Source organism: Poromitra crassiceps (genome assembly GCF_964638095.1).
Source record: "Poromitra crassiceps genome assembly, chromosome: 17".
In the NCBI taxonomy this organism is placed as follows: domain Eukaryota; kingdom Metazoa; phylum Chordata; class Actinopteri; order Beryciformes; family Melamphaidae; genus Poromitra; species Poromitra crassiceps.
The window spans coordinates 30899307-30971395 of record NC_139635.1 but is presented as its reverse complement, the minus strand read 5'-3'; the positions used below and the strand labels follow the sequence as shown (position 1 = coordinate 30971395).

Genomic DNA, 72089 nt, shown 5'->3' with positions numbered 1-72089 from the left:
CATGCTGAGAGCTATCAGTATTTTCGTGAAAGATGTGGTGCTTTACTCGGGATCGGCCTTGGAGGACATGGAGAGAGTCAGCGTGGAAGACCTCAAGTCCATCACTGAGGCACCGCCAGCCAACAAAACACAGTTTGTAAGTGCAGCAGTACAGATAGACAAGTGTACCTGAAATCTCGAGAATTTGTTGATGTCTCGAGAACCGTTGGTCTGATTGACTTCAAACTCGCGGAGTGCGTTTCGCTTGGGTTGACTGAGTGCAGAGCACTGTTTTTGTGCAGTTTGGACAATATCAATTATTATTATTAAAAATGTGTCTTCAATTCTACTCCTCCCGCCTGAACATAAAACGAGCGCTCCTCTCTGGAGCTGTTGTGAAACTGGGTGGAGAAGAGAATGGACACGGAGGCCACTGAGACAGACATAAAGATGATTTGTCACTGCTACGTAAGTACACAATCAGAGAGAGATTTATGCCTTCAGATCGGCTGGCATTTGGGTATGCAACATTACGTATCAGCAGTGTATTGATTATAGCAGGCAGCTAACGATGTTAGCTAGGAGAGCAACGTAATGTTTAGCCTCAACGCGGGCTATATCCACTGCAAGATCGGCTAAATGGCTGCACGCGATATACACGTTATCAATCACAATAAAACTGTACCCACCTCAGAGACAATGTTGTTATCCAAGATGTGGGTGCCATGGCATTCCCAAATAGTGCGTATTTTCCAATACCGAGCCCTTTGTTTGTCTGTCTGTCTGTCCCACTGATGACATCATCAGTGATGTCATAAATTTACTCTCTCTCACACACACACACACACACACACACACACACACACTGTCTGGCACAGTCTGGCTTCAGACACCCATCTTCAGCCATGTGTAAAAGGGAGCAAGTGGGCATTGTTTGTCTGTCAATCTGTTAAAATTGTTGTCCCACTGATGATGTCATGCGTGCGGCACAGATGCTCACAAGTCATTTGTTGCAAGTCCAAGTCAAGTCTCAAGTCTTTGAGCTATCGTCCAAGTCAAGTCTTAAGTCTTTGGTTACAAGCCCAAGTCAAGTTTCAAATTTCACGGATGAGCGTTCTATCATCTGCTTCATGCCATCCGGTCTGCTTAGAACACTGCATAACTCAAACCATTCTATCATCTGCTTCATGCCATCCGGTCTGCTTAGAACACTGCATAACTCAAACCATTCAAAGCATGTACTGCATTATGCTCACTCCTTTATCTTTTAGCATACATTATCAGCATTGATTAGTTGACACTTGACTTTATTATTAGTAGACCTTTCCTTAATGTTAATCAGTGTTGGGCAAGTTACTTTCAAAATGCAATACTACATAGTTACTTTTATTCAAAAGTAATAAGTTACTTTACAATAGTACTGTCTGTGTAGAGTAACACATTACTTATAACACTACTTTTACATTATCCAAAATAACTGCAGTAGCAGAATGACATCGCCACCCCGGAACCATCCAGAAAAATAATTTAAACTGTCATGTGTCACTGTGTTGACATAGTGGAGGATTACAAGTACCTTGGAGTGTACATTGACAATAAACTGGACTGGGCTAAAAACTCTACAAGAAGGGGCAAAGCCGTCTCTACTTCCTGAGACGGCTGAGGTCCTTCAACGTCTGCCGGACCATGCTGAGGATGTTCTATGAGTCGGTGGTGGCTAGTGCCTTCCTGTATGCTATTGTGTGCTGGGGCAGCAGGCTGAAGGCAGCGGACGCCAACATACTCAACAAACTGATCCGTAAGGCCAGGGACATTGTGGGGCTGGAGCTGGGCTCTCTGACAGCGGTGTCGGAGAAGAGAACGCTGTCCAGGCTACGCTCCATCATGAGCAATGACTCGCACCCACTCCACGGCGTGCTAGTCAAACACAGGAGCACGTTCAGTGAGAGGCTGATCCCACCTAGATGCAATACGGAGAAGCACAGGAAATCATTCCTGCCTGTGGCCATTGGACTCTTTAACGCCTCACTTAAAAGAGCACCTCAGAGACGCTCAGTCTCCCTGAGACTGAGTCAGCCGATAGGTTAACTCATTGAGTGCCAGCCACTTTTGGAAAACGGATGCTCCCAGTGCCAGCCCTTTCAGAGCGTTTTCAGTGATTTCTCGAGGCCCACAGAATATTGTGTGATATTACTATGTAAACACCGAACACGCCCAAAGAACGATGAGACTCTATTGTATCATCAGCAAAAAAAGTTTATTGATATCATTTTCCGTTCTTTAGTTATCAGCCGGAGAAGATAGGTTGATTTCACCAAAAACAGACGTTTCCATCTAGAAGCTGAGATAATGAGCCTTTTGTGAAATGAAGCATTTCAAGCAAATCACTGACTCTGAAGCTAATATTTTCTGACCTGAAACATCTGAACAGTAATTTCCTTCAATAAAACAGCACCCCCACCCCCCTCAACTGCAAACTCCTCCTCCGTGGGAGTGTCTCTGGTGGCTCTGCTCGCTCTGCTGCGTGTGTCAGGCGAGTCCCAGCTTTTTCACAGCGTTCCGCCATTTTTGTCGCCGGCTCCCAACGCTTCCAGCTGAGAATAATGTAACTTTTCAGAAAGACGCTGGTGTCGGCAACTAATCATGTGGAGGGGCTATCGCAGCGGAGATGGAGGGGCTCAATTGTGGCAGCAGATTGGCTGCTGTTCACAGGCACAGCTAACATTATGCTTCATGCATATCGATGCATACCGATGCGGTTTCCGTTTCCCCATGACTTCTCTGTTTTTTCCTCACCTTTCTCTAATCTGGAGAGCACTGTCGCCACCTAATGGGTCCGTAAAATAGCTTATACACATTCGACATCGCCCATATTTTTACAGGAGATGCATCTGGCTTTGATCCACGTCCCACCGTCAAAAAACGCAATTGACGACTTTAGTCGTCATTGGCACTCTACGTAACTATTTGAATTGACGACTTTAGTCGTCATTGGCACTCTACATTACTATTTGAATTGACGACGATAGTCGTCATTGGCACTCAATGAGTTAACTGTGCCTTGTTGAGCCACGTGTAATGGGCAAGCTGACTTAATATAAGTCCAGTGTGCAATAACTGCAATTTGACACGTAATGTACATCCTACTTATTATACTTTATATTATACTTTATTATACTTTACTCTACTTACTCTACTTTATTTTTGCTTACTTTATCGCATTTTACTACTGTTTTATTTTATGCTATGTGTGTTCTGAGTGCGAGCTACTGTAACCTGTCCAATTTCCCCCAAAGTCTTTCTGATTCTGATTCTGATGAAGTCAGTGTAAACCGAAACTGAAAAAATAATTGTGATGTCATCGGTGATGTCACTTGAACAATTGTGGGGCCGAAACCCTAGTGTTCTGAAAACTGCAACAAATAATAATTGTGATGTCATCAGTGATGTCACTCAAGCAATTGTGATGTCATCAGTGATGTCACTCAAGCAATTGTGATGTCGTCAGTGATGTCATACATGCCACTGTTTGTAACACACAATAGACACTAGCCAGTACATCTTGGGCAAGTGCTTCATGAGCTCATGCAACCAGTTTGACTTCACCTCATCTCGAGTGATCCGCGAGCTGAAATTGGTGACGTGTGGAGGCTCTGAGTTTGTGTTTGTCCTGAACGCCTCCTTGCCCTACCATAAGATGGCTGCATGTGCAGAGAGCTTACCCAGACCCAGCTGGCAGCTGGTGGTCTACATCATTCTCGTTCTCATGATGAGTTCCGTGTTGCTTAAGGTGATTGCCACAGTGTACCAGGCTTACGGCAAATGGGATCCTTTCAAGAGACGTCTGTTTGTGGAAACCAACTCTACCTCGGAGACTGGGAGACCATTTGATCTCAGAGGACTGTATGGGCACAGCAGTAGAGCACCAAGGGTTAGAGGCCGACCGGCTAAAGGCCGTACCGTATCTGAACCAGACAGCCAAGATAAGAGGCCCAGGTCAAACATTAGCCGACCCTCTATGCAAACTGCTTCCTCCCAGCTGGCCAAAGGAAGTACCACCTCATGCCAAGAAGTGAAAAAGAAAGGGCGGACAGTAGCCACAGGGAAAGGGAAAGAGGAGACTTCAAATTTCCGAATAAAACCCAAAAACAAGGAACAAGGAACCATAAAGAAAGAGAACCAAGCAGAAAAATCCAGTTCTGTTGAGCTGCCATATGTAACACTGCTGGGGAACAAACAACACAAGAGCTTCACATCCAAACGTCTTCACCCTTTTACCAACATCCCAAAGACAAGAACCCTGCAGAAACACAGATTGACTGGGAAGCTTGAAGATGGGCCTCCTCTGCTGGTGAAGTTGTTGTCCAGTGGCTCTCTCCCAGAGCTGGACCACAGCAGCAGCTCAGAAGGTGAGAAGGAGTTTGCCTCTCCGGAATGGGATCTCCCTCTCCCCAAACTCGGCAACCAAGCAGATAGTCATCAGCAGATCTCCATCCAGACGATGAATGCGGACCCCTTTCTGAAGAGATCCATCTCAGCCAGGACCTGCTTCCCCCCATCGTCTTCCCCCAGCTTAGTGTCCCGAGCCACCTACAGCAGTGTTCTCAACAATAACAGTGAGGGAAACTTGAAGGCCCCAGGGAACAAGCTGTCTGTAGCCGCTTCACTCGCGGGCAAAAATGGAAATCCCACTTTTGCTGCTGTGGTTGCTGGTTATGACAGAAGCCCAGGTGGCAATGGCCCAAGTAAAACCGTTGACCAAGGAAAGACTCTTGCACACATGACATCAGTGGAGAGTGACAGCTCTGACAGCTCTGGATTATGGAGTCCCATTGACACAGCAAATAGCCCAAACTTCATTTCTGCCAATTCCTTCTCTGCATTTGGACCCAACAATTCTTTCAATCTGACAGGAGTTTTGAGAGGTATGAATTTCCCAAAGTCCTCGGAGCCTCAGCAGAGCTGGCCCGAGTTCAGTGCTGTGTCCTCCTCCATCGGGGACGTCCCAAGCAGCGATTGTCTGCACTCCTGGCCCAGCAGCTCTGGCACACCGACTGACCCAAACGCATCAATCTTGGGAAACTATCGCAACCCGTGGTCCACAACGACTTCCTTTGGCATCTCCATTTTGTCCACAAGTGGAGATTTTGCCTTACACTCCTTTGCTCCATCTACCAACTCCACAACTCTACCGGATCTGGTCAGCAGTCCAGCCCCAGCCGCACCAGCGCCCACTGAGACGAGTTGGACCTACAACCCTTGGAGCATGTGGCACCCCACTCTGAGCAGGCGGAGCTCCGAGCCCTGGCCCAACTCCTCTGACAATTGCAACTGAACAGCACATCACTTTACCAAACATCATGGGTTTGATGTACTTTGTACGCTAAAACAAATAATTTTTAATGATTGAATCCCAAGAGAAAGCAATGTGTTACATCAAGTATAACACGTTTGATAGCCCAGTGCTTTAGGTTACCAACCCGCTATTTAGTTCTCTGCTGCTTTTAACACTAGACCCGCCAAGGGGTAATTTTTACCCCCCTGAAGTTTATCTATCTATCTATCTATCTATCTATCTATCTATCTATCTATCTATCTATCTATCTATCTATCTATCTATCTATCTATATATCTATCTATCTATCTATCTATCTATCTATCTATCTATCTATCTATCTACCTATCTATCTATCTATCTATCTATCTATCTATCTATCTATCTATCTATCTATCTATCTATCTATCTATCTATCTATCTATCTATCTATCTATCAACACTGAATGAATGATTGAGTTATGCTGATAGGCATCCTCAGTGTTGTTGTGTTGCAGGTCCCAAGCGTGAGACCGTGCATAACAGAAAGGATTCTGTTAAAACAGATGAAAGAAGAGGACACGGCAACGTTAGTTGTTCACCCATGCGTTTCTCGCGGCAGAGTTTATTAAAGTTTCAAAGTTATAGCCTTTTGTCCTTTTTTTCATTGTGTCTCAATTTCTCAATATGTTTTCTTTTTGTAAAGTATCACATTTTCAAAAACACAAAATACATACTTCAAATACACTATCAGTATCAAAAAACTAACTCAAAATTACATTCTCAATGTCTTATGATATATTCTGAATTACATTCAGTAAATGGCTTTAATTGGTATTATAATACCTTTAACACTGGTCACAACCATTAGTTTTATTGGACTATGTAGACAACATGAACTACATTTACTTTTAGCCACACTACTGTGTAAATGAAACACCATTACACCAGGACTGTATGCAGAATTAATAACCAAAGTAAATCTACAAGGTAGCATGTAAACAAATGAATCAACAAGGGTTAATGCAAATCAACATTATCTACTGTCTATCAAAAAAAAACTTCCAACATGGCTACACTTAAAGGGATACGCCACCTTTTCGGGAGTTTGCCTCATTCGCCATATCCTCCCTACATAAACAAGATACACACTGCCTTTACCACCACTCTCAACTTAGTTAGATTAGAATGGAGGCTAATCGGACAAAATCACCAAAAACACACATCTCACAGCACGGAAGGGGGCGTGGCGAGGGAAAAAGGGCCATAGCTACGGATAGGAAGGTTGTAGAGAGGTGGGGTTCGACGGGTGTGTAGGGGGAGTGACTAGGGGGATGCGGGTGGTGGGAGGGGGCGTGGTGAGGGAAGGGGGTGGGGAAAGGGGCCATCATAGAATACTAATTGGTTTAGCATCCTCACTGTCAGTGGCCTGAAACGATATCGCTATGTCGTATTCCATACTGTTGTTAGAAAGTAGAACGTTCAAGTCACTCTGATGGCCTGTTCACGTCATATTGGAGTTAGGCTAAATACGGCCTGTCAGCTGAGAAAAATCGTTCACATCCACCTCCTACTGGTAACTTTAAGTAGGATATGTGGGATGTTTTTGTGGGCTCAGTGATCTCTCATTTGGAGTCATAAGTTGAAGAACTGCCACAAGCATTAGACCAAAACACAGCAGACAATCCACCAATGTCCAAGGTCAAAAATCGAAATAATCATATTCACATCAACCCTACACACGTAAAACGAGAAATATCTGCTGCCTTTGGTTAATAATAGTATACTTTGAATTCTTAAGTGCAAACGCTTTTGGATGTGTTTGACCAGGTAACACATCATCAAGTCAAAGCAACAAAATCATGGCCTTTCCACTTCTTCCGATGTGACCTGAATGTCGCAGAAGACTGGCAGCCGTCAGAGTAAACATACAGTATATATATGTTTATATATATATATATACATATATTTAAGCAATATCACACGAGACGGAGTGTTGTTGTACTGTATATCGTTGTATATCGGTCATAGGCACGAGGCCCCAACATCATGGCCCCATGCCCCAGGGCGATATCCTGTCAACATCATGACCTTGAGTGTGATATTGCTTTTAGACAACAGTTGTAAAAGCTATTCATAAGTAATAATAGTATTTTTTAAGTAATTTGAGACAGTTGATTTTTGTCTGTTGTCTCCGCCAACAAAAACAGTTCCCTCACTAACACCACACAATGTTGCCAAGCCAACAGGTCAACTGTTTCCCAACTGCAAGTTAGCTAAGCTAGCTACTTTTAGGTAAGCACAGACGATTTCAGCTTACCGTTCACAAAGGTCAAATGTATCCATATCTCTGACGCTAGTGCGCACAGAAAAACACCGTGAACACAACCCAATCAACATGAATAGAACAGCTGTGAAGCGGAATTATATACATACAGTGATGTGTCCTGTGCTGTTATACGAAATATCAGTATGGAGAAAATGCCTCTTATGCAATCAAATTGCTCGACCAGAACTAAGTGTTGTATAAAAGACATTCTGTATGCAGCTGCAGCGTGAGTGTTATTGTGTTGAAACGACATTGATCACTTTTTGTGTTGGACTGTTTGACGGGTTTCATTTTGCTCAGAATCGATCAGCAACAAAAAGGACAATAAAGACAATCCTTATCCTTTAAGTCTGCCTCGCTTATTCACATAATCGTATTTTGCTGCAATAACAAACAGAACTACCAGCGCCCATTAGGATTGTATGGGAGGACAGCCTAGAGATAACATTGTGTTGGAAAATCATTTTGGACAGGTCTTGGAAAAATGTGATACATTTATTTATGTCACTATGGGTATTGATTAAATCTTATAATCTGTCTGCTGTGTGTGTGTACAGATTGGCTGCAAGGTGGCTGTGACCCTGTTTCTCTACTTTCTGGCGACCAATTACTACTGGATCTTGGTGGAGGGTCTGTACCTCCACAGCCTCATCTTCATGACTTTCTTCTCAGACAGAAAGTACCTATGGGGATTTACTCTGATTGGATGGGGTGAGTTCTACGTTATTCCCATTCTTTTGCACACAAATTAAATTAACATTGAATAGGTCATGTCAGAGGAAGCATGTGCTAATCTGGAGCAATGGCCGGGACAGCCGCGGGAATTGGCCAAGTACAATTGCAGAGAAAGTGGGAGAAAAAAATCTGGGGGGAAAACCTTAGGAAGGGGAAAAAAAAAGAGGTTGCAATATGATTAGTAGGTATGGTATAATAATGTGAATAGTATGCTGTCAGAAAAGGGTCTTGCTCACACTGTGTTACTGTCCAGCCGAGATCAAAGGAAATGACTCACGGCGAGAAATCTGTGTGGGCTTTAGAGTTCCTGCACACTGAGATCTATATGGGCTTTACAGTTCCTGCATTGTACACACTGTGCGTATTAATTATGTAAGCACAGCGCATACAATGTGGATGCTGCACTGCACTTTCCTCAGCGCAAGAACCTGAAAAATAAGAACAAGGTTATGGATGATAACTACATGATGGCTACTAGTGGACATTATGGCCTTGGTTTTTAATGGTTGCTTCTTATAATCATATTTATTTTATTTTTCAGGTGTCCCAGCTATGTTTGTGACAGTTTGGGCAAGTGTAAGAGCGACCTTAGCAGACACAGAGTAAGTGACCTGCACACACGAGAGATAAACAATACTGTTAAAGTTCATTAAGAATGACACCCAGGTGCTGAAGTAAGCGGTGCAGACATACAGACACCACTTAACCAATTTTAACTAAGAAGAAGAAGGAAATTGCTCGACTGACATCACTGATGACATCACAACTGCCTGATGACATCACAGTCGAGCAATTGCGTGAGATAATTTCCAGTTGAGTGACATCACTTCACACACAGCCTCTTCCTTGTTGCCTCGATCCAGCAACTGCCCGACTGACATCACTTCCGTCACAAATTGTGGCTAAGATAAGATCACAGTTGCTCGAGTGACATCACAGTTGGGCAAATGCATTCAACATTTGCTCGAGTGACATCACTGATGACATCATGACTGCCTGATGACATCACAGTCGGGCAAATTTTTGACATCAGTTCCAGTTGAGTGACATCACTCACCAGATCTCGCGAGACTACATCTCATGCTCCTCCTACACAGAAGCACCAGATGGATTTGCCCAGGTGACTTTTCACAACTGCCTAACCCTAACCCCCCCTTCCAGGTGACTACACCTCAGGTGAACTCCAGGTGAACTCTCGTGCTCATACTGACAAAGTCACTCATACTGTAGAAGTGGCTGCACCGCTTCAAAATAAACTATTCTACGACTTCCTGACTCCGGGCTCCTGCTTGGTCCTGAAGTATCTTCACTATTGGCTGTTAATTTCCATTCTGCATCACTGGTACTGTACTTGAGACGTTTCAGATCAAACTATGGCAGCTTTTTAAATAAAGAAATAAAAAGAGATCAAACTGGATTTAGAGATACCGGCTCCTGGATAATCACAGCTACCTGCAGCGTGATATTTCTTTGATCACTCATTGATCCCTGTTTTGTTGTTGTTTGTGTATTGCAGATGCTGGGATTTAAGTGCAGGCAATTTGAAATGGATAGTTCAAGTCCCTATCCTTACAGCTATAGTGGTGAGTAGTCACTTTCTCCTGCTGGTTTCTAAATTATAGTATTTTACAGCACCTGTGGCTTGAGCTGTTGGGTCTGTCGCCTTATCATGTATGACACTTAATTCTATCATTATATTTCTGTTTTCTCTGCAGGTTAATTTTGTGTTATTTCTGAACATAATCAGAGTCTTGGCAACTAAACTACGAGAAACAAATGCTGGAAGATGTGACACAAGGCAGCAGTACAGGTGGGTGTTGTCATGGCAACATTATTTTTACTTTCTTAAACCTTGCTAGACTGACAGCTCCTCTGGATTGATTTATTCGTATGCTATATGTATTAGTAACCCGCATTACAGGCAGCATCATAAAATAGTGAATAATTTACTATTTTTGCTGTGTGCATCATGTGACATGTTATGAGATAAGCTTATATGGCACATGACAACAGCAATCCATCCCTGTCGTACAGTGAATATAATACTTAAGATAAAAGGTATTTATAGTGTTTAGATGTTGATCTATTTAGCGTGTCAGAATGACAAAAAGGGAAGAAGTCTGCATAAAAAAAGGAAATATGCAGGAACAGGAAATGAATGAATGTGGGGAGGACTTTTTTGCTTTAAGTGTGCAGAATTCTTCTTTTTTTCATGGACTTGATGTGTTCCAGCACGTTTGCAAAGTAGATGAGTGGTAGGTACAGTAGTTTGTTAAAAAGACTGACATTTCTTTGCCATTCTGTTCATTTACAGAAAATTGTTAAAGTCCACGTTAGTGTTGATGCCACTGTTTGGCGTCCACTATATCGTGTTCATGGCCATGCCGTACACAGAGGTGACTGGGATTCCCTGGCAGATCCAGATGCATTACGAGATGCTGTTCAACTCCTTCCAGGTAAAGCAAACCACCGCTGTCAGAATCGTAAAACTTGAACAAATTTGATTGAATGTATCCGGATTTAACGTGTCTCCAGGCGTCACATTACACCAGGGTGGGAATTACACAGAGGCCTCAAATCAAATTAAAGGATAACTTCACCCAAAAATGAAAATTCAGTCATTACTTTTTCAGGGAGTTTTCCAGGGAAACAGTTACATCATTCTCCTAAACAATGTAAAGTGAATGGTGACCAACTTTCAAACATAAAAAAAGGAAAACAAAACAAAAAACGAATGTAAGTCTCCAGAAGCCCTGAGATGCAAAGTTGACTTGAAAAGACATTTAAGCTCACAGCTACAGTGAAAATGTCAGCTGAAAAGAGGGTGTACAGAATTAAAAAATTTGCGTGAACGTATCCTTTAAAGTAACTGTCTGGAATGTAAGATTGAGGATAAAGTAGGCCTGGAAGTTGAGAATATTAAAATCAATCCTCTCTTATTTTCCAGGGATTCTTTGTCGCCATTATATATTGCTTTTGCAACGGGGAGGTAAGACCTTATTCCAGCATTTTACAGCAAAGATTACTGTATAATATCCAAGATCTTCTGGGGCTAAATGACTCATCTCCTCCCTTAAGGTCCAAGCGGAGATCAAGAAGTCGTGGAGCAGGAGGACGCTGGCCCTGGACTTCAAGAGGAAAGCTCGGAGCGGCAGCAACACCTACAGCTATGGACCCATGGTGTCACACACCAGTGTCACCAACGTCACGGCCCGCGGCCCGCTGGCCCTGCACCTCACCACGCGGCTAGGACCGGGCCCGGCGCCGCTGAACGGGCACCGGAACCTGCCCGGGTACGTGAAGAACGGCTCCGTCTCGGAGAACTCCATCCCCTCGTCGGGACAGGAGCTGCACATTCCCGAGGAGGAGCACTCGACCCACACGCAGAACACGCGGCCCTGCGAGGAGGACAAACCCTCTCCTGTGGTGGAGGAGGAGAGGGAGACAGTCATGTGAAACTGGACCAAAACAACGCCAAAAGAAAACTAGAACGAACGGTCAGTATTCTCAGGATGGTCTGAAGAGGACGACTGCATACACCGACACTGCCAGTTTTTCTTTCTCCTGTGAATCAAGCCAGAAGTGACGAGACTCAAGGCAAAACAAAAAAGGGTGTATCACTTTTGTGACGCGGGCCACCTTTCTTTAGGGACGAAGACCTTCACTATTGTGGCAAGCGCTTTCTTCGACTTTAACCAAGCACCTGCCAGGCTGAATGTGTCATGGCTGAAAACAGACTGACGTCACTTTGTTTTCCCACTGCCATCGCTGTTGTACCTTTTTTCTGTCATGTTTTTCGCTCAGTTTTAGTCCAGAGACTGGGCTTAGTTAGTTAGTTGCCGGGAACAGCCTTAATCACAGTGTGATGCCTAGTGGATCTTGAGTGCACTTGGGGGCCAATGTCTGGGTGATTTCAACAGATTGATCTGACCAAGTAACCTTGCGAGGCAGCTGGATTCACGCGAGATCACGAGATCACACGAAGAATCCATCTTGCCACGCTCCAATGTATTGTTTTGAATCCGAACCACCAGTGGTTCGCACCAATCGGCGTCCTATGAGGCAGCTACGCGCGGGCTTTAGGTGTGACGACGGCGAGAAGCGAGCCCGTGATAAACGTGATGGACATATGGTTCGTCCAATCACCTGCCAGGTCTATTTTTGAAAGTGCCGAGTTCCCGAGCGACTCGTTCCCAGATGGCTATGTGAAAACAAACCATCTGGCAGCGTCAGGTTCCTGACTAAGCGCAGGCTTAAAAGAACAAGTCGTGGCTTTTTGGAGGAAGCGTGCAGGAAGCTGTCCATGCTTTACAGGCATAGCGTCATATCTCACTCATTCTGCATTTGCTTCAATCTGCTTCTTTGTAAAAGGGAAGGTACTCAGGTAATTGAAGTCCTCTGTTGTTGCACGCCAATATTCTATCAACTTAAAGTGGTGTTTCAGCGTGGGACATATTCTCTCTGGAGGATGCTCCCACGTGAAAGGATTTTTCCAAAACGTTGTACAGTTTCTGCTGTTTAGAATAAGCCGGTACCCATCTGTCTATAGTTATGGATTTCATAGAGTTCAAACGATTGTTCATATTCACATTTTCTACAGTAATATTCCGTAACACACTATAATATAGTATGTGATGCCAAAATAAGAATTATTTCCTTGAATACCGTCTCTCTCTCTCTGTCTCTCTCTCTCTCTCTCTCTCTCTCTCTCTCTCTCTCTCTCTCGCTCTCTCTCTCTCGATCTCTCTTTGGGATTCAGTTTCTGATAGAGATGGTGTCTTCTCACATTTTCAAAGGAAGGGACCCCACTCAAAAACACGATGTATTTTCCAGTGGAATGTTAATTAAATGAGGGATCCAAGGGAATCTCAAATTCCCCTGCAATTCCAAGAGCGACATTTGTGGTGGATACCAGAACTGAATAACACACAAGAAATTGTACAGATGGTCCAGTGTTATGCTGCTTTTTTGTGTATACTGTATATATTCTGTATATATAGGTATGTATACATATGAATAGAAGTCACAATGTTTACAAAGATCAGAGATACATTCTAGTTGTGAGCTAATATCGTTCATGTTCATGGATATGTATTCAAGCTATGTTTCAATGTAAAAAAAAAAGATTGATTTTGATTTTGATTTTTTTTTTTGGTGCATGGAATATTTGCAATGTTCCATAATGTATATAGTCCAAACTCAAACTGGTGAATACATTTACAGGTAAGGGAGAGCATTCAAACTAGTATTTAATGAAGCATTCCACAAAATATCTAAAACACAGTAACTTGCCGCTTGTACTCCGCTTGCTTTGTTGTGTCTGTGTGAGTGTAGAGGTTCACTGACTGCTCTTGGGGTCATGAAATTGCTTCTCTCAACGCAACCAAGCATAAACATGTGTAGCCTTCTTTAGTAACTTTTTGCACATTTCTACACTTTGAATAATTGTTCAGTGCATTCCGCTGTACATCTATTCGGTTCATTCCATAGTACATCTGCATCTAGTACTGCTTCTCAGAGTCTGTATTCCTGTCTTTCAAGTGAGTATGTTGAGATGTCACAGTCTTAAAATGTTATGTCCTGTGCATTATGTGTTATTCCTAACCTCTCGTTGAGTTTGGATACTGTGTTAATGTCATAGTTTGTAGGTTAGGGGCACATTACCTGCTATACCAAAGAGGAAAGGTGGAACCTTAGGAAAAAAATATGTATTGCAGTATTTCAGCATAATACTGGTCCAATTCTGTTTGCAATGACAAAATAGTCATAATTGTAAGAAAATTACCCCATTCCCAAAAGGTATTTGGTATTGGTAGTTGGTGTGGGAAAATCTAAAGATCTGTTATCTTGAAGCGTTGTAGTGATGGATTAAGACCATTACCTACTATTACAGGCCATTTACAGTACCTCGCAGTAATTATATCTGATGTGCCCAAAAGCTACAGTCAAATGTGTTGCCTTTGTGTCCAGTTTTCTCTCCTTAACAGCCTATTGATTTGAAATACTAATGATCACCATTTGCTGGAATTCTCTTTTGTTCCTTCACACTGAGTTTTGTTGTTAAGCATCTGTTGGTGCTAGATTCATTATAGGATGTGTCTGCTCTCTGCACATAGACTCGACTTTTAAGCTCAAAGTCCATCTGCTCAAGATTGGAAATCAGTCAGGCGGGCCTGGTCTGCTACAGTCTGCGCTGCTGAGGAGTGCATCAAGCAAACTTGCAAAATTTCCTTTGAGTCTGCAGGAAAAATAGCAGTGCAGATGATCGAGATGAAAGACTCACACCTCAGAAAGTAGTCGGCAGATGCAGCGAAGCTAATTAAGCAGATTCAGCAGGTAAGATTCAGGTTGATTTAAAAGAAAATCTTAAGATAAAACATACAACTTTTCAGCTTGTCTGCAGTGTTTTTCCCATAGAGCAGATTTAGTTTGACAAGCCTTACAGCCAGTTTAGAAATGTCAACACAGTCATTTGAGCCACACAACTTCCAACTGCTTTTGACTGTCGACTGCCTGTGCATTTTGACTAATTATCAGTGGAATTCTGGGAAGTGCGTTTTGGCCCTTAAGGGACTCAAGTTGGACTTTACTTGAACATTTCCATGGGGACTTGGATTGGCCATGATTGGGACTGGACTTGAGGTTTAGTGGATTGACTACAACACTAATTACAGGTGGCTGCAGTCCACAATGGTGGAAAAGGAAAAGACTGTGGTTGAGGGAAACCTTTTGGAGTTGATAATCCCTTACTGTCACTGAGAACTCATTTTTCATACTTTACCGACTACTTTCAGCTAACATTCATCACATTGGACAGAATTCTCTGGAAAACCATTTTCTCACTGGGCAATTCATTTAAAATACAGTTAAAAAACATAATTGACAATGCCAAACAGGCACAACAACTAATGCCAAACTGTTTCCCCCCCCTGACATTTTTACCACCATCAAATTGTAAAAGCCATAGCTATCATTTCTTCAGTTGTCAGCAGTGGTACTTCAAATCCAAGCTGGCTTGCCACTAATTGCCACTGGGTGAGGAAACTTCAGGTGCAGGTCAGTGTTGTGTAGCTAACATTAATCCAGGCATCTATATATCTTTGATTGCATGATGGTGGGCAAAATTGGTATGAAAATCATTTTCTTCTTTTTTTGCTAAAACATTTGGACATTTCTATTTGAGCACTTTAATACCCTACAATACAGTATTTTGTTTTGATTGTATCATGTAAATTGATTGTGTTTTTTGGAAATCAAGTGTATAATAAGGCCAATATTCATAGAGCTATGTTGTATTAGTTTCATTGTTTTCAAATACCTCTCATGGAAGTATAAAATGTATTTCATTGTCTTTATTTATCTCATACTGAAATGTACTCAGTGGAATAGACATTGATCTGTCATATGGTTCTGCTTAAGCTATGTGGACAGTGTTTGCTATACGCATCATACCTTGTGATCACTCCATAGTGATTTAGGCAAGCTGGTGTAGGTGTAAATGTAAACTTGGAATAAAACAGGAATATGTTTTCTGGTCTCTAAGGTTCATCAGTGTATTGTGAATAAGACAATAAATGTATAATTATATTGTGTTGTTTAGAATTGTGTTTGTGCTCTGATTATTCTTACAGCTTGCAAGTAAGATTGTAAATACTGTAAATGAGCATAATATGCAGTAATTCCTCTATAGAACACAGTTTCAATAATACATTTAATTGATATATTACGCTTTTTATTTTCTTTAAATAAACAATATCATACAAATGTCATTTTAGAAAAAGTATCCAAAAAGCCTCTGTTGAAAAATATGAAATAATCCGTTGCTGCGTTTGTCCCAAGCCCCAACCTTCAGTTCTGAAAAATAAGGCCAACGCGGAAGTACCAAAAACTGCAGTTCCTCGAATGGCCACTTGAGGCACACTCCAAAAGGGAGTCATTCCCCATTCACCCCCATGTTAAAGTGCCCAACTTTAGAGCAGAAATAAACATGTTTACAGTATGGTACAAAGACAGTTTTGGTATCTATAGCTAATTTCACCGTTCCTAACAACTGTACGGGTGGTGAGTTTTTAGATAACTCGCCCATTTATACAGTCTATGGCTGCCGAGTCCGATTGTCAATGGGAAAATGACCCGACTTCTCACTTAATTGATACTCAGTAAACACTTCCCTAACGAGTTTATCTTCTCAAGTTTCAGCTCATTTAGTCATTTACCGTCCAATTGAGAGTAAAATAGACAATAAAAGGGTATGCTTTGGGTGTGATTGACAGGTCGCCTCCTTAGTGATCGCACAGCTCGCCAATCACGTACCAAAAAGCAGCCGGCACTGCGGCATCTTGTCCAAACATGGTCACTTCTGGCTCCAAGGAACCCAAGATGGCGACGCGAATGTGAAGCTGGAGACTTCAAAACGGGAGTCCAGAAACCAATGGGTGACGTGGCATCACGGTATAGCTACGGCCATATGTGTATGCAGTCTATGGTTTGTCCATGGAAGGTAGAGTAGCTACGGCCATATGTGTATGCAGTCTATAGTTTGTCCATGGAAGGTAGAGTTCATTTTTTAGCACCTTTCTTGGCTCCCCCCTTAGCTCCACCTTTGCCGCCTCCCTTTTCGTCTCCTTTTTCTGAAGCCTTCTTCCCTTTTCCTTCACCGCCCTCTTTCTTGGATCCACCTTTGGCACCCTTCTTCTTCTTTGGGCCCTCCTCTTCTTCTTCTTCTTCTTCTTTTTCTTCTTCCTCTTCCTTCTTCTTCTTCTTCTTCTTCTTGGGCTCCTTTTTCTCTTTTTCAGCGTCCACTTTGCCAGAGACTGTTTCCACCTCTTCAGCTTCCTCTACTTTTGCCGCTGTGGAAAGAAGAAAAGAATGAATTAAAAAAGGTCAGGCTTCATAGAGGCATAGGCAACCCAATAGCCAGAATAAAATGCTGGCATTTTACATTACATTTTACAAACCAGGGATATGTATACAAATATCAACGTGAATTTGAAACACTAGTTTCTAAAATGTAGCATTTTACGTCTACAATTGGAAACAAAATGCCAGATAACACATTGACTGCCAGCCGTTTTTTTTTTACTGTAGGTAGCTTCTGCCAGGCCTTTTTTTGAGGATTCTGGCTCATTTTACAAGAGCCGAGCATAATTTTCTGGTTGGACTTTGTGAACACAAAGTTCAGAAAAGTACTAATAGAATGTGTGCTTTCTCTGTCTAAAAGAGTTAGTTTGTAGAGTTAGTAGTTATGTAGATATTAGCCGTTGAGTACAGCATGGTTTCAGCGTCTGGAAATTTATTCAGAGATAAATGGCTTTTTGTGAAATTCGATAGAACAGTCACTTTAACCATTCATTTTTGGCATCAGTAAGACCGTCAGACATTCTAAACAATAGTTTTGAACAGTAATTTCCTCCATAACAGCAGGAAACACCCCTCTCATTCAAACTCCTCCCTCCGTGTGTCTTCTCCTCCTTCCTCCTGGCTCTACAGCGGGCGTGTCAGAAGCGCGTTGCTGCTGCCTGCCTGCCTGCCTGCGTGCCTGCCTGCCTGCTTGCCTGCGTGCGGACGCTCCTTGTGCGAGTCAAGATGGGCCGGGGAATGCGTGGGCGATGGGCAGATGTTGATTCTGGCCTTTCTGAGGTGTTTCAAAGTGTGTTTCACCTATAATCTATTTTGCAAATCGCTCTCCGCTCTCTGTGTGCCGCTGCCTGCGTGGCCGCTCTCGGGCAAGACAAGTCTGGATTACTGTAAAATCGCCTCGCCATTTCCTTGAATGGCTTGCTCCCGCGGCAGTTTTTTCTTTGATTTCGCTCGTCTGGGGGAGCACTGTCAACACTTAGTGGGTCGGTAAAATAGATTATACACATTCAATACCTCCAATAATTGTATAGGAGACGTAAAAGGGATTGATCAACGCCCCACCGTCAAAAAAAAAAAAACGATTTTTTTGACGTATCAATACGTCGCTGGCAGTCAACGGTTGGATTCTGCTTGACGTATCAATACGTCGTTGGCAGTCAACGTGTTAATTTGAAATCCTTGCTGCCTTTCCAATGTTAAATGCAAATAAATCAACTTTGTTTATGTTATAGGCAAACAACTTGGATAGTTTTAGGCAACAAAGCAACTTGGTTCAGTTTAGGCAACTAAATAATGTCTTGGACTATTTTCAATAATGAAGACTACTTAACAGCTAACGCCCAGTTCACGTCATATCACAGTGCACGCCCCCTTTCTTTGAGGTTGTATAACCCATTCATTGTTGGGCTCGCCCCCTTTCTCTGATGCGGTCTCCTCACCCATTCACAGTTTGCCACACATGTGGCAATAACCAATCAGCCCAAACTATTTCCCTCCAGCTGATCCCAATCACCTAATCAGCATAGTATATCAGGGTCCATGTTTTGTACTCTGTTTGCTGTGTGCTGTGTATGTGCCATATGTCATTCTTAGTTGCTGATCATCATCCTGAAGCAGTTTTTGCCCCACCTCCTCCCCTGACCACCACCATCGTCATGACTCCTGATTGAAGAATTCCCTATGGGGGATTTCCTATCCTATTCTTCACTGACGACGCCCTCTCATCATCTCAGGAGAGCGTCATCATATCATGGAGTCATACGCCAAAATTAATTTGTTGTATCATTAAAGACTTGTTAAACTTTCTACTAGTCTCTCATGATTGAAAGCAACTTGAGCCACTTTCAGACATGTACGTATACTCTGGACTACCGGTATGTCTGTTGAATCAGAATCAGAATATCTGGTATGTCTGTGGAATCAGAATCAGAATCTCTGGAGTTACCCTTTCATACAAGAGGCAGTGTTGTTTTCACACACGAGGAAATCCTCTGGTGTAGAGGGGGTGGGGTGGGGGGATAATTGGCCCATGATGTAATGTTCTGCGTGGGTTTATGTGAAGCAGACTTTTAATAATGCTAATATTTTATTCTGGAGACTGGGATGCTACATTAGGTAGCATCAGGGTCCTGCCTCCAACAACCTTGATAATTGTGAAGTCAAATTTCACCTACAGTAAATGCTACAGTACCTTAAGTGGCTTGAGGGCTAATGAAAGCACATATGTGTCTCCATTCTAATAAGCATGGTCTATTTATTCTTTTAATGGCATTGTTCTATAAGTGCATTCTGGATGAGAAATTTGAAGTCAGCCTCGCGCTTGTTGACCGATGCTTCCAAGTCTTCGACGAGGCAAATATGAAGCTGCACCTCAAAGCATTCCCCTGGCCTGGTGCTCTGAGATGAGGCTTTGAAACCCTAAGATGCAAAGTTGACTTGAAAAGACATCATTTACACTATAGGGTGGGAATCACCAGATGCCCCACGATACGATATTATCACGATACTTAAGTCACGATACGATAGTATTGCGATATTGCAATATGCTAGTATTGCGATATATTGAGTATTGCGAGATTGTCACAATCGAAAAAGGTAATAAATCACATATTATGTGATTTATTACATATTATGTGATTTATTACCTTTTTTAAACTGCACGATGTCCCCAAAGGAAAAAACTTTGTCAATATCTGTTTTATCTAACAAGATAAAGTTTCCAGTCTGTTCTCACTTCAATCATTTTTAATGGAGTAAAATGGGATTGTCAAGCAGACAGACTGACCAACACTGTCATAAAAGCCTGTCATAAATGTTACATGTCAAGTGACATTTTGTATAATGAAACATCACGATACTTGGCATTCGATACGACACGATATATCGCCCGCAAAATAACGTGATACTATGCTGTATCGATTTCTCCCCCCACCCCTAATTTACACCCTGTTTTTAGCTGAAATCTTCACAAGTGAAAGTGAAAACGGGACCTTCAGCTCACGACTACAGTGAAGATTTCAACTAAAAACAGGCTGTAAATTATGTCTTTTCAAGTCACTTTGGCATCTTGAGGCTTCTGGAGACTTTGATTACGCCAGGTGAGCAGTATGGAGCCATTTTTTTCATGTTTGAAAATTGTCCCTGTCCACTTCAATCATTTTTAGGAGAATGATGTATACCTCTGTTTCCATGAATGTTTTGTGGCCCAACCTTTCAGGCATGGGGGTGAGTAGATAATGACTGAATTTAACGGAATAAAAAATTTGGGGTGAACTTATCCTTTAAGTTTTGTTCTTGTCTTTCTTTCCCTCTTCTCAGCGCTGGAATTTGGCATGTCGATCTGCGCAGAACGAAAGCATTCAGTGTTTTTTTAATGTCAAGAATGGTAACAAATGGGGACTGCCCTGCCCCGTGTCTCGAGTTGGTATTATGCATTCATATGCACAAATACATCCATTGTTTATCATATTATGCAATTAATTATGCATGAAAAAGTATCTTCCGTGACCATATAAGGTATGTACTCAACCATGTAGCAGTGCGGAGGCAGCCAAACAGAAAAGAGGAAAAGATATGACTGCTGTCAACCATGAACTCCAAACACACCATGTAACACTTGCCTCTGGACTTACTGAGAGGGGGACACCGCAAATCTACAAGCAGATATGCAAATGATGCTTTGAGGCGTCTCTCCAGCGATTATGTCGCGCATGAGTAAACAAATATTAATATAAGAATGTGTGACCAATCGAACGACTCCATAGTCCTTTGCGAGAACATAGAGGGAACCTAGTTTTTGAACGCGTTCTGTCAGGAAGAATATAAAATTAATTCTATAGCTAAACGTTTGTGAGTTCCTTTTCAAAATACTAAAGACATGATCATGCAAATCAAGAGAGCTCTTTGGGATTCATTTGCCAAACCAATCAATACTAATAATACAAAACATGACATAGCATGTAGGAGTTAAAGGAGCATTTTGGTATGTTTAAACCTGGACCCTTCATATTTGTTTATGTATAACTAGTCATGTGAAGAGAAATCTTTGAAATTGGTGCAGTATTGATCTAGATCACTTCAGCCACTTTTCCCACATGCCCCTCCTGCACTAAACAAGCTTGATTTGATCACTGACAGGATCACATTATTCCATCATGGCATTATTATAGAGAGATATCATTTCTGACGGGAGCTCGGCTTTCTTCAGGCCGCAAGGCACTCTGGGTATTGAGGTCACGTTGGTAGAGATCAGAAGCTCCCTTTGCAGGAAGTCAGCTGTGGGGCGGAAAGCTGCGACTGGGCGCAGCGCGCTGCCATGTTTGTTTGGGATAACAGATAGCTGAATGATTTAGTAAGTTATGGCTGAATATTTATCTGATTTCAAGAATATGGACAAAGCATTTGAATTCGATGGCTGCCCGTATTTATTTGAGCCGGACTAACATCGTACGGATTACAAACTGAAGAGAAGACCAATGTGACAGACAGCAGACAGAGACAGGGGGTGCATCCCATTTGGTGAAAATGCATCCTTTCCTCCGTCCTCATGGCCTTGTCTCCTCACTGACGTGGAAACCAAAGATGAACTGCCATCATGAAGGCCGTTCCAATTGATTAAAAAAGAAATGCATGAAGCATCCTCCAAGTCTCCTTTCCTGCATCCTCACGGCCTCGTCTCCTAGCTGAACCAAACAGACCCATAACTACAAAAACGCATCCTGTGTGAGGATCGAGCATGGGTTCAATATGGCGCCTGAGGATGTTTCAATTGACAAGCAAGGTTCACTCGTCTCCTTGCATCGTCTCCTCGTTTCATCTGTGACCTTTGACCAAGGAGTCAAGGAAGAGACGCAAGGAGAGGAGACGAGGAAAAATCGCTACCAAATGGGATGCAGCACTTGTGAACACGCTGCTGCAAGGTGAATAAATACAGCCTTCATTTTCTCTCTCTCTTTTACAACAACAATCTGAGCGTGTGTCTGTTGCAAAAACAAGCTTGTTTAGTGGACGTACGTGCAGGCTGGGAAAAGCGACTGAAGCGATCTTGGTCAATACTGCACCAATGACTTAGTTATACATAATTATGAAAATAGGGTTGAAAAATACCGAAATTATCCTTTAAAGGGATGTTTGCAAAGTACAGTGAGTATCAGGAAACAGCACTTCAGTTTTATCCCATGGATATGAAAACATCACATGGCAGCTGCGAGCGCAGGAATAATTTTATACCTTGCATTTTTTCACACCTGACCCCCGACCGCAAATGACTCAAGGGGATTCAAAAAGAGTAAAGCAACAATGGTATAAATGGAGCTTTTGAATGTGACATCCATCTATATACCACACTACACATCTATATACCACACTACACATCTATATACCACACTACACATCTATATACCACACTACACATCAATATACCACACTACACATCTATATACCACACTACACATCTATATACCACACTACACATCAATATACCACACTACACATCTATATACCACACTACACATCAATATACCACACTACACATCTATATACCACACTACAGATCTATATACCACACTACACATCTATATACCACGCTACACATCTATACACACTACACATCTATATACCAAACTACACATCAATATACCACACTACACATCTATATACCACACTACACATCTATATACCACACTACACATCTATACACCACACTACACATCTATACACCACACTACACATCTATATACCACACTACACATCTATATACCACACTACACATCTATACACCACACTACACATCTATATACCACACTACACATCTATATACCACACTACACATCTATACACCACACTACACATCTATACACCACACTACACATCTATATACCACACTACACATCTATATACCACACTACACATCTATACACCACACTACACATCTATATACCACACTACACATCTATACACCACACTACACATCTATACACCACACTACACATCTATATACCACACTACACATCTATATACCACACTACACATCTATATACAGTACCACACTACACATCTCCTACCGCCTCTTTAAAACTGAGCCTTTGCATGCTTTGGCCTGAGCTGGTAAAGGCAGGTACACGCGTGTGCACGCAGACACACACACGCACGCACGTGCACACATGCACGCGCGCACGCACGCACGCACGCACGCACGCACACACACACACACACACACACACACACACACACACACACACACACACACACACACACACACACACACACACACACACACACGGAGTGAAAACAAAGCATCATGATAGAGACCTGTTGGTGCTATAGGAATAAAGTAACATTACTAAGCAGTCTGTGGCTATTGTAATGCCAGCATTTTTAAGTATGTTTTTTTAGTTGGATTTTCAAACTTCCCAGATGAAGCCTGACGAATCTGCGCTGCATAGAAACAAAAATCATCTCCTCTCCTCCACTCGTCCCTTCCCTTCAACAGCAGGGATGCTATGCTCATCCCTTTAACAGCAGGGATGCTATGCTCATCCCTTCAACAGCAGGGATGCTATGCTCAATCAAGCGGCGTTTGATTGAGCGTAACTGAGACTTGGCCCATTTTCCTTCAGGCATTCTGATAAGTAGACAGGTGCAGTCTGGTTGCCAGAATATAATGTCGGCATTGTCAACCCGATCTCCAAAAAAATTGTAAAATAGCAACGTTTGTGGACAAACGTTGGTATTTTACAATGTCGGCAAAGAAATTGTAAAATGGGAACGTATGCGTCTACAGCGGTGGGCGTGGTTTGGGCGTGTTTTACGGAGATTTTCTGTTTCTAACCCCTCCCCCTACTCTAATCCTAACCCTAAAATCTCAGAACGTTACTATTTTACAATTTTCGAGCCGAAATTGTAAAATAGCAACGTTGGTCCATATCGTTGGTATTATACAATTTTCTGTGAGACTGTGTTGGCATTGTAGGTTTCTGCAATCCACGGATGCAGAATATCAACATTTCAGAAACAAAATACTGTATGTTTCATAATCATGTTTCTAGCAGCCCGCTCTGGCGCTCTCTTCAATCTGCAAATAACGACTTTGCAGTGAATACGCCAAACGTTTCAGCGAAATAGTCAAGTAAGGGAGTAGGGGCGGGATGGATGGACCTGTGGTAAGTTCCTTCTCTTTTAACCCAGCTGGGTTCGACTCCCGACGTGTACCGTTTTTAACTCCCGACCCAAACCCAAACCATAACCTTAAAGGGATAGTCCACATTTTTTTAAAGTCTAGCCCTATTTGCTTCTTACCAATGAAAGATTATGTAGATTGGTAGAGTTCTTTCTCAGCACAGTCCATGCTGTTCCTCTGGAAATTTGAGCAAAAACAAATGCAAGGTCAATGCTGGTCATGCTCCTGTATGTACAAGCTGACTGAAGCTCACTGAAATGTACTTTGTGTGACTGTGGATACAATTTCAGTGAGCTTCAGTCAGCTTGTACATACAGCAGCGTGACCCCATTGACATTGCATTAGTTTTTGCCCAACTTTCCAGAGCTACTATGAGGAACAGCATGGACTGTGCTGAGAAAGAACCCATCAACATCATCACTGGTAAGTAGCAAATAGGGGTAGACTTTAAAACATGTGAACTATCACTTTAACCTTAAGCAAGTTGTTTTTATTGCCTAAACATAAACAGGAAACGCGCGGTGTCGTTTTCAACCAGGAAACGGCCGCACGCTGCTTGGTGAGTCTCCCCCAACCCCGCTGTCGCCACCGGGCCGGCCGCGACTCGACCCGCAGCGGCTCGCGGTAGCTCGACTCACCACGTTTTAGAAACGTATTTTGCCAAAGTTTTGTTTCAAATTTACATTGATATTCTATCAATTTTGCAGCTGTGTTTTCTTTGTTTTTTATGCTGGCTGGTTTAGCAGAACAAACAAGTAAAGAAGCAATTCTAAAAGAGATGGGAAAGCCAGTGCATGCAGAGGATTATGAGGCAAAGGGACCATGGGCACAGATAGCTACTAAGGCCCCCCTGACAGCATCATCTTGGATCAGGCTCTGGCTCAGGGGACCCCTGAGCTCTTGGGCCCCTGAGTGCATGGTGTGACATCCACACTTGTTTTTATCAGATGATCTGAGATATCATGTTGAGCACACAGATAGACCCCACCTGTTCTATCAATTCAGATTATATGGCCCTGACCATGTTCCTGTGGATCTTGAATCATCATGAAAGAGAGACGTACCACCAAATCCTTCCTGAACTCTTCTTCCTCCTTCCTATACAGTTCAGGAAGGATTTACTTAAAAAATAGGCGCTTACATTTATGAGTGTCAGAGGAGAAATACAGGACAATAGTAGAGGAAGACAGGACGGTCAACACTTTACTTCAAGACAGAGTCTACAGAGTATGTGTAAAATTTCCAGAGTGTTGTTCACAAGTTCACACTTCACAAGAGCTACCGTAGCTCATAGTTCAGCTCATGCAGATTAAAATGAACTAGTCGACGTTCATAGTTCACAATTTCACAATTCACAACTAAGTTCACTGCAGTCCCAAAAATTGAGCAGTTCAGTTCATGAGCAGTTCATTTTAGTTTTTTTTTCTCCATCATTTAGTGCATGAGTGTCAACTATAATGTCAACTAATAAGCTGTTGAAATGTTACAAATACTCTGTAGAATCTCTGTGGGCAGACTATCCAAATAAAGTGTTACCGAAGACATTTACAGAACTGGCTAAAAACGTTTTTTTCTGATCTTTCCCCCATTTTCCTCCTCTCCAATTGTACTTGGCCAATTTTTCCCCCTCCTGCCCCGGTCGCTGCTCCACAGCCGAAACTAGCACCATGCTTCTTCTGACAGATGCACAGTTGCCAGCCGTTTCTTTTCACCTGAAAACGGGGGAGCTTCACCGGCAGGACGTCCCACCAGTTCCCTTCCACCCTGACCAGGCGACCGACCAGAGAAGGCGCTAGTGCAGCAACCAGGACACGTACCCCCAATCCGGCTTCCCTCCCACAGACACCAGCCAATCGTGCCTGTATGGACGCCCGACCAAGTCGGAGGTAACACGGGGGCACGAACCTGCGACCCTCGTGTCGGTAGGCAGGGAATCTACCGCTACACTACCCGGACGCCATTCACAAAATGCTTATGCTTGCTTGATTATGTTAAGTCATTTGGATTCAGCTGATACAGTGAACCACATGAGACGAAATTAATTTGAGTTTCAGTTTGACCCCCTCTGACAACGGCTTTCCTTTGTGTAATTTCTCTGTAGAATTTGTCAAGCATAGGAAAATGTCTGCTATACTGAGGAAGAATATAATAATATACATATATAAATTGAATTAGCACTAATGGGGGATAAAAATGGGATAAAAATCGGGAAAAAAATATTAGAAAACAAAAATATGTATATATACGGAAGCACCACTTGGCCCCAACAGGAGTCTTTCCTTGACTTTGACTCACATGGGATTTAACAGTGGCTGCTGAAGAGTGAAGCGACACCACTGTTTCTTGCTGATGATGCACATATGGGGAGGTGTAATTCTCTGACTCTCCCCCCAGGCTGAGGCGAGCTGAACCATGTGATGCGTGACCCACCTCCTCGCAGTATAATCGCCAGTGCATGTGAGAATTGTTTCAATTATTGCGTCTAAAATAAAGAGCCTAAAGCGCCTTGAGATCACACTTGTTATGATTTGGCACTAGACAAATATAAAATGGATTGAAATGGATTGAATTTGAGACATGCTTGTGATAAGGGGCTATAAACATAACTGAACTGAACTGAATAATGGTGAAACAAATTGAGTCAGAAATTACCATAGAGCCTATGCATTGAAGCATTTCAATTTGCATACTCTTGCACAGCCTATGTTGAAAAGGAAAACAAGTTTATCTAGGAACTAAATGAAGCCTCTGCACATAATGGCTTCCACTGACAGTAAAGTAGCCACTGAGAGCAGATTCTGCTCATTATCTACTGAGTGAGGAGAGCAACAAAGGTCAAAGGTCACCTGCTTTCTCAACAAAGTGGCGTTAGAAGAAAGCCGACACAAAGCAGGACTGGTCAGACGGCCACCATATACTGCTAACAGCGTGTTCAAGACCAATTACTGTAAAGAGATGGACAGAACGGACTATGGCTATAATGGACAGAATTTCTTATTCACGGCCCAATTATGCTCCATTTTCATACGGAAATAAATGCGTCTGTTTCAAACGGTGTAACCGTCACTGCCCGACCGTGCCCACATGCTTCCGTGCATCTTTCACGTTGGCGTCATGTGTTGTTAAGCAGTACATCCACTAGTGGGCAGTAGAGAGTAAAATGTGTGAGTGTGTGTGGTACTGCTTTGTTTCTTTTCATCCGTATCTGTGAGTTTTCAGAAGACGTGCAGAATTACGCACAAAATGAACACAGTTTGGAGTAAGGATAGAAGGCTTCGTCCGTATACGTATATTTAACGTTGAGCATAATTTGGCCTTTATATAGTCCTCTGATCTGTTGAAAAACAACATTGTAACATTGTAGTTGCAAGCAGTAGTTTTTAAAGCATCAGGTAGGCTAAGTGAGTCTATCTTTCTTACTGGTGATACCTGCAAGATGCTGCAAAATGTCTTGCATTGTATGACCATTTCCATTTTTAAGTGTTTTTTAACCAGTAATACAAACAATAGCAGACATTAGTGATTGATCTTTCTTTAGTGTAAAATGTTTGAAAGTTGGTCACCATTCACTTCTCTTTCCTTCAGCATGGGGTTGAGTAGATTGGGCCTTATCCTACACCCGGGGCAAGGGCAAGGGCAAGGGCAAGTGTTGTCATTGCTAGTTCCTAGCACATTTTTTTCTTTTAATTAACACTGGGTCGCTGAAACATGCCCTTTGATTTACTCACCCAGTGGAAATTAAAAGAAAAAAAGGGATATTTTGAGTGCTAGAAACTATGACAATGCTTGCCCTTGCACCAGGCGTAAGATAGGCCCCATTAACAGAATTTTCATTTTTGGGGGAACTTATCCTTTAATCATACTTAACACATTCAGTGCCACAGCGCTTCAGTAAAATTGTCTGGAGCCTGTGCCAGATTCACTTCCATTCAGTTGAAAACAGCTATAGAATTTTTTCTATTATGGCTATATTAACGGGGCTGGACTTTAATGAAACATTGAACACTCCTGCTTCTTCCAAAGAAGAAATTTTGTTTCTAGACAGTTCCATTATGAAATTACAGCCTCTCAAAAAAGTGCACTTTCAAGGGTTTTCTGTCGTTTTTTTTTACTTTCCAAGTTATAGGCCCTTTTATGAATACCTTTTGCACTCTAATTTCGAGCACATTCACTGACTCTGGCTGGTGTTTTCTGATGTGGTGGCGTGTGGTGTGGTTTCTGTGAAGCCTGTGTGCCACACACCCCTCTCCCCCCCCCCCCCCCTCCCCCCTCTCCCCTCTCCACCTCTGAGCTGCGGGCTCCTCCCACACGCACAGAGTTTGTTTTCTCGTTTTTGCCCCGGACAGATCCCAGCGCCCATCAAGAAGGAAATGATGCGCGCTGGCAAACGCGACTGAACGAAAAGGCTTGGCCGTTCGGCTTCGGATGCTGGCTTTCTAGGAAATCGTGTGGAGATAGATAGAAGCATAAGAGCTCAGTTGTGAGCGCGGATGCAGCCGAGCCCACTGTCCGCTGTAGACAGAGCAATATATACGGCTCTGGCTGAAACATGCATCCGTTTCCACTTTGATCGCCGCTTTCTCCGCTGTCTCCTGTACAAAGTAAAGGATCTGAGGTGGGTGGAGCAGCTCCTGTGACGATGTTTAAGGTGGCGCCGTGTGATCCCTTGAAGGGATTCATGCTCACTGGCTAGGTACGACCTTAAACAGCAGAATTATGGAATAATATGAATTATGATTTTAGGACGTCCACAGACGTCCTTGGCACTCCTCGTTACTTTTTTTTAGGACGTCCACAGACGTCCTTGGCACTGAATGTGTTAAGATGCTAGTGGAAGATACTCAGTTTGACTTGCTTTATTCAAAGCTAATCGTACACATACTGTAGAGTAGGAAAGCAAACAGACAGGTGGGGAAATAGACAAACACAGACAACAAACTTTATAGGCATGAGGCATGCATGTCCTTGCCCTGGCTGATAATTAGTTTTTATCTCATAATCGACACTAAAAGTCAAACACCCTTGTGCAATTTCATGCAAAGATTAGCAGACACAAGTCATTTACTGTACATCAACAAAACTAACCAGGCTTTAAGAAATAAGAAGAAAGTCTAGCTGCCCTAAAAACGGTTTTCTTTTCTGAAAATAGTAAAATGTGTATCTTGTCGACGACAGTAAGTAGCATAACAGTTATATTTATTTTTTACTTCACAAACTCCATAGTGAATCACAGTAGGCTACTGCACTACCAAGGAGATGTAATTCTTTTGATAGCTGTAAAAGGCACACGGGGATGATGATCTGGTGACCGGTTGACTGAGAGACACACATTTTGTGTTAAACATCATTTAATTCACCTATCGCTAAGTCCTGCCCCCCTTGGTTACTGCTGCTATGGAAGGCAAGCCACACGTAAAAATGCCTTTCATGAGTGAGAGACATTCACAAGTAAATAACGGCCAATTTCTGGAGTAACCGCTCCAAAACATCGGACAGAAGTAGACAGAAAGGAGTACAATATGCTTGTGAGAGCAGTACATTCACAATATCATTTGTTGGCTAGTAGGCCTACTGTGAATGAAGAGATCATTAAACTGGAAGGAAAAGCTCGCCGGTCCCAATGCAAGATAGCTACAAGATACAAGATGTTTATTGTCACTCTCGATGTACAAGTACACACGTGTGAAATTCTTGAGCTGTGTTGTGTTCCGTACATATCGTCATCATCATCATCATAATCGTCGTCATTGCCTCATCATCAACATCTGACTTATCCATAACGTCAGACATATTGTTGTGTGTCAAGCGTCATACGGGGGAAATTATCTGATGAACTGATCTTTTCAGCTCCGTGTTGATTAGCTAATGTTTCTGTGGCATTTTGATTAACGTTATGATTACCGTATTTAATTCCTTTTGGAACAAATGCTGGTTTAGCAGATTAAATCCACGTAGAATTGGTAGAAGAGGAGATGGCTGCAGAAAAGGCTTATATTGCAGGATTGATAGGTGCATGAAGAGGCCGTTTAGGATAGCTACCAGTGTACACACACACAGTTTCTAACATCTCACTGACCCAAGAAGAGCATCTGAACCCAAGAAGGAAGTTAAGAGAGGAAGGAAGAGGAAGTACAGGAAAGTCATCCCGTGTCTGGCAGAGTGAGGGGGCTGCTGTGCTCGTCGTCCTCCCTAACTACCGGGAGCTGGCTGCTGCTAGCACTTTGAGCTTGGACCTGCTCAGAGACTGTCTGCACAGCAGCAGCTTCTGGGGTCGCTGGAAGGAAGAGAAGAGGAGAGGAGCAGAATAGAGGAGAAGCAGAATAGAGGAGATAAAAACAAAGATAAGTGAGTTTTGTAATGTGTCAAGTGGAAAGCAAGAAGAGAGAGTAAAAATTAGGGAGGTAAAGCAGCACCAGGCAAGAGTAAAAGAGGGGTGGAGATCACTCTTAACTCGTATCAGCCGCCCTATAGATCACAAAGTGTATTGCAAGAGGAAAATGTGTTCGAAGACCAGGGCCGGTTTATCCAGCCATAGCCCCCGGCCTCTTGGGGCCTCCAAAACCCCACAAACTGTCGTCTCTTCCTGTTTTGCTGTCTTTCAGACAGTCTTTCACTTTGATCTTGTTGATCTTGAAGAAGGCCAGAGGGCCGAAACGCCATACAATAAAAGAAATGCACATGGAGCCAGAGTGACGTTTTTTTTTCAACTTAAAGTCGAGCTGAACCCAAGAATGACTTTTCTTTTCTTTTAGTTCAAATACCTGGGTATGCAGTGCACCTATTTAATAATGTATGCTAAACAAATCACAACAATCTAATTTCTTTAGCTTTTCACACTTTTTCACATCAAAAGTTCGTTCTTCAAGATTTCATTGATAACAGTAATGTACAGTTTACTGACGTCACCTAGTACTATCAAATTTCTACCCCATTTCAACCAATCATATCACGACATGCAGCTGTCAATCAAATCTTCATTTCTGGATCATTTTCTCTTCCAAATGAAGTCGAAAATGGCGCCTAGTGCCTGTCATCTGGCAGAATTCCTATCCCATAAACTAACTACTAACTTGTAGTAGTTAGTGTAGTAGTAGTGTAACAAAGTATTTATACTTTGTTACATTACACCACTGCTTCTGACACACCCACCAAGTGTACCTCAAAGCCAGTTGCACAGCGTGGCACACCGTTTCGAGTAAACATGACATTCAGCCTGGAAACCATAGCAAAACTACACCCTGGTGTTGTTGGGTATGGACACTGCTCCACCCACAGCACGTGACAAATAGGCTACCAAATAATACAAACTGTCTCCTAACAGCAGCGAGCAATCTTTTACCTCTCTTGCCCTTTGGTATAAAGTCAGGTGGGTAAACATGCGCATCATGTGTGCAGTTTGCTGACGTTACATGACATTACATGATTTCTGGGTATTAAAGTCCCTGGAAACCAAATAAAAGATGGTGTGTGTGTGTGTGTGTGTGTGTGTGTGTGTGTGTGTGTGTGTGTGTGTGTGTGTGTGTGTGTGTGTGTGTGTGTGTGTGTGTGTGTGTGTGTGCGCGCGTGCGTGCGTGCGTGTGTGTGTATAGGCACTCACATCCTGGGATCTCAGTCAACTCGCTCAGTGGAGGCACCGTCTCTAACGTGTCGGCGTACGTCTTGGCTGCGGCTCGTTGTGCTGCTCGTGCCTCAATCTCCTTCTTGGTTCTTGGGATTCGGCATTTGAAGATACAGCATAGTGTGATAACTGCCAGGGAGAAAGGGAGTGTGAGACAAGAGAGAGACAGAGATTTTATTCGAATAGAATATTATGTTGTGAATTATTGCAGCTTCACTCACAAGATTATGATCTGTTTGGGTGTTTTAAACAGAAACTAGGCCAAACGTCAGTCAATCAATTAAATTATGTAACACTTGTACTCCCAGACATGTTGTTGTTTAAGTATTCCTGTTGTATAAAAATATTGAATAGCTTCCTTTCTAAATAAAGGCAAGGGAAATAAAGTTCAATCCAATCTGATCTATTTTAATAAGCAAATTGCATTGCAGAGACATCATGACCCTAACCCAGTATATATGATTGATGACAGCATATTATGTGGCTGTCCTTCAACAGTGTTTTGTGAGAGTGGGGGAAAACGTGATTTAATGACATCTACTTACTAACTGCTAAAACAAACATTGAAAAGATGCCGATGACCTGCCATAGCCGCAGTCCCCAGAAAACAACCGTCTCTGAGTTGACAGGGTCCGGCTTTGGTGGGGGGTCTGTGGGTAAAAGCTATGGATGAAAGAGAAAACACAGCTTTCTTAAGTCTCTGTAAACCACTAATATGCCACCACATTCAAGTCGTACAACCTATGGAGAGAACGCAGTTAGGCCTACTGATTCAGGGACAAGAACGTGGAACTGGGAGAAGGATCACGGATCAGTTGCTTGAACTTCTTTACCACTCGACTCAAAAATCGGTACCAAAAAATGTCAGTCAAAAGCTTCAGTTGGATTCCACATGGCAGCAATGCTTTGAAATCAAAAAGATTTGTTCAACGTTAGTAAATGATGAAGGATGTGCCAATGATTTATCTTTTTATATGTTTTCTCTCTCTCATAAAAATAAATAAACAAATCAATCAATCAATACATAAATACAAGCGTGAATTCGCAATAGCTGTGACCATATGTGCAAATTCCCAAAATGCAAGATGGCAGAGGTAGCCCACCCTATTCTGCCCCCGCCATCCTGCATTTTGAAATTAGCCCCACCCCACTGCCCCCCCCCCCCCCCTTTATCCAATAGACCAAATCAGCGGGATGTTTACATTTACTTCCGGGTACCCTTGGGTCCACACATTATAATGGCGGTGAACGGCACAAACTGACGTGTTGAAGACAAAAACAGACAAAGAAGACAAAAATGGTTCGTCCGTGTTGTGTTGTTGTTTAATATCATTCATAACAACACTTTCACTAACGTTAGTGGAGACCAGACTAGCTTATTTACCTGTTGGACCAGACCAGAGTAGACTTGACGCTAAATTAAATTAACGTGGCGTCGGTAGCTCTGTCTGTAACGTTAACGAGTCTGCTCTCGCCGAGAAGAGCCTGGTGACGCGAGGTTACGAGTCTGCAAAAAAACAGCGAGTTTGACAGACAAACAAACATTATTAGCTAGCTAACACTACATAAAACAAACACAGAAGAAAGGCTAGATACGTCGGACAAGCATGTTTACCAACCGTTTAACCATTTAAATTGAAAGTAGTCGGCCGAAAACAACGAGAGGGTTTGACAGCATTTATTTGACAACACGCACATTTAAACCTGCCGCCTTCCCCAAGTGGTACCCGGAAGTAAATTTGTTTACATGGTGACGTCACGGTGATTTGGTCTATTGGCTTGAACACATGCACACACACGCACACGCACACACACACACACACACACACACACACACACACACACACACACACACCAGCCTCCATGCCAAATTTAAGCCGCCCTCCTCTGCCCCTGCCATCCTGGATTTTGAAATCCCCCCGCCCCACTCTTAGCCAATTGGCATGACACACTTGACCTCCATGCCAAATTCTAGCCTCCTAGGGCAAAAACTGTGCCTGCTAAATGCTGCTGAACTTTTTGTGGACCGAGCGACTGACACAGTGAATTATTATTATTATAGCTTTTACTTAGACACCAAAGTAAAAGTTATAACAATAATTTAACAAAGATATGGAAAATAACCACACGCACGCACACACAAAGATGCACACAGGTGAGGGGAGAGAAACAGAATGGTCTGCAGGCTTTTAAAGCCCAAGGAGTACACCGGACCCAGGTGCACTCAATCAGCCTAACGACCCCAATCACCAGGCTCCTCCAAGACAGAGCCAGGAGAGCGGGAGGGTCGTCACACTAGCAACAATTTTGATGATTTATTCATCCATATTTCATGACAAAATGCATTATGTTTATAAATTATTAGTTTGCTATAATATAGTGACATATACTGACAATATAATATTGTCAGTTCATCAAGGATTATTTAATTATTTGTAAATCCTTTGACAACATTGCAGATAACAGAAAGTGAGCCATGTCAATTTCAGAACCAATTACCACCTTTTACTCAATTCATGAACGAATTATGACCTTTTACTCAATTCTTTCATCAGCGAATTACGACCTTTTACTCAGTTCTTTCTAATATGCAAATTTAGGTAATTGTGATTCGTGAACCCCTTTGAACCGATAATACTGGAATGGCCAAGAGAGAAATCATCAATTTCAGATAGCAAGTGAGTGTTTGAAGTCCTGTAAAGGGCACAGATTCTTTCTCATCTCTGTCTCATGTCACATGACCTTTTGCTCACAAGCATGCACCTACTGTATACTATCCATTTACTGCCTCACTTTCCCCGCCCCCTTTTCACATGCTGTCACACTTTGGTGGTGATGCTTGATTTGACCAGTGATTGACAGCGGGCCTTAATGTCCCTGACATGCAGAACGGCTTCATGACTTTGGGTTTACACCAAACCACTGTCCTGACCTTTTGGAGATGTGAGTGTTTTCAGGTCACAGATGAAATGCAAAAAAGAAAAAAAAAATCCAAGTAAATATAGCCAGCCACCTGAGGAAACTGGCAAAGTCAGAAGCTTGCATTTCGACTATTTCTTCAGCTGCTGCCAGAGATGGCAAAGAGCCACACAGTCATGAAAATACGACTGTCATCACCTGAATCTCCCATTACTTGACACAAACGGCCTCCCGAGGCCCACGGACGCAGCCTGTAAAGGTGATGCGTGTCAGACTAAAACACCCGCCGAGGCCCACGGACGCAGCCTCTAAAGGTGATGCGTGTCAGACTAAAGAGCCAAAGGGAGCTTGGTTCTAGAATTGTCCTGTCTTTTCTCTGATTCTCAATGATGTGCATAGCTGCTCGTGCTCTGCAGAGCAGAATCCAATCAATAGCATCTAAACAGACGCTAGTTCTCACATTTCAAAAGTGCACCTCTCAACGGGGTTGAGTACTAAACTGCAGTAAAAAGAGGCATGAGTAGGCCTACTGTGTGTGTACGTGTGTGTGTGTGTGTGTGTGTGTGTGTGTGTGTGTGTACGTGTGTGTGTGTGTGTGTGTGTCTGTGTGTGTGTGCGTGTGTGTGTGTGTGTGTGTGTGTGTGTGTGTGTGTGTGTGTGTGTGCGTGCATGCGTGCGTGCGTGTGCGTGCATGATAATGTGAGCATTTCTCCTTGTCTATTGACCAGTTGATTGGATGTTACAATATTAGATTTGTCCCGGAAACTTCAGAGGGATGAATCAGGAAAATTGCATTTGCTGCTTTTACAGATAATGACATTAAAGTGGTGAAGTGGCAAAATGTCCTGAGCGAGATCACAGAGACAAATATAGAGATCAATGGAAACAGCGGTCATGTTACGATAATATGAATGATGTGACTGAAATGTTCCATCATGTACCAAGGACCAAGGAGAAGACAAAACATCAAACCGAATACGTTTTGCTTGGGTCCAGATAGATATCATCAACTAATGAGGACTATCTCTTTTAAGAACATATCATTCAGAATATAATTTCAGGTCAATTTGCAACAATTTACACATTAGATACAAAGAAAGGCTTTTAAGAGAAGAAATGTTTCATCATCATGTAGGCCAAACCGAATATGTTTTGCTTTGGTACGGTTGGAAAACAACTATTGAGGAGTAGGCGATTATATCTTAGACTTTTAAAAATGTGTCATTCGGAATATAATTTCAGATCAATTTGCATGAAAAGCACATTACATGCAAAAGGATTTTAAGAGGAGAACTGTTTGAGGGGAATATATTTCTTATAGCGCTTATGTGGGGGGACCAACTCACTCACTGTTATTGTTCTTCTAAGATGAACCTTAGTAATGACTCTTTACATTTTCAAGATCTTCATGTGTTTTCTCTCAACACCAGAGCAAACTGGCTTTACTGAGTCAACATGTTCAACAAGATGTCACAGACCCAGCCAGCCACAGTGTCTGTGTGTGTGTCTGGCAGGGACACAGGGGAGGCTGATCTGCCATACTGGAACAAACAATTTGGGAGAAAAATAGTTTCACTGAGTTTACTCTCTTGGTTATGCAACTCCCACATAAAGATTAGCATTAATGAGGATATAGCACTGATCTTAACGAATAATAAAGAATACATTTAGCTTCACAGTGATTATATAATGCTCAGTCCTTCAGTATTTCCTGTGGCAGGGTTAGTGGCTAAGCCATGAACTTTTTTTACATACTTTTTTTGGGAGGTGGGGGGTGGAACAAACACGTTTTTGTTTGTTTATTGTTTGTTTGTTTGTTTGTTTGTTTGTGTATATAATTGTTATTTCTTTATTTTTTTATTCCACATTATACATCTTTGCATGTTCTCCATCAAGCACAAGTGGATCTTTCTTTTCTTTTTAGAAATTCCTTATATTACAGTATGTGAGTATTGAGTATCATATGAGTAGCTATAATTGAATGGAGGTTTAAGGTATGAAAATTGAAAAATCAAACAGGTTTGCTTCATCCACATGCAATAGTTAAGGACCACTAATTGAAGACTACAGTAAAGGCCTATTAGCCTTTTTCACTTCACACCCAATTCATTCATTTTGTGTCTAAAAGGCAGGAAGTAACACAGTTGCAAGCAAAACAGTAATGAGGACCCCGGCACTGGATCACCAAAGGATTGGAAGTTGGAAACCCTAATTACGGTTTTGCTTGCACCTGTGTTACTTCCTGCCTTTTAGACACAAAATGGCTGAATTGGGTGGGAAGTGAAAAAGGCTAATTTGCACAGGACGGGACCGCAACCTCATGTGATTTAACTACCCCCCACCCCCCCATGTCTGTGTTTTGTGCAGCATACTGTATTCACACGGGACAAGCAAAGTCTATATTTTACACAAATGTAGGCTACTGACATCACACGGATCAAGGCTCTATGTTAAAGTTGCTACTATAGAAAACTGTATAGATGACTGTATAGATGAATGTCAATATTGCTTGCATTTGCAATCAGGAAGGTAAGTTAATAGCTAATTCATAGCTTGATAATAGCTGATGTCAGGTGATGCAAAAAATATTGTTAACATTAAGAATTATGATATGAATAACCTGGCTGGTTTGTGTACTATTTTGGAGAAATAGATTGGAACGCCTCTGGTCGCGTGGGTGAGCGAGTGAACGGACACTGCACTAATATTAATTCAAACATGCAATTTATTCCAAATTGATGGCTACTTTGAATAACATAATCATCATTATCATCAGTCATGGTGATTAATCATTTTTTTGAATAATGCAACCGGATGTTTGTGTCAATGATGTCTTAATGATGCTGTTTTGCCCTTTCTTTGTAATGAAATCACATTTTCTTCCCCAGAAGTGCACATTATTAAACTACTGCATTTTTCAGCAACTGTACTGGGTTCAGTTCCCATTTCTGTAGTCGGATCACTGTAGTTGTCCTGTTACATGTAATCTGTCCCTCCTCACCCCTGTTCCTGCCTCATTGTGATGCGACTACGTCACATAATAGTTTAAGTGTAATCTCAGGCTATCAGAACAACAGCAAAATGATACAATGACCTGTCATACGACGACGACTTGTCATATTTCACCCTGCTGCTGTACGCATCCATTAAAACCTATATCCCATCCCACATAGATCCTTATAATGTATATCAGGTATCATAATAATATCATTGCCTCTTCGTCAGACATGACCGGATGGCAACAACAGCTCTGGCGATCAAACGATAAACATGAATCACATTAAACAACGGAACACGGTAACCGGAGGACGTTCCTGTGGACGACGTGGAGATATCCGGCTCTTACCTCAGGGTCGGGGACCTGGGAGAACACAGAGTAGCAGTGGGACAGCAGCACCGCTCCCAAGCCCAGCAGCAGGAGCTGGGGAGGACCCATAGCCTGATCTCCTGCCATTGTCTCCCCCTCTGTCTCCCTGCAGGCACCCTGCCCGCTCTCTCCCTCTCTCCCTCTGCCTGCCTGCCTGTGCTGCCGCCGTGTACTGCACAGAAGCACACAATGGCCTTGGCAGATTGATGGTCACTGTGGTGCTGACTGCGTCCTCTCATCTAGCACACAGTGTGTCTGCTGCTCTGCTCCCCTGCCTCTCGCCTCCCTCTCCCACTACATAGGAACACAAGTAGTAAAGACCTCCACCAGCCCTCCTTGCTAGGCAGGCTCGCAACTGTTCCACTGCCATGGGGGGACCCAACCCGGCAGTTAGGGTACATTAATTAATTAACAGGCCGGTGTGGTTTACAGCCAGTTCCCGTCCTCCTGCTAGGGATATAGGCAGTTAACACACTATGGGGGATGGGCAGGCCAGGCCAGACAACCACGAGGCTGGCTTACGTAGAACAGGGATCGCAAATGGCTGCGAGTGTCATAATCTGTCAGTTGCCACATCGTAAAATGTGAAGAGTCTATAGGTGCTGTGATGATGTGTGTCAAAGATTACCTTAAGACCTATACAATGAAGTTCAGTAGTTTCGATCATGCGTTAATTGTCTGCAAATTGGGCTGAAATAGGCGACGAAATTGACATTTTTGACAGCTCTGAACCCATAAGATCCCTTTGCTTGATGATGTTTCTGATATCCGCTTGTTGTGTTGTGTTTCATTTCGTGTTAAAGCACATTTTTAACAGCTGTACCATTAGCCTCCATTCTATGGCGATACTAACTAACTTCACGACTGTAGCTCACTGTAAACTGCGCGGACAGTGCCGGTAAGGGATGGTGTATCTTGGTTATGTGGGGGGGATGTGGCAAATGAGCTAAACTCCCCAAAAAGTGGAGTATCCCTTTAACAAAGCACATTGCCAATATATCCCTGTGGGGTTCAGTTATCTAATCTTATCTGTTGCTCTACTGTGAATGTAGTTGTCATCTATACACTGTATATGTCATCTATACCACTACAGCAGGCAGATGTTGTTAGTGCTTGCAGATCACAATAAGGTCAGGCAGCTCTCCAGTGAGTAGCTGTCACAAATGTCACAGCAGGTGTACAAAGCCATCGGTGAAAATTGATTATTTGTCATCATACAGGGTTTCTCCTGCATAGAGGGATTTTTGGCGCCCCAAGGAGGTTGTAACCACCCCCAAAGGCCCCAAAGGCCTGCTATATTTGAGTTCAGGACAACCCTGACAACTGCATACTAACTCCAAATCAAACATGATACATTTTTCCCGCATCATTTCAGAGAATTTCAATTCCATTCCACAATTTGTACCTTCAAATGGCTTCCTTTCTCAAACTTGGGATGCTCTGAAAACATATTGCTCCATATTTTCTGACAATGACTGATATATTTGAGATCAGGACAACTCTGACTAAACTCAAAATAAAGCATGTTTTACTGTATCAATTTAGAGAATTTCAGTCTCACATTTGCCTGTTGAAATGACTATGTGTGAAACTTTGGGTGCTGTGAAAAAAACATTGCTCCATAATTTCTGACAATGACTGATAAATTTGTGTTCAGAATAACCCTGACCCAGAAGACAAATACGACCAGTCATGTTTAGACCGATCATGCATAGGCTAACTGTTGTGCGTAGTTGCCCCCCAAAGGCCCATTCTGAGCCAGGAAAAACACATTGGCTTGAACAAATCTTTTCTTGGGTAAGTTAATGAAACAGTGATGTCTTTGAAAGGTTTTTAAGCCCCACCCCCGACCCCCCTGCTAAACAAAGCCTGTAAATGAGTCCCCATGGGAACCAGGCTCTGTGTATTGATGATAGAAGTCTTCTTACGCAGTCAGGTAACACACTTCACTTCGATCACATTGTGTGATGATTAGCAGAAAACCGTAAGGGGCCTCCAGGCTCATCCTCATGTTTGATGGTGGTAAGAAGAAGCCATATGTTCCTTCCTCACTAATAGTTCCTTGTGAGTGACTTTCGCACTGTGTGTAGGCCATGTGCGCTGTGTGTAGGCCATGTGCGCTGTGTGTAGGCCATGTGCGCTGTGTGTAGGCCATGTGCGCTGTGTGTAGGCCATGTGCGCTGTGTGTAGGCCATGTGCGCTGTGTGTAGGCCGTGTTGATGGGTTGGATGCTGCATCACCACAGGGATAGGGCTGTGAAGCAACAAGTCCTATCAGGTATATAAACCTCTAAATAAATAAATAAACCAATCATGTAACACTTTCTATGAAGGTCATATCTATAATGTATTATGACCATAACAAGGTTTATAAAGTAATATAAGTGGTGGACATAATGTATTATAAGTTCAGCATTCATAATGCTTCATACCTCCATGCCAAAGTGACAACAGTGTTTGAAAGAATAATATGTTTTGTTTTACACTTTACTTACAGCGAGAAAATACTGCTCATAAGTCCTCATAACTTAACTGTTATAGTATACAATTGCTAATAACTTTATAGTGCTGTCACTTTAGGTAAATCTCACAAAGGCATGCTATAGTGTATTATTGATGCTTAATACATTATGTCCACTACTTATAATACTTTATAAGCCTTGTTATAAGTTGCCATGCATGATTATAAACATTTATAAAACGGCTCTCTCAAATCAAGCAATGTGATTGGTTCACAGCCATTGTATAATTCCAGTAACCGAGTTCAATAACCCATGGCCATGGGTTATTGGTTGCCATGGCAACTCTCTTACTAAAAGGCAGCTCTGCGCTCGAGCTCCGTGTTGGGCTTTCCAGAAAGCTCTCAGCTTCTCAGCAAGCACCAGGATTGGCCAATGTCAACTTCAGTCTCCAGAACGATCCAATCAAATCACCCGCACGTCTATCTTCTTGCTAGAGGTCCCGCCTTACAGTAGTGTCAAAACAAAAAGCTACTCGCTTGCAGCCAGACGCATGATGGCGCAACTCTCTTAGGCTTTGGTTACCTCAAAAACAAAATGGCGGAGACAGCTTTCAGATCCTTGTGAATCGATCTTCGCTTATAACTTTACTAATACTTCGCAGAAAATGATGTTTTGTACAAGAATAGACGCGGGCTAATGTCTTAACCCCTCTCTCGCGCGCCCTCACTCTTAACCCCGCATTTCTAAATAAGACGTAACGTTACTTGGTGTCGGCATACGGCTCTGGTGTCGAGCTTTGCAAAAAGCTCTCAGCAAGCGCCAGGATTGGCCAATGTCGACTTCAGTCTCCAGACGATCCAATCAAATCACCCGCACGTCTATCTTCTTGCTAGAGGTCCCGCCTTACAGTAGTGTTTCAACTGACTATCAGAATACGATGCCAGTCGGACTTATAGTATTATTATTATTATATTATTATACTTGGAAACCGTTTTATAAAAGCAATATAGCACTCGAGCAGCTGATAAGCTGTTATCCCACTCGGCCTGCGGCCTCGTGGGATAACAGTTTATCAGCGGGATATATTCACCACAACACACTTGCTCTCGTGATATATTGCTTAAGTATAAAGAGTTTTATAAAGCCTTATAAATGCCTTATAATGTTTTATGAATGTGCTCATAATGTTTTATAGACATGATCTTTATATAAAGTATTACCATAAAGGTATTTTACTGTCAATGATATAAACCAATCACCTTTCAGTTAACTGGATTCAGAGAGTAGAGAAAGCCATATGCAGTGCTGTTTATTCTGGTATACTTACACAAAGCTTCAGTTTGTAATTAAATCTGTCAACCACAGGATGTTTCAAAGCCCCTTTGATTTATAAACAAACAAACAAATAAATAAATAAATAAATAAATAAATAAATAAATAAATAAATAAATAAATAAATAAATAAATCTCAGATACAAATCTTTTCAACATTCCCAGCAAGCCCGCTCTCTCCTTGGATGGCATTCTATCTTTCTGGGATATGATATTTGTGTATAGAATAATGCATGAAGGGGGTTGCTGAGGTCAGGGAATGACATCATTTTTTCATTTTGCTGTATCGGCCTGACATTTCGGCTACTCTTTATTCAAAGAGACCTTATCCTACAGCCAAATCCAATATATGATTAGAGGTCTTTCTTTAATATCAAGGTAGGCGTTTATAAAAGTCAAATTGTTTTTGTTCCCACCAAACAGTATATGGTTGCTCCTATTTGTCTTTTGAATCATGTATTATCAGAAATGTTTGGGGAGAATTGCTTCATTTCTCAGAAAGAGGGGAGAATGGGTGACGGACATGAAGAGATGGACAGGGAGGCGTGGGTGGAGGAGTGCGGTGAGACTGGTGACGTATCGGGATGTTTGGAGACAGGTGGTGATGTCATCAAAGTGTGGCCCCAACGGCCCCTGGGCTACAGGAGTGACCTGACTTGACTCAATGTTCCCCATTAAATCCTATAGCCTATTGCTCCCTTTGCCCTCTGATACTCAAATAGTCCTTTTTACTATTGCTGAAGACAAGAGCTTGTATCAAACAAGCTTCAAACATTGAAGGTCAAATCACTTGTCTGATTGCAATGTAGGGAGTCAAAAGAACTCCTCCAATGGGACAGACTGAGTGTTTGACATTTTCTTCCTCTGGCCGTCTGCTGAAGTAGATTATATGTGATAGAAGAAACACGCTTAGAGCCATTGAAGCGTGGTATCACAAGGTAGAGGACACCAGTGGTGTAGAAAGGAATAATACTTTGTTACAGTACTTAAGTATTTTTTTGTACTTTACTTGAATATTTATATTTCTGTCAACTTTCATTTTTACTCCACTACATTTCATAAATAAAATCTATACTTTTACTCCACTACATTTCGCCATTTACTTGTACTTTTACTTACTTACTTACTTACTTAACATTTAATATCTGAAAATTACTTTTGATACTTTAAAGGAGTCAAGTCAAGTCAAGTCAAGTTTATTTATATAGCCCTAATTCACAAGCATGTCTCAGAGGGCTTCACAGAAAGTATGTCTAGCTGATTCTAGCTAACACACAGTAACAAGAATATACAGAATAAAGATAACATTTGAACATTTGAAGAAAGCAGGAGGGTGGAGGAGGGAGGGAGAGGGAGGAGGGAGGAGAGGGGGGAGGTGGGGAGAAAATAGGAAATGTGGAGGAGGAGAGAACAGAGGAGGAGAGATGAGGGTGCAGGGGAGGGAGAGCCAGGGTAGGGGTAGGGTCTAGGGTTGGGGGAGGGGAGGGAGTAGGATACGGGCCCGGATTAGGGCGAGGGTGGGGAGAAATGGGAAATGTGGAGGAGGAGAGAACAGAGAAGGAGAGGGTGCAGGGGAGGGAGAGCAGGGGGAATGTGAGAGGGAGGAGAGGGCAGAGAGGAGGAGAGAACAGAGAAGGAGAGGTGGGAGGGCGCAGGGGAAGGAGAGCAGTGGGAATGTGAGAGAGGGGAGAGGACAGAGAGGAGGAGAGAACAGAGAAGGAGAGGTGGAAGGGTACAGGGGAGGTAGAGTAGAGGTAGGGTCTAGGGTGGAGGGAGGGAGTAGGATACGGGCCCGGATTAGGGCGAGGGTGGGGAGAAAATGGGAAATGTGGAGGAGGAGAGAACAGAGAAGGAGAGGTGGGAGGGTGCAGGGGAAGGAGAGCAGGGGGAATGTGAGAGAGGGGGGAGGACAGAGAGTAGAGGTAGGGTCTAGGGTGGAGGGAGGGAGTAGGATACGGGCCCGGATTAGGGCGAGGGTGGGGAGAAAATGGGAAATGTGGAGGAGGAGAGAACAGAGAAGGAGAGGTGGGAGGGTGCAGGGGAAGGAGAGCAGGGGGAATGTGAGAGAGGGGGGAGGACAGAGAGGCAGAGAAGGAGAGGTGGGAGGGTGCAGGGGAAGGAGAGCAGGGGGAATGTGAGAGAAGGGAGAGCAGGAAGTGGCAGGGATTCAGGAAAATAGGGGAGAAGAGGAGAAGGAGCAGAGGGGAGGGTGCTCCCCTCTGCTTATTGCGAGTTGACTTGAGTTTAGTGTGGACCACGTGAGGTCACTGCTCCACAACTTAACTCATTTCAACTCTCACTAAATGTCGAACTAAATGAAGGCCTGCAAAACTGTTTACAGTTTTCGGATATGTGTGAGATTATGTGCACAATAAATCTGCATTTTTTTCTGGTTGCGTTCTTTAAGTACAGTAATCGGATACTTTCAGACTTTTACTCAAGTAATATTCCAATAGGTGACTTTAACTTCCACCAAAGTCATTTTCTGGTAAGATATCTGTACTTTTACTCAAGTGTGGCTTTCAGGGACTTCATCCACCACTGGAGGTCACGTAAGGTGGTAGACCCTCCACTTAGGGCCCTGCAATCGTGTGTTTATTATTCGGAGCTCATATGGTCTCCAAATATGCTTTCTTTTTGCTGTATTAAACACAATCATTTATACTATCAGCGACCACTTAAAAGGGGAAAGAGAGGCAGAAAGAGCTGACAGATTGTTTAGGATCCAGCAAGGAAAAACACATGTGAATTCTTAAACTGAGTGAACTGTCTGCTTTAATAATGCAACTCCTTTGTGATCGTTTGTACAACTTTAGAGCATTTTGACATTTTTGAGCGTATCGTCTTTTCAAGAGTTTCACAAGACCCGCATTGTTCATCGACATACTGTACTGTTTACTGGGTCTGATAATGCTTCATTGCCACATTTGGCTATACACTCTGTGAAGGATAGCACTGGTAATATAGTGGACCATAGGGCCATAACGTATTCATCAGTGGATGTGATTATTGTGTCAACAACAGGGTCTCACAGATTAACATCCACAGACAGAAGTGTATTGTGAAGAAAAACAAACCATGGAGCAAGCCTCCTGCGGGCATCCTGGTGTTGGCAACGATGCATACCATGCAACCACAACATCCTCCTCCCCCCATCTCTCTCCCAATCTTTTCTGTCTCTTTCTATAGTACTCGAAACAAATAAATAAATAAATAAATACTCAAAATGAAAGCAACAACAACAACAAAAATAATAAATCAGTCATGCCCACACGCACATTTCCTGGATACAGCCGGTCCCACCCACCAGCAGTAGCTCTGTGCCACATGTCAGTGTTGTTTGGGGTTGTTGTGATGATGAGTAAACTGGGCTGAATATGAAGGATATCTGCACCAGTGACTCTGGACACACATAACACAGTCAATGATTCAAACTTCCAGCTCGACTGCATTTTCTCCTCCTTCTGTGGCATTTGTGTTTGAAACACGTAACAGAGTGAATCATGCCAGTGTAATGGCAGTGGAACTGTAAAATGAGCTTAAATCCATGGGTCACCAGCATTCGGCAGTAAGCAGTACTGCAGGCGATCAGAAACACCTGCGCTCACTGGAATCACTTTCTCGTTGTCCTGGTATATTGATGCATCATCAGCAATGGTGATTGTGATTGTGATTGTGATTGTTTATTTGCACAGAGAGAGAAAAAAGAATAACATAGTACAAGTATCTTAATACAAAGAAATTGTGCAGGTGAGGGAAAGAAACCCGGAAGGGCTTATAGAGTCTCACCTTATTTAAAAACAAATTAAAGACTAATAATGGAAAAAAAAAAAAAAAAAAAAAAAACACACAATCAAGACAATATATTTAAAACAATATAAAAAATAAAAAATAAAAAATATATATATACAAAAAAAGAAGAAAAAAAAAAAGGAAAATAAAAGAAAAAGCAAACAGGTGCACCAGCGGCTAAACAAATTAAATCAATCAATAAGATACAGGGGTAAAGAAATCAGGTACTGTGCTCTTTTAAGAGAAGTTGTTTAAGTTTTTTTTTGAAAAGTGGAAATGAGGAGTGACTACGGAGTGCAATGGTGTACTAGGGAGGAAAATAAAAGTGAAGGCCAGGGCCCAGTGTATGAAGAATGAAGATGAAACAGGGTGTGATGACACATTTGAAAATAGTGTATGTTGTCATGACTTTGGACTCAATTTCTTTCAATGTCATTTTGCACTCAGTGTTTTTGTACTGCTGTCCTTGTACAGAGTGTATTGGTTTGTACAAAACTCTGCATGATATGTTTGTTTCTATTCGTATTCTATTCTATTGCATTTGTATTCTATGAACGAATAAATTATGAATTTGATAAAACGTCTACTAAGAAAGAACTATTTCCCCATGTATATCCTAGTTGATATAAAGGGTCAACATATGATTAAACTGGTATGGTAGGCTAAATCATGGGATCATTGATAACACACTTTACATAAGGGTCAATAAATGTAATGCTTAATAAGCATAAACTAACCCTTAATTAACTGCCAATCTAGTAAGCATTTACTAATGGTGTTCATGCTATTAAGTTTAGGGTTCGTTAATTGTTAGGATGAGGGTTAGATGATGCTTATTAAGCATTAGTTACTGTTCATTTAGTGACCCTCATTGTAAAGTGTTACCGGATCATTTAATAATTACAGTATTCACTCCATCCACTCCTGGAAGCAGGGAGATCACTTTATTAAGTGATTTAATCACAACCACGTCGTCATATAAGCAATTACAAGTCATATTAATAGATTCAGCAACGCACTAGCCGATTAATTAATCATTAGCTTTCATTGGCATTTTTCTTTCCTTTTTTTTGCTTCAGACAGCATCGTTGCAGGACAAAGTAAAGTAATTCACTCACTGTCAGAAAACTCCATGTCAAAGGTGGTTGATATACTGACCACACTGCCATCTAGTGATGCGCCCTGTATCTTGACACAGATTTAAAACTTGCTACACAAATGTATTGTAGTGAATTCAGCTTCTTGAAGAAGGCTCAATCCCAGTGACGTCATACTGTACTGTACTGATCCATGTCTGTTGGGGAACTGCGGGCAACTCGGAGAGGTTGAGAATAAGCAGGCATAACTTAAAAGGCTGGAAATATAAGAAGGCAAGCGAAAAATCAAGATCACAAACAAAGTCTCTGCCAGCAGAACGTGTCTTGTCAACACAGTCAATGAATTGTGGCTGACTGTGTATAATGATGGCCGCCAAACTGTATATGATTTTGCATATCAATGTCAACCCATCAATTCCAGGCACCCCATAAAGCCTCAAACTGATATAAAAACGGCTCGCCATCACCTCACCACTGTCTGTGTAAAGATAACAGCTCATTACTTCATTTCTACTTACTGTAAATGAGCACATTAGGACTCAACTGTTTATTTTCTTTCCATTACATGTAAATGAGAGGCACTGCGAGATGAATGGACTCATACAGGCACAAACCGTTTTCTAGGCCTGAGAAAAGTTCACAGATCCCTCATATACTGATGGCTAACTTTAACCTCTGCGTTCACAGCTCCACTGTTGACTTTAGTTTCTGGATGCAGTCAATGGACTGCAGGAAGCATTGGTCCAGAACGAGGGAATACCTCTGAGGAGACGGATGGAGAAAGGAGTCATTCAAACCTGGAATGACAAATAGGTGAGGCTGTTTACGTATGCTGTGTTTACATAAGTTTGTGTTTGGCTTGGTGGGTTATTGGGCATTTTGGAATAAATCTACACCTTTCTGCGTAATCCAGCTCCATAAAACAATATTAAAATTGTTTGGTGAAATGTAATTTATTTGAAAGTGATGACACCCTTTAATGACTGAAGTCAACAGCCAATAGTCATATTAACTTAAGATAACATTAGTTCTTAACTGTGCGAGACAACCCGAAAATGAGTAATGAGTTGTGTGACAATCTTTGATATCAACATTCATTCAGAAGTCAAATTCGAAATAGCTTTCTCAAAAGGTGACAATATTGCAGTTTATTCCTATCTCCTATCTCTATCTCTATCTCCAAAATGAAGCGGAGGGGGGGGGGTGGATCTAAAAATGTTTATGAACATTGACTTCATTTTTTTGACGAAGTTGTGTTATGGCAGGTTAAAAAAAACAACCAAATTTATCGAGATAAACATTTCCCTGGACTGCGATACAGTCGGAGACCATGGCAACTATTTGCTCCACCAACACTCATTCTGACGCACATTGCTACATATTTGGCAACCCTGCTGAACATGTAGGCTCGTGGTATCTCCTCTCTTCCTCCAGGCATACTACATAGAAGGGTGCCTCACCTTCAGTCCAGGAGGTATTCAACACAAGCTGTTTTTTGTTTCTCCGAGCATAAAGGCTTTCTTCATCACGTCCAAAGGCTGATATTTTTGTCTTGTGGCACTTTCTCGCTCGGTCCAATGGGGACCTGCCAATCTCCCACAGGGTTCTGGAAGAAATAGTGCGGTATTTGAAGCAGCACACTAACTCAGCCATGGTTTTAAATTAAGCGTGATGGGGAGGAGGAGGAGGGAGGAGGGTGTTTCTGCTGAAATCCTTTTGGCTAGATCGGAAGAAAATAACTCGGATGTTAGCATGAAGGTGGGGGCCACTCCCACCAGGCGGCTACACATAACCAGACAACCTTTTCAGAATACGATCATACTCTCTACATACATATGACATGACATGCTCTGGGGGGAATGTATGGAGGAGCAAAGAGGGGGTTTGTGTAGCTGTGTAGTCCGCATTCATTTTCAACCGCTATTCCCACACAGCTGGTTTCAAGTCAGAAGTGATTAGCAGTAATATTTACAAGGAATATTGAAGCATTTTGGGAACCCAACTGCGGTGTTTACCATTTGGATTGAGCTGTCAAACATTCACATAGTCTGGAGCCAAGAAAAACTCAAAACCCCCAGTAATGTCATCGCCTTTATGGTAAAACAATATAGCCTACAATATGGCTTGGTTCCCTTGATCAGATGTGATTATCCATTATGTGATTATTATACTCTACAAAGCATTCAGACTGTTGCTAATGCACGTAAGGCTGCAAGTGAGTGAGGTAAAGCCATACGTTGATTTAATATAATGTGACAGTGACATTTAGGAAACCGTAAGCAGACAGGACACCGAACCGTGGCGAGACATGCTACCAGCGTCAATCATTTGCACAATCAGCAGGGACACTTGTCTGATGTCATTAGGGTTAAGTTGATAAGCTCTGCTATTCCAGATGTAAGTGGCTCGACTGAGGTCATCAAACGCACATAGGAACCATCAGGGTCATTCAGATTTCAAAGGGAGAGGAAACCAGCGCTCCACAAATGACGTTTGGTGTGCGTGGAAACAGAGGGGCCTGTTTCCCTTCCTCACAGCAGATGTGACAGGAGAAGGTGTGAGGTCCAGCAGGCACGAGGCAGCTCCCCTGGTTACTGTCATGTTTGCGCTGTCACAGGGCCTGCGGGAAAACATGCTTGACTTGGCTCATCATGTCACTGCAGAGCCGCAGGTCGGCTGGAGAGCGCTCCTCAGTGCCTCCTCGCTCTGCCCCCAGCTGAACGAGCAGCAAGGGGACAGAATGCACATCTCTGCACACTGCCCAAAGGTGGAGTTAGGATGTGCACTGTCCATATTATTCCTGTACTTAGATGTACATTTTGTTTGTATTTTTACGGGAAAGCAGCTTGTTTTTAAGAAGCCGTGCCAAGGCAGCGACACAAATAGCCTTCAATTTAGAGAAAACATGGCGCCCGAGTAGTGCAGCGGTAGATTCCCTGCTTACCAACACAAGGGTCGCAGGTTTGAGGTCTGCGGGTGGGAAGCTGGATTAAGGGTATGTGTCTTGGTCGCTGCACTAGCGCCTCCTCTGGTCGGTCAGGGAGGAAAGCTGAGGGGAATTATAGCGTGATCCTCCCACGCGCTATGTCCTGCCGGTGAAACTCCTCGCTGTCAGGTGAAAAGAAGCGGCTGGCGACTGAACATGTATCAGAGGTAGCATGTGCTAGTTTACACAACTCTCCCAAGATCGGCAGAAAGGGTGGTAGTAATGCCAGAGGGATAACAGAGGGAGTTCAGTCAGACTAGTGGTCGATTAATGAGTCAGTGCATAAGAAAGCATGAACTAAAAGTGCTTGACATTCGGTCACATTATGGCCTCACTCAGCCTTCAGGCATACCGACTACTATTGCTTTCATTGAACACAGTCAATTTCTCGAGATCTAGTTTTGCCTTCCCCAGCTGCTGCTCCAGGATAACAGTCCTGCGACGCTCCTCCTGGAACTTCTGTTGGGCCTCCACACACCGCTGGTTCATCTCTTTCTCTCTGCACATCAAATAGAGGTGCACTGATTAAATGTTTTCACTGCAAATTTCTAAAGCCTTGCCTGATATTGAGTGCTGATTTGAACCTGATTATTTTTTATTAAATAATATACTGTAGGTTTAAACATTTCATTATTTGGGGGAAACTGGACAAAATGGTTGCGATATACTGTAATTGTATGCATTAGACCAAAAATGTAAGAATAATTCATGAAAGCAGATGAACATTTCAAATAAATCTTCTCAGGAGCAAACTCTTTCACTCCAACTCCTATTTTGTAATGTTATATTCTTGAAAGGTTGGTTATCGTTAATTCATTGCATCATAATGCCATAGTTTTATCTTGCCGTTTTCGAAGCAAAATGTTGTAGTCAGGTAAAGGGGGGTACTACTTGGATTCAAAAATCAGGGAAAGGGGTACTGAAGCCAAAAACGTCTGTGAACCACCGCATTAGTAACCTGACGCTGCCAGATGAGGGCGGTATTGTTTTCGCAGTCGTGTGGACACAATACCGCCCCCATCTGGCAGCGTCAGGTTACGGCATTAGAGCAATCTAATATCATTCTAGGTGTGAAGAAGAAGGTCGAACATCAAGTTGCTTTGCTTTGATTTCTGCTTGATTTCTGAGCTCTTGATTTAGAATTTTAGCATTGAAAAGAATTTATGACACTGGTTTAACATCCGCAAATACTCCACACAGTCCACACTATTGTTGGTTTCAGTGGATAGTTGTGATGTTATTGAGTGATTGCTATTCATTAAAAAGCGGAGGGAAAAAATAGTCCCTTGCAAGTGTTGACCTTGAAAGAAGCACATACCTATTATAATCACTAGAATGTCATACACCTACACAGGTAGTAGATGGAGCAATACAATAGCCAACAAAATGTGTGCGTCATGCAAAGAAAGGATGTTACAGAGATTGAATGATGAAGTATTACTTTGTCTGGAGGAGGTTGACTAGCTCTAGGAGTCTGTCTTTCTCCACGCTCGCAGCCTGATAGAGGGTTTTAAACTCGACACACTGGGTCATCAGCATATTCACCTCAGCTGAACAGTGTGTACATTTCAAAGGCCCTGAACCTCTGAGAAAGGAAGAAAAAACATTAAAATTGTAGCTGACAATTCACAACAACACGGTGGTATACAGTATGATTCACTGCATAACAAAGTCAATCCAAAGTACAGGAACTGTATGTTAATTTACCTGAACTCTCTACTGCCTCCCACAGAAGACACCACCAGTTTATGGCCAAGTTTTGAAACAGAACTGGAAGAAAGGAAGACAGAGTCATTGGAGGAGAAATGCCCAGCAGAATACACTAAGGCAAGCTGTGAGGCATTAAAGAAAATAAATAACCTGATAACAGCAAATCTCCCATTGGACAGAGTGAATTATTAACCCAGGGGTTCCCAACCTTTTTTGGCTTGTGACCCCACTTTGACGTCACAAAAATCATTAAATGCAGGTACATCGGTACTATAATATCATATTATATATTAATATTATATATTATAATATATAATGTCATCAGTGACATCATCAGTGATGTCACATGTAACAGTATGCTGACTTTAATCTCAGGATTCTGACTTTTTTTCCTCCGAATTCTGACTGAATGCTGACTTTTTTTCTCAGATTTCTGACATTTGTCCTCAAATTTCTGACAGTAAACTGTCAGACAGTAAACTAGAATTGTAACTTTAATCTCAGAATTCTGACTTCCTTTCCTCAGAATTCTGATATTAAACTCAGAACTAAAAAAGACAACACAAGTGGCCCTAATCCTCTTTAGTAGTTTTAAATTGTATGCAGTGTATATAAAGACAAACAAACAAACAAACAAACAAACAAACCAACAAACCAACAAATAAATAAATACATTTGAATGTATGAATCCCAGACAACCCCACTTAGGTTGGGAACCACTCTATTAACCCTTATTTCGCCACACAAGATAATAAGAACCCACTCTTTTCCACAGCATAGGAGACTAGCACACATACCGTGGAGAGGATATTCTCTTGTTACTGTCTCCCTCTTCTGGGGAATATCCTGAACTGCAAATTGTTGTCTTGATGCTGGACTGACTGCCCCCATCATCTCTCTGCAACAGTTGTACACACACATTTACACACACACACGCTGGATCGGAATGGATGTCTGAATCATTGCGCAAACAACTTTTCAACTGAAATGTCATGCTGCTGGCTAAGAAGTGCAGCGCAACGTCATCCTGACTGATGCATTCTTAGATGTCGCTCCTGTTTACCTTGAAGGAGAGCTGCTGGATTTCCTTCTCTAGTTCTTTCACCTTGGCCTCCTTCTCAGAAACCCTCTGCTTCAGCTTGTGGATGAGAGAGCTGTGAGAGGGCTGGCTGCTCTGCTGCTGTCCCAGGGTCTGCTGGGACTCCTGCACACCTTGCTGCTGACTGAGCCGGTGCAGCACCTCCTGCAGCTGGCTCTGCTGCTTCTGCCAGAGGGAGACCAGATGCAGAGCAGCAGGTGTTCAGAGGGAGACCAGATGCACAGCAGGAGGTGTTCAGAGAGAGACCAGATGCAAAGCAGCAGGTGTTCAAAGGGAGACCAGATGCACAGCAGGAGGTGTTCAGAGGGAGGCCAGATGCAAAGCAGGAGGTGTTCAGAGAGAGACAAGATGCAGAGCAGGAGGTGTTCAGAGAGAGACCAGATGCAGAGCAGCAGGTGTTCAAAGGGAGACCAGATGCACAGCAGGAGGTGTTCAGAGGGAGGCCAGATGCAAAGCAGGAGGTGTTCAGAGAGAGACAAGATGCAGAGCAGGAGGTGTTCAGAGAGAGACCAGATGCAGAGTAGGAGGTGTTCAGAGAGAGACCAGATGCAGAGTAGGAGGTGTTCAGAGAGAGACCAGATGCAGAGTAGGAGGTGTTCAGAGAGAGACCAGATGCAGAGCAGGTGTTCAGAGAGAGACCAGATGCACAGCAGGAGGTGTTCAGAGAGAGACCAGATGCAGAGTAGGAGGTGTTCAGAGAGAGACCAGATGCACAGCAGGAGGTGTTCAGAGAGAGACCAGATGCAGAGTAGGAGGTGTTCAGAGAGAGACCAGATGCAGAGCAGGTGTTCAGAGAGAGACCAGATGCAGAGCAGCAGGTGTTCAGAAGGAGGCCAGATGCAGAGCAGGAGGTGTTCAGAGGGAGACCAGATGCAGAGGAGGAGGTGTTCAGAGAGAGACCAGATGCAGAGCAGGAGGTGTTCAGAGAGAGACCAGATGCAGAGCAGCAGGTGTTCAGAGGGAGACCAGATGCAGAGCAGGAGGTGTTCAGAGGGAGACCAGATGCAGAGCAGGAGGTGTTCAGAGAGAGACCAGATGCAGAGCAGGAGGTGTTCAGAGAGAGACCAGATGCAGAGCAGGAGGTGTTCAGAGAGAGAGACCAGATGCAGAGCAGCAGGTGTTCAGAGAGAGACCAGATGCAGAGCAGGAGGTGTTCAGAGAGAGACCAGATGCAGAGCAGCAGGTGTTCAGAGAGAGACCAGATGCAGAGTAGCAGGTGTTCAGAGAGAGACCAGATGCAGAGCAGCAGGTGTTCAGAGAGAGACCAGATGCAGAGCAGCAGGTGTTCAGAGAGAGAGACCAGATGCAGAGCAGGAGGTGTTCAGAGAGAGACCAGATGCAGAGGAGGAGGTGTTCAGAGAGAGACCAGATGCAGAGCAGCAGGTGTTCAGAGGGAGACCAGATGCAGAGCAGCAGGTGTTCAGAGGGAGGCCAGATGCAGAGCAGACAGTGTTGGGAACAACCAACAACGCAAGGCCTCGTCAGTGAGGACACTTGTTTCTGCAGGATGTAGCCTGTACTTCTGTGGTTTAGTTTGACTTGTAAACATTATGTAATTACCACTGATATTTGGCCTGAACTGAATTGTATATAATTAAGTTAAGTTAAGTGATCCTTTATTTATCCCCATGCGGAAATTCATCCTCTGCATTTGACCCATCCTCTACTAGCGACCTTCCTAGAACTAGGAGCAGTGGGCAGCCACAGTGCAGCACTCAGGAACCAACAGTTCCAGTTATTTTGCCAGTGCCTTGGTCAGGGGCACTGACAGGAGTCTTAACCCTAGCATACATGTCATTGATGGGAGGAAACCAGAGCACCTGGAGGAAACCCACACACACGAAAACAGGGAGAACATGCAAACTCCACAAAGAAAAGGCCTGGGACAGACCGGGGTTCAAAACGTCTTGCTGTGAGGCAACAGTGCTAACCACTGACCCACTGTGCCATAGATAAATGCACATACCATACAGTGAGTAAAGTCAAGTACTGTAAGTCAAGTCAAGTCAAGTATAAATTGTTCTAGTGCTCCATGCCTCTCACGGAGGCAGATGAGCTTTTAATCACATTACTCACTCAACTATGTTTATCTCATTATCAGAGCTACAATATTAAACATTATGTAATCAAGCATGCTGTAAGTTATAATGCTTACCGTACCTACTGTAAAACTCATTTGCACTATGTGTGTATCCATGTAATATAGTTCACCAAGGTTCAATGTTATCATAGATTATTTTACCGTATCTAATTCCTTACCAGTAGAGCATCCACGAGCTCATCATCATGTTTGCCCTTATCCAGGAGGGTGGAGATCTGGACCTTCAGGGTTTTGATCTCAGCGCTCAGAGATTTGTTTCTGGCCTTGGAGCCTTCCAGCTTCTTCTTCACATCCTCATGGTCTTTCAGCAGCGCCTCATAGTCCACTGACAGCCTCTGTCCAGTCATGGCAGATTGAGAGAGATGGCCTCAGTACAGTAGAGTGCAGAAGCAAATTCATATTTCAGTGATTCAATTGCAGTCACAATGAATGGAAAACACCTGGCTCGTACTTCAAACGCCTCCCTCTTCTCCCTCTCCATGGTGCGGATGTAGCTCAGGTTCCTGTCTTGAGGGGGGGTTTTCTGAAGAATGCCCAGGAACTCTTCTTCTACACTCAGGACACTGGACTGTCTCAGCTGAGCCGACTGGTTCAGCTGCTGCTCCAGGTCCCTTATCTGGGCTCAAACGGATGGGAAAGGACACATTTGCTTGGAAGATTACATGACTAACGGCGGTGCCGTTTAGGCTCCTAGGCTTTGGACCAGCCTGCCCGAGAGAGGGAAGCTTACCAAATCTGTCATCTTTGCTATGCATCTCCCCATTTATTCTTGAATCAAAGGGATCTCCCCAATTCAGGCCTTTAATTGCTTTTTGTGCGTTGTGTTTTTCTACTATCATTTATCATCTCTTTTAGTGATTCTGCAGAGTGCTGTATTGACTATGTGAAGCTCTTTGTAACATTGGTTTGAAAAGTGCTATAACAATTTTTATTATAATGTGTTTTGCAAATGATATATGAAGTGCAGTCAGTGAGAGGTCAGTTAGCAGGTTACTTCATTCAGCTCACCCGTGTCTGCAGAACCAGGATCTGCTGAGAGCGACCCCTGAAGCTCCCTGGGCTGCCTAGTAATTGTTGCAGGTTGACCTCCTCTCCGACCTCACTGATCAATACCTGCAGAGAGAGCAGCCTTTTTATAATGTAGCACTTAATGATGATCGATGTGTTCTTCTCAACCATTTAGACTGGAAATAGGAAAAAGGAAAAGCTGACCTTCTGAGCTACTTTCAACTCTTGTTTGATGGCTTGAATCTGGTTTCGATATTCCGTCATTTTGAACTGGGCAGCGGCTAATTTCTCCTGCATCGATTTCACCACTGGACTGTCCTGTATGTGAAAACATATTACATGTGAGTAAATGATTCTGATCATCTAGCAGGATAACAACAAAATGTACTTTTGATCATCCCTCACATAACAATTACCTCACAGTCTTCAGATGGCGTCTTATCTTGTGCCTTGTCGGTTTTTTGCCCAGATGGAGAGAGTACTGAAGCAGCCTGTAGCTGTACAGAGGAGCATGGGATCACATATCATTCATTAATTTATTCGCTCGTTAATTTGGTCAATCTTTCATCAGTCTGCAAAGTACATACAACAATATATCATTGCTTCCAGGGCCATTTGGTCTGAAACATTTAGCAATTTTATAATTCAGCATGATATATTTCAATCGTGTGTTCAAATGATGGACATCCATCCTCGCAAAGATATTAAATGATACAGTTAACACGTAAAGTGATTACCTCTTTCTCAAGTTCTTTGATTCTGTTGCTGTTTTGCTTAGACTTAACCTTTTCTCGTTCAATTTCAGCAGTTAACTCTCTGATCTTCTTGGACAACTCCACAATCTTGGTGGCTGCTGCATCTCCTGCCAAACCTGATGTGCCTAAACAACACGGATGTGGCATGAAGAAGCTGTGAAGGCATCTAGAACATCACCATCACCATGGTGCAAAATAAGTGTCACTTGTTGCATTATACCTGCTAAAGCCAGTCTTTCCTCCTCTCTTTTCTTCTTCAGGTGTTTAATTTCAAAATCTTTTTCACTCAGGAGTTTGAAGAGACGGCCATTTTCATCCCTTAGTTCTCTCACTTGGTCCAGCAACTGATGATTCTCATTCTGTAGCAGTCTATAGAGAAGCAATTCAAATTAAACAGACTGCAGCATAATTCATTGCAATTTGAAAACTGGAGATTGATCTATTTAAGTGACAAATCAGGGTTCTCATCCATGCCACCCAAGATCAGAATGCATTATTGTCAGTAATTGCTACTGTGGGAAAAAATATTCCATTGATTCACTCTTCATGTAGATGATAGAGATTTGCCACAAAGAATGCTAATGTTTGCTCTAAGTGTCATTAAGTCATTCCGGGCTACTATTTTTTTCAACACTAATTGAACACTTGTAAAACTCACCTCTCCTTCAGATGATCTGCAAGAGGAGTGCCTTGCTCAGATAGATTCAAGTCATCCTGGGTTTCAAGCAAGTCCTGAGTCACGCTGGCATCAAGTTTCCCTGGTTTCGTCTCCTTTCTCCGGTCAACTTTCCTTTGAAGAAACGTCTCCTGCTGTTTCTGCAGAGCTTGGAACTGAAGCCTCAAGCGCTCATTCAGACCATCATCATCCTCCATGATCTACAATTCATAACATAGCATTCATATAAGGCCTTGGGAAAATAGGCAAGCTCTAACAGTGTAAAATGATGACTGGAGACTATGCAATGCCTCCCGGCAGCAGCTAGTGTGTGTGTGTCGTCCATCCTTGTCAAAGTGTCAGCACTGAGAGGTCCTACCTCCTATGGATGCTGGGTGCCACAGGTGGCTGACCCCACATTCTGACTCCCTCCACAGAAAGACATAGCATACTTGCTGTTGACTCCAATTTTGGTGATCACAATTAACACAAGATTATGGACCTCTATGAGTTGAGAAAATTCTCAGACTTGTTGGGCTTATATCTATTGGATAATGTAGAAAAAAATGCATCAAGCTAACCAATGTTGTTTTTGTTGTTGTTGTTTTTGTTTTTTAATACAATGTTTTCATCGGACAGCAATTTACAAAGACATGAATGCCCTACGTCATGTAGTTAGGCTACAAAATGACATTTGAGTGAGCTTCTCTGACTTTAGTTGTTCATGCATGTAACATGCTGTTTATCATTGATGATCAGAAACATTGGTGACCCTAAACAGACTGTCCACAATAAGAGAGAGAATTGTGAGCATATTTTGGTAATACACGAGATATAGCCTGTAATAATAATAATAATAATAATAATAATAATAATAATAATAATGATGATGATAATAATAATAATAGGGTCTGTCTGGTAGGGTTTAGGCGTTAGGCCATCAAGCTAGCTGCTTAAACTTGGCTCAGTGTAGTAGGATAACTTTAGCCTTTAGTTTTAAGTAAACCTATTGGCCTACCAGCTGGATGTTAAGACGTTTTAGTAGAAAAATAACTCACTTGTCATTTAGTCAAGCAGCGTCTTGGTCAACAGAGGCCGCAGGTAAATAAACTGTACTTCCTCGTCATCTCGAACACCGTAACCACAGCAACGGCACTGCAGAAGACACAACAGGTGGAGATCTCGCGAGATAGTTCGCGTCATGGGCGAGAGCTACAATGTAGCCATGGAGACGGCTGGCGACTGCGATAAATCCCCATTTACCCGTGAATATCAATGACTTCGTAACCGTCGCGTTTGGCCCGCCATGGTAATGATGATGATGATGATGATAATAATAATACTAGTTTTGCAGGCTGCAAAGAATCACAATAAATAGGATTGTTTTGTGTGGAAATTGAACCCGTGTCATGTTTCATTCATTATAGGCTATCATAACAAATTCCCTATGGAGAAGTCAAGCCTTTCTGTTGAGTTGTCTCATTGACTTTTCAAAAAAATATATTTTTCAATAACTTTTCCAGGGCCTGGAATTTGTCTTTTCAATTTCCATGATTTTTCCAGGTTTTTCATGACCATACAAACCCTAATGTAACATGATAACACAATAATGTCACAGAGCCGTAGACTCACATAAGGCCACAAACCTGGCCTTGGTCCAGACCTTCAAATCCGCCACTCCACCCAGTTGACAATTCAGTCTGATATCATATCAAGCTATCACCACGAACCCACCATTAGCAAATACTTTGTCCCACGCCAGCCTCCCATACAAGGATTTGTTTTTCACAGCCTATGGACTAGTAGGCTACTTGTACCATGTGAAAGCTCTGATTAGAAGAATATACACACTCTAACTGGGGTAATTACAGTGAGAAGTGACCTTGATGCTTTCCTCTTCAGTTTTTGTTTAGTGCACAGTATATAACTTTATAAATGCAGGTGCATAATACTGAAGGAGTTCCAGTCAGACACATTCAGCTTGCCTGAGTTACAGCCTACCCACTCAGTGACATTAGTCCACAGGGACTTTAAGAGGTTTTGGGAAAATGTAAACATGTATCTATTTAACAACAATTCATTTAAATAGAATTTCACAGCTATTTGCCTGGTCATCCTGCTTTTCGCAGAGGAAAAAAACTCAAACACAAGTGTCAGAATAACATTTTTAATAATTCTGTGCACACCGACATTCAACACTATTGTGAATAACTTAACAAGGTGTTTATTTAAGCAAATCACAAAATATGATATGCTTTTTTTCCCTAGGCAACCATACCATCAGTAGCTGTACCTCAGTTTGTTTAGCTCACATCTCATGAAAACTTGTGAGGCTGCTGTAATGAAACATTGGACCCATCTAATATCAGTCTAATAAAATGCCTTGCGTATAAAGGCTTCCGAATGAAAATCACCCATTTGAATTCTGTTGTTACATTATCAAGTATGATTAGAAATTTCCCTTTTCCAATTACTGAATGATGGCTTTAAACATGTGTTTGGTGGCATAATCTGAAAGGGAATCTACTCAAACACCATTTGTTTCAGTAATATGAGGGTAGTCAGGCATCGAAAGATAGCCAGGTGTGGTCTCCTATCATGAGACGCTCTTAATACAGATACAAATGCCCATTTTAAAAAATAGACTAAGGTGCACGCATTTTAATTTGGCAAAAATCCCCATAGTAGGCTATATTTACAAAAAAAAGACTGCAGTTAATATAACAAAGGGGGGAAACAAACAAAATGTTCAAACTAGCTGCAAGTGTTAATTTTTAAATATATAGCCTACTTAGCCTGCAATAGTGTTCATTTTTAAATACCTATATAGCCTACTTAGCCTATGTCATACTCAAATTATTATTATTATTGGTTTTGACACTCCACTGTCCAGCATTCTAAATAAGGCAACCAAAGTTTGTCAAGAATGTCACCTGTCCTGTTCCTACACACATCACACAGGTCAGCAAGTCTTCTCTCTGTCTCTCTCTCTCACACACATACACACACACACACACACACACACACACACACACACACACACACACACACACACACACACACACACACACACACACACACACACACACACACACACAGACAGTGTTAATAGTCCTCAAATAGTCCAAATTATCACACTTCCGTATACTGTAAATACAGAAAGTGATAGCATTTACCTTCTATTATAAAACTTGGAGGATAACCTGACTTCAAATAAAACACTCGAGTGAAGTAGACGACCAGCAGCCAAAATGACTTCATCTGTAATCAATAATTTAGAATGACAGTATTTACAGTAGAGGTGATGTGTGCATACAACAATTATGACACATCTGTAAAAAAAATAAATGGCCTACAACACCTTATGAGGCAATATTAAGGAGGTCATATTATGGGACGTGGAGTATTAGAAAAAGAAAGTCCATAATCATTTATGATCCAGCTCCTTCTGGGCTTCTCTGGGCTTCACAATGTACTCTTTGTACATTGAATATATGACACCTAAAAACAAAACAGAGGAAATAAAGTTACACGATGACATCGTAGACTAGAGGTTTTACCATGAACACCCACTGTGTAAAAAAAAAAAAAATCTGTAGTAGAGCTAATCTGCGTTCAGAGTCATGAATATAGCGGACTAAAATAATGAATAACACTGGCCATTGGCCAAATCCAGAGCTATAAGCTTCAGGAATAATTGTGTTAGTAAAACAAAAAAACTAAATAATCATAACTAAGAATAAAGTATGACTTGTCAAAAAAAGCACCCTTCTCTAGTTTCTCAATAATCAAGAGCAATGGTAATAGTAATTAGACACAATTTGAAACCATGCAGCAAAGTGGCCTGTGACACTGTATTATGTGTGTGTGTGTATATATATAATATAATACAATACACTGTATTGTGTGTGTGTGTTTGTGTGTGTGTGTGTGTGTGTGTGTGTGTGTGTGTGTGTGTGTGTGTCTGTAGTAACCTTAATTTAGACGGGTAATCTCATTGCGATTCTCAAGAGTCTATTGACTAATATACACTAATATATACTAATGTATAGACTATTGGCTACTTACCAATAGTCATAGCTCCCACCACAAAGCCCTGGGCGGCTACACGCATGTGGATCAAGTGCACAGACATCTTTGTATCTCCACGACTTTTCATTTTCATTAGTCTGTAGCCCACTATGGCAAAGAATCCAGCCATTCCTTGAAGGGGCAAAGAGACAGACAGATTCAAGTAAACATAAAAACTATAGCTTGTTCAGAATCTAATAATCATGAACAAAACAGAACAAGCAACAGGATACAGTTTATATTAAGTTCCTGATAAAAAAAAAGAGAGTTGTGATAACACAGTTATAAGACAATTGTGATATCACTTTAATGGATTACTTTTCTTTTCTTTTTAAAATAGATGATATCATGTGTAGGACCATATAGGGCACAGGATACTCACCGATTGGAACAAATGGATTCTCCTTTGCTTTTCGAATGAACTTGGACTCATTCTCTTCATAATCAGACATCTTGACTGAAAAAATAAATAAATAAAAGTAATTAGCCTACAATCGTGTGTACAACGCACCTTTTAAAACATAGCCTGCTATGCTAGCTCATAGCAGTCGGACTCTCGTAGCCTATCTGTAAAGACCCTCCTGTAAAGTCTGGCACAAAAACCTATACTATGGTCTTGCCGCTTGCCCTAACTAAATCCTACTGAACACAGTTTGATTTGTGATCCAAGTTATTTCAAATACAATGTGACATGATGGACTGACAAGACGTTACATAATCAAGGGCAGAGGAGGCGGGGCCGCCGTATAACGTTAGGCCTGCACGTTCCTACATAGTAAACTATCATCAATGAGTAGGAATTAACACGACCCTATCTCGCATAGACGAGCCTCATCTCGCCTACAACTGTTAACGTAGGGCCAGGCTATTACCGACTTCTGAATTGGTTAGATTTTAATCGAAGGTCAAACAAGGGAAACAAGAACCGAGAGATTATTTTTAACGTTACAACAGGTTAAACAACAGACCAACAGCAGGGTGGAGACGGTTCTTACCTTTTTAAAGACTATTAATTTTAATTGCTTCAGGAGAAATCGAGCACCGTGTGCCTCGATCTGATCGCACGTCAAGGAAGGAAGTCGCCGGGTGTGTGATCTGTGATGTAACTTCTGCGCACGCACGTTTTGACGTCAGCAATCTGTCGGTACTGTGCTGCGTTCATGGCATATAGGAATTGTGGGTCCTCTGGAAAATACCGTTCATGTCGTCATCTGTCATGTCATAAATGCTTCTTTAGAAATTCGTGTTTTTTTGCTTTGGATTCCATTTTCATTCTTACTGAATTCCAATTCGATTCAAATAAAAAAAGTTATTTTTGACGGATCCATCCCAGTTTTCCCGAAGATTATTATCATGGGGGCCTGAACGCACCATGACTGCAATAAGTAAGGGATAATGTATATTGAGGCGGTGATTACGGGGAAATAATGACCGACAGGTGGATTGAGCCCGACGCGCCAGCGGAGGGCTTAATCGTTCACCTGAAGGTCATTATTTCCCAGTAATCACCGCCTCAATATACATTATCCCGCTTAGAACACGGCCTACAACTAAATCATTCAATAATCTGACAAAAATAATTATTCAAATAGATTTTTTAATAGCGTTTTCAACGACAAAGCGGTTTCATTCGTAATTGGCACACAAGACACCACAGCTGCAACTGGTTGGCCTAATTAGTAGTGTCTTGCTGACAAAAAGCTCTTAACTGATTAATCCAGGTGTGGCAGAGCAGCGGTCGGTTGTCAAGAAATAATGACCGGTGAATATTGTTGATTGACCAATCAGAATCGAGTATTCAAGAGAGCCGTGTTCTAAACTGTGTTTAACACTTCTACAAAATATGAATGTTAGAGAGCAAGCAAGGCAATAATTACTACGCCTACTACAGTACTAGCATTATACTAATAATAGGCTACATTATATTGTTTTTGTTTTTGTTTATATGTGTGGTTATTGTTATGTAAATTGCAGGGGTACATATACAATACAATTACTGTACATGCAAAAGTACAGTAACAGAAATACAGATCAATATCTGGTATGGTAACTTCCTGCAAGGGTTTCTGCATGCGACCTCTTGGGACTGGACACCAGAAACTGCTCTGAAGACCCACCTCCTTCATGCAATTACGGGCAGTTTTCCCTCTGATCATGGGCCAGGGCGGGCCTGACTGTCATGCACAAAGTAGAGGAGAAAGAGAGGAGGGAGTGCAACAGAGAAAGCATCACCTACCTGTATTTATATGTGCTGTAGAGAAGGCTTTCTGAAAATCAATGCACTAAAAATGTGTCTAAGAGAGTACTGGCTTATAAGCTAAATGTAAGAAATGACTGGGTGCCATCATGTAAACATGCAGGAGATAGCTATAGCCCCTGATGATAAAAACAGGTTTACTCACATATCTATATCCAATCAGTTCTCAACCAAGCTTAGACCAAGATGTAGTCTTTGCCAATACAGTAAATACAATAAAAGACACGCACATCACAATGCCCATTTGGGATGGGCGCTGGCTACAAAACAATACTTTAGAAATGGTTAATAAAATGTCTGTGCCAATCCAACCATTCAAATAGTTTCACTTTGATGGCCCTGAGAACTGAACAGTAGTATAACAACTGTGACTGAGGCAATGATGCAGAAAGAAACATCCCCATCGAGTGGTGGATGGTTTTATAGCAGCATAATGCAGTGCATGGCGGTATATATATTATGTAACATCTATCTAAAAAAAAGTATTTCACAGATATACCCTGCGCTCTTATTCACCCAGAAAATGGTTGTTGTTGTTGTTGTTGTTGTTAGTATTATCACCTAATTTATTCAGTTTCTCAATGTGAACTATTTAATACATTTAGAGGGCTTGCATTGTGTACAGCAAGGATACACTGTGGCTGTTTTGTTTGTTGTTTGCATGTGGATAAATGTACAGTATTGTTACAAAATGTAGTAGTGAGTGACTATGCACGATTGTAAATTTTGGAGATGCACATACTGTAGGTTTGTTTACAAGTTGATTGTCAGACCTTCCCACAACAATTCATGTTTGTCCTGCCTAATCACAAGACAAGGAATTGTGTAGTTGGATCCACCTAGTAGCCTATGACAGACTGTGTGAATGTAGAGGACTAGAAATCTTGCACGGGGTTTCTTGGCTGGAGGAGCCTCAGCAGCTTTTCTGACCCATGGAGCTTGCTTTTTCTCATCAGTCATAGCCCTTTTCTCAGGAGCTCGAGTTGATGATCCTGAGGTATCTCGAAACCAAGGCCATTGCCTAACGTGGTGTTAATCCTCACGAGCATTGTAGGTGAAGGAACAGATGATCAGTAGTGAGAAAAGTAGGAGCACTGCCCTCATCAGCATGAAGCAGGAAGTGACAGAGCATATGTGATCATCGGTGATGACATCAGCGAGTGCTTGAGTGACATCACTGATGATGTCATAGACATTGTGACATCATCAGTAACATCATTACTGACCAAAATTATCACATTATTATCTCACAATGTGGGACCAAAAACGTGTCACAAATCTTACAATGTGGGACCAAAAACGTGATCAAATTCGCAGACAGACAGACAGAAAGACAGACAGACAGCCAGACACCACTTTGGCAATTTTATGACATCACAATTGCTCGTGTTACCATCACTGATTACATCATCGAGTGCTCGAGTGACATCACTGATGATGTCATAGACATTGTGACATCATCAGTGACATCATTACTGACCAAAATCATCACAAATCTCACGTCAGACCAAAAATGTGTCACAAATCTCAGAATGTGGGACCAAAAAAGCATGTATGATGACAATGATGATAGTGTCAGAAAATTATGCAGGAAATTACAATACTTTGTCACATGATGCAGCTACCTTCGATAAAACTAACACTGAACATGTAACAAGATATTAAAATAAGTTACTAAAAGTACCAGAAAATGTACTAGGATAATTAAAACATACATGTGCTAAAAATACTGAATGTGCAAAAAGTGACTTAAAAAATAAATAAAAGAAATTGAGGCGACCCCATTGGAATTCCAAACGACTGGCCTTAGGCCTGTTCTAATAAAGTGATAGTTCATGCACAGTGTGCTGATTGGATCGGTCCACAGGTCATTGTGTGCGATTTACAGTCCTGAGAGTCAGCCTGTCTGCATTTAAAATGAGGCAGCCTTACAGTCGTGAGTCAGCCGATCTGCATAATGAGGCAGCCTTACAGTCCTGAGTCAGCCTATCTGCATAATGAGGCAGCCTTACAGTCCTGAAAGTCAGCCTGTCTGCATAATGAGGCAGCCTTACAGTCCTGAAAGTCAGCCTGTCTGCATTTAAAATGAGGCAGCCTTACAGTCCTGAGAGTCAGCCTGTCTGCATAATGAGGCAGCCTTACAGTCCTGAAAGTCAGCCTGTCTGCATTTAAAATGAGGCAGTCTTACAGTCCTCAGAGTCAGCCTGTCTGCATAATGAGGCAGCCTTACAGTCCTGAAAGTCAGCCTGTCTGCATTTAAAATGAGTTACAGTCCTGAAAGTCAGCCTGTCTGCATAATGAGGCAGCCTTACAGTCCTGAAAGTCAGCCTGTCTGCATTTAAAATGAGGCAGTCTTACAGTTCTCAGAGTCAGCCTGTCTGCATAATGAGGCAGCCTTACAGTCCTGAAAGTCAGCCTGTCTGCATTTAAAATGAGGCAGCCTTACAGTCCTGAAAGTCAGCCTGTCTGCATTTAAAATGAGGCAGCCTTACAGTCAGTGGCGGACTGCATAATCGGGCACGTCGGGCAAATGCCTGGTGGCCTGGCCTGGCCTGCCAAAAAAAAAAAAAAAAAAAAAAAAAAAAAATTTGGCAGGCCAGGCCAGGCCACTCACTGAACAGCAGGCCAGGCGCCGCCTACTGGTTTACTAGTGGTTTTATTACTTTATTCAGGTTTAAAGTGGGTGCATCTCATTGTAAAATTGGACTTGGCCCAAATTGGGCTTCAAACGGCCCAAATTGGGCTTCAAACGGCCCAAATCTGGCTTTAAACGACCCAAATCTGGCTTCAAACGGCCCAAATTGGGCTTCAAACGCCCCAAATTGAGCTTCAAACGCCCCAAATCTTTCGCCGCCGCCCTTCGGACGCCGGCACGCGCGTCGGCCCGTATCGGCCTGGCCTGCTTGGTATCTAATGCCCGGCCTGAATTATGATCCCAGTCCGCCCCTGCTTACAGTCCTGAGAGTCAGCCTGTCTGCATTTAAAATGAGGCAGCCTTACAGTCCTGAGTCAGCCTGTCTGCATAATGAGGCAGCCTTACAGTCCTGAGAGTCAGCCTGTCTGCATAATGAGGCAGCCTTACAGTCCTGAAAGTCAGCCTGTCTGCATTTAAAATGAGGCAGCCTTACAGTCAGGGCCGTAACCAGGGTTCTGAAATAGGGATGCACGATAATTATCGGCCCGATAAATTATCGGCCAATATGGCCATTTGCGTTATTATTTATTATTCCGATAATGGCCTTTTTCCGATAAATTATCCGATAATAATCCTGCTTTATTTTTTGCCTCGGAAGCGGAGCTTTTGTTGTCGCACATTCGTGACATCACAGCTGCGACGCAAACATGGCTGCTGCCAGTGTGTTGCTGTTTTTCAGTTTCAGAATTATCAAGCTACTGTAATTTGCAATCCATGTCCCACACAGGTTCCGAGAGGAGGGGAAACCTCTAAGCTGGCATTACGTTAAACCAAAGCTGGCGATGATGCAGCGGATATGTTTGTTGTTATTGTTAGCGAGTTTTGTTAGCGAGTTGGCATTAGCTCGTCGTGCGGCCTACCCTGCAGGCTCGTCCGCTTGGCAGACAAAATGCTTGTGACATTTACAGTCTGGCTTGTGATCAAACAGTCCCGCAAAAGCACTTAATACACAGAGCTTGCGTAAACTTATAGAAACTAATGGAAACCCCTTTACCCAAAATGAAACATCCAGGGATTGTGTATTTAACTCGCAACCACTCGCTAACGTTAAGCTAACCGCGCTAGTTAGCATTAGCTGCTGGACCATAGTGCTGGACAGAGCCATAAACAGCCAATAATGAAAACAAAGGCGCAGTCGCGCACATTAGGCTACATAAAAAGCATCAGTCAGTCAACATAGGGTTCTTTTCTTTAATCTGGTGGCAGCATTTTTCAGTAAAAAGTGAAACCACACAGATGGTTTATAGTGGCTGCCCCATTCATTGGGCCCAGGCTACAATTCACTGAGAACTGGAACCCATGCAAAATTTTAACAGATCAGTATGACAATAAGAGTCTAAATTACTATGCCTTTTGTCATTGTGTTTTATCTGCAGACTAAGCAGCTTGGCTTTCCATTCTATAAAAGCCTTTATTTTTGTATTGACTATAATTGAGTGATACACTTTATTAAAACAATCATATTATATCAGAAGTTTTCTTTGTTTTGCGTTCACAGTGATGTCAGTTAGATTTGGTTAGGTCAGAGCTATGCTCACTACATCCATACATAACCCTTTTTTAACCCCAGGTGTACATAAAATACAGGTTAAAAACTATATATATATATATATATATATATATATATATATATATATATATATATATTTTTTTATTATAATAATTATCGGTTATATCGTATCGGTTATCGGCCAAGAAGAATATATTTATCGGTTATCGTATCGGCTCTAAAAATCCATATCGTGCATCCCTATTCTGAAATAGGGGAGGTCCAGCAAGGGGAGGCGGATTCGAAAAAAATTTGAGTTTTTTCCCCCCCTTTTTTAGCCATATTTAGAGTAATATATCATTTTAAATCAACATTAGGATTATACTGTTGTGATGTCATTATTCAGTATATTCTCTTTCATGTCACCACCTGCTCAGCTCTCCTGTCAACATAATTGTAACTAACAAACACAAACTGTTTTAGCCAAATTCATATCAAAATGACACCTACAGGTACACAACCCAAGCCGTACACAACACACAGTCATCATCGATAATAAAAAAAACATACAGAGGGACATTTATTTATTCCTGATAGGAACGATTGAAAAATAAAATAAAATATATTATGTTGTTTTTAACTTTACACCACCTCTTTTTGTTACTTATTGGGTCATGAAACTGAAACCATGCATATCACCTGCATACCTGACTTCGGGAGCTTGGCAATTGGCATCATGCATGATTAGCCAGTAGCATCCCAACGTGTCACACAGGTAACATTACTTAAGAGACAGACTAGACACTTACTTTCTTGGTTGTTGCTAAAAAATCTGTCAGTGTCACTCACTGTCTGTCGTTCACTTCGCTCACTGTCTCGCAGCTCGCTCACCTTCAATTATCTCGCCAGGCAGACAGACAGTCATCACTCACCACCATGCTGCTGCTCTCTCGGAATCAAGTTACCGCGGACGCGGCGCCAGATGACTTCCTGCCTGACCTGCCTTTCGTTTCAAAATAAAAGCGATCCCGTGTTTTTCATGCTTTTCCATGCAGATTGTTTTATTAAAAAAAAAAAAAAAAAAAAATCTGAAATATTAGGGGAGGTCCGGACCTCCCCGTACTCATAGCTAGTTACGGCCATGCTTACAGTCCTGAAAGTCAGCCTGTCTGCATTTAAAATGAGGCAGCCTTACAGTCCTGAGAGTCAGCCTGTCTGCATTTAAAATGAGGCAGCCTTACAGTCCTGAGTCAGCCTGTCTGCATAATGAGGCAGCCTTACAGTCCTGAGAGTCAGCCTGTCTGCATTTAAAATGAGGCAGCCTTACAGTCCTGAGAGTCAGCCTGTCTGGATTTAAAATGAGGCAGCCTTACAGTCCTGAGTCAGCCTGTCTGCATTTAAAATGAGGCAGCCTTACAGTCCTGAGAGTCAGCCTGTCTGCATAATGAGGCAGCCTTACAGTCCTGAGAGTCAGCCTGTCTGCATTTAAAATGAGGCAGTGTAGCAAGCACACACACATTTGCTGATTTGCACGTTTGCTCAATTGCTTCCGCTCCTCCTGTAGTCTTGTTTTACAAGTTCATGGAGATACTGGCTGGTTAAATTTTTTGCCAGCATATCTCGAAATACAATACAATACAATTCAGTATTCTGTATGCAACTATACATCTTGAAATACAATTATTTTTTGCACATCGTGTGAATATTATCTTGAAGTACCTCCGGAAAATAACTACACTGGCAACAGGAATTATTTTGATTTATTCACATTGCTATTGTTACTAAAATTCAATTACAACATAAGTCTGGCTTGATAAGTATTCACCCAATACATTGAAATAAGCACATGCATCCAAAGTCCTAAGCTTAAATGGAGTCAATCTCCAATTGTGTGTGATGAAAAACTAAACTAAAACTAAAACATCTCCACGAATCTTCTTCACAGAATCCTCTGTATCTTTATGTAACAACCATCAATTGTTCCAATGATGTTGCCAATGGTGCACACTCTTTCAAAGGCTGCACTCAGCGCCGTAGCCAGGGATTTCGGGCCCCATGAAAGGATATCACATCGGGCCCACGGATGCCGGCGTCCGAAGGGCGGCGGCGGAAAATGTTGGCCATTTGGGGCCCCTGTCAGTCAAGGGCCCTTGGAATCGTCCACACTCCTCCCTCCCCCCCCCCCCCCCCACCCTCTGGCTACGGCCCTGGCTGCACTTAACGCCCTCTTCTGGCAGTCTGAAGGCCAGGTGATGTAAGCTGGTGCAAGTTTGAACACAAAGCTCAGGACCTCCAGGATGGCATTGTGGGATGCTCAATCAAAATGTGTCTGACATTTCTGAGTTTTGTTTGGTGAGGTACCAGAGAAACATTGACTTTCTGGCACTTCAGGGGGCGACGACGTCAAGCCTGATGTCTTCTTTGAAACTTTGCTCGTTCAGCTTACTGGTAAGGCTGTCAAACTGGGCACGGCTAACGACGAGATGCCTTCTGAAGGTGTGGGCATCCATCTTCAGCAAGGTAGTCCAAGCAGCGCACCAGAGCCCCGGTGCACATGCCTTTGCCTCCATCGCCAAAACACTGCTTGACCAAGAGCCAGGGCTAAAATGTCCTTTAAGTCCACGGATGAGGCGAGAAAGTTTGGAAAACAGAAGGGAAAAAAACAAGCATAGAAGAAGAGTGCACCAACACACCGAGGCGACTGATCGTAGAGCCATCTTGGAGATATGGGTGGGGTGTGAAAGTCATCCACAATCAATACGCCCTAGCTTGCCATCTCGCTTGCCATCGCTTGCGAGGTGGGAGATGGGAGTCCCTATCCTTTCTCTCTGTCTTCTCTCCGTCTTCTCTCTCCCTCCTCTCTCTCTTATCTCCGCTGCTGGGGTCAGTCTGTGGGGTGCTGGTCGGTGGTACCTCCTGGCTGCTGGGACCAGTCTGTGGTATATCCTGGCTGCTGGCGCCAGCCTGTGCGGGGCTGGTCTGTGGTACTGCCTGGCAGCTGGGGCCAGTCTGTTGTACTGCGTGGCTGCTGGAGCCGATCTGTTGGTGGCTGGTCAGTGGTACTGCCTGACTGCTGGGGCCGGTCTGTGGGAGGCTGGTCTGTGGTACTGCCTTGCTGCTGGGGCTGGTCTGTGGGGGGCTGATCTGTGGTACTGCCTGGCTGCTATGGCCGGTCTGTGGGAGGCTGGTCTTTGGCACTGCCTGGCTGCTGGGGCCGGTCTGTGGGAGGCTGGTCTGTAGTACTGCCTGGCTGCTGGGGCCAGTCTGTGGATGGCTGGTCTGTGGTACTGCCTGGCTGCAGGGGCTGGTCTGTGGTACTGCCAGGCTGCTGGGGCTGGTCTGTGGGGGACTGGTCTTTGGTACTGCCTTGTTCTTGTTACTAGGGCCGGTCTGTGGGATGCTGGTCTGTGGTACTGCCTGGCTGCTGGAGCCGGTCTGTGGGGGGCTGGTCTGTGGTACTGCATGGATGATGGGGCCGGTCTGTGGGAGGCTGGTTTGTGGGACTGCCAGGCTACTGGGGCCGGTCTGTGGGAGGCTGGTCTGTTTTACTGCCTGGCTGCTGGGGCCGGTCTGTGGGAGGCTGGTTTGTGGGACTGCCAGGCTATTGGGGCCGGTCTGTGGGAGGCTGGTCTGTTTTACTGCCTGGCTGCTGGGGCCGGTCTGTGGGAGGCTGGTCTGTTTTACTGCCTGGCTGCTGGGGACGGTCTGTGGGAGGCTGGTGTGTACTGCCTGGCTACTAGGGCCGGTCTGTGGGGGGCTGGTCTGTGGTACTGCATGGATGATGGGGCCGGTCTGTGGGAGGCTGGTCTGTTTTACTGCCTGGCTGCTGGGGACGGTCTGTGGGAGGCTGGTGTGTGGGGGGCTGGTCTGTGGTGCTCCGCTCTCTCTCTGCTCTTCTCGCTCCCTCCTCTCTCTCTGTCCACTCTCCTGTCTCCCTCCTCTCTCTCTGCTCTCTGTCTCTCCACCCTCCTTTCTATCCTCTTTCACTGCTCTCTCTCTACCCTCCTCTCTCCTTCTCTCTCTCTCCACTATCATCTCTCTCTCTGCTCTCTCCATACTCTCCTCTCTCCCTCCTCTCTCCTTCCTCTCTCTCTCTCCACTGTCTCTATCCTGTCTCGCTGCGCTCTCTCCGCTCTTCTCTCTTCCTCCCCTCTCTCTCTCCACTCTCCTCTCTCCCTCCGCTCTCTCTCCGCTCCTCTCTCTTCCTCCCCTCTCTCTCTCCACTCTCCTCTCTCCCTCCGCTCTCTCTCCGCTCTTCTCTCTTCCTCCCCTCTCTCTCTCCAC

At 42.8% G+C, this 72089-nt stretch overlaps 4 protein-coding genes across 4 annotated transcripts in view; 1 reads left to right on the top strand and 3 right to left on the bottom strand.

Moving 5' to 3' along the window:
• The window catches only part of pth1r (parathyroid hormone 1 receptor), a gene marked incomplete at both ends in the record, with an annotated part of 64046 nt that extends 52233 nt beyond the window's left edge, over positions 1–11813 (top strand). Inside the window, 8 exons of the mRNA XM_083653890.1 lie at positions 1–136; positions 8180–8333; positions 8899–8959; positions 9874–9940; positions 10073–10167; positions 10672–10813; positions 11305–11346; positions 11436–11813. The exon at positions 1–136 is cut by the window's left edge and continues 51 nt beyond it. Of these exons, the coding sequence (XP_083510016.1) occupies positions 1–136; positions 8180–8333; positions 8899–8959; positions 9874–9940; positions 10073–10167; positions 10672–10813; positions 11305–11346; positions 11436–11813 (1075 nt within the window). The remainder of the gene's footprint in view (positions 137–8179; positions 8334–8898; positions 8960–9873; positions 9941–10072; positions 10168–10671; positions 10814–11304; positions 11347–11435) is intronic.
• A 5103-nt stretch (positions 11814–16916) lies between these two features.
• Positions 16917–38384, bottom strand: tmie (transmembrane inner ear; the record flags this gene model as incomplete). Its single annotated transcript, XM_083654058.1, has 4 exons — positions 16917–17206; positions 31991–32140; positions 32557–32674; positions 38277–38384. 4 exons carry the CDS (start codon positions 38382–38384, stop codon positions 16917–16919), a joined length of 666 nt encoding a protein of 221 aa, XP_083510184.1.
• An 11206-nt stretch (positions 38385–49590) lies between these two features.
• Positions 49591–57511, bottom strand: ccdc13 (coiled-coil domain containing 13; the record flags this gene model as incomplete). The annotated part of the gene is made up of 14 exons (XM_083654057.1): positions 49591–49695; positions 50344–50464; positions 51407–51550; positions 51673–51735; positions 52473–52573; positions 52739–52939; positions 55034–55210; positions 55327–55491; positions 55884–55988; positions 56088–56201; positions 56300–56380; positions 56621–56763; positions 56859–57007; positions 57297–57511. 14 exons carry the CDS (start codon positions 57509–57511, stop codon positions 49591–49593), a joined length of 1884 nt encoding a protein of 627 aa, XP_083510183.1.
• Positions 57512–60117: 2606 nt separating this feature from the next.
• Positions 60118–62436, bottom strand: higd1a (HIG1 hypoxia inducible domain family, member 1A). Its single transcript, XM_083653877.1, has 4 exons — positions 62360–62436; positions 61747–61821; positions 61362–61496; positions 60118–60794 (listed from the first exon to the last, which is right to left on the bottom strand). The coding sequence occupies exons 2-4, from the start codon at positions 61814–61816 to the stop codon at positions 60721–60723; spliced, it is 279 nt and encodes a 92-aa protein (XP_083510003.1). The 5' UTR covers positions 61817–61821; positions 62360–62436; the 3' UTR covers positions 60118–60720.
• Positions 62437–72089: the final 9653 nt, after the last annotated feature.

What these genes read in the sequence shown, in the direction of transcription:
- higd1a (XM_083653877.1), bottom strand. Translation starts at nt 61,816, where the DNA reads ATGTCTGATTATGAAGAGAATGAGTCCAAGTTCATTCGAAAAGCAAAG. An exon ending in GAATCCATTTGTTCCAATCG is followed by an intron (nt 61,497 to 61,746) that starts GTGAGTATCCTG and finishes TGCCCCTTCAAG; the next exon opens with GAATGGCTGGATTCTTTGCC. An exon ending in GGTGGGAGCTATGACTATTG is followed by an intron (nt 60,795 to 61,361) that starts GTAAGTAGCCAA and finishes TTTTGTTTTTAG; the next exon opens with GTGTCATATATTCAATGTAC.